Genomic DNA, 70,698 nt, shown 5'->3' on the forward strand with positions numbered 1-70,698 from the left:
GTTGTGGAACTCACTTTGTAGACCAGGCTGGCCTTGAACTCAGAGATCCACCTGCCTCTGCCTCCCAAGTACAGGAACCCATTTGTGGCTAACTCTGTGGAGGAAATTGGTGAAGGCAGAAGAGAGGGTTGTTGTATATAGTAAGAATGTCTCTGACTAAAGAATGTGAGAGATCAAATACAGGCTTGCTCCACTACCACCCCGCAAGAACCTTTTCTAAAATAAGCTGTGCCTGTAGAGGGTCTTTAGTTAACTCTTGGAAAATTTGGTTAGATGACATGAGATATCATGTCTTGATTGATTTTCAGAACATCTCACAATGTTGTTGAGGCTGCCTTGAACTCTGGATACACAAACCTAACCTCTTAAGTAGAAGGGATAATACATTTCGTAAATTTAGTATATACTTTATCTCAAAGTTCATCTCACTCTAGAAATGAGTTCTAAGGAAATTTCCAGACCAAAAAGTATTGCATCTGCCTGGTTTATCCAAGAGTGAAGACTATCCTCTGTTTCAGCCGCCCACTTACCACCCATTCTCCCTTCTCTGCCTTCTCTACACTTGGCTGTTATCTGATCTGGCTTAGCTTCCTCTACCTGCTATGGCCAGGATTTACAGCCAAAGGCGTTTCCTCATGAGACCAGAGACAGATGTGTCAGCAACCCTGGCTGAGATTTTAATTTAACACCTACTGAGAATTCAATCAATTAATTAGGAAGCTCTCGCTCTGCTTGCTCCATCCCCCAGAGATGGCTGACCTTCAGGGTGCCATCTTGGGGAGTAGATATGAAAAGGAGGTAATTAGGTTTTTTGCTGTTGTTTTCTTTTTTTCCTGACCGGATCAGCCATTGAACGTATAGCTTTACAAGGGTTAGGCAAGCATTCTACCTCAGAGCTACAGCCCAGTCCAAGAGCTGTTTCTTTGTTTGTTTTGAGAAAAAAAAAATCTTAATTCATGTCAATCCTCCTGCCTCAGTCCTTTCAAGGACTTGGATTCAGGTTATACCATTCCACCTACCTTGGGCAGGGAGTTGGTTTTGGTTTTGACATGAGAGTCTCCTAAAGCCCAGTCTGATCTTGAATTTGCCAACAAGAAAGGCCTGAAGAAGATGCAGGCCAACAATGCAAAGGCAGGAGTACATGTGCAGAGGCCATCAAGGCCCTTGTGAAGCCTCAGGCCATCAAGCCCAAGATGCCAAAGGACCCCAGCAGCAGACTCAGCCGGCTGACTTTCATTGCTCACTCCCAAGCTTGGGAAGCAGATTCAAATCTACGAGGCCAAGGATCATGGGCTCTGCCAATCAAAGCCCAAGATTCAAACCAAGGCAGAGGACAAAGCTCCAGCCAAGGCCCAGCCTTCAGCTCCAGCCCAGGCTCCCAAAGGTGTCCAGGCCCCTGTGAAGGCCCCATAGAAAAGACTCCTGCCAGTGTGAAGACAGATGGACTGCTGTGACACACCAACCCACACACTATTTGCAGATGACCAGTGTCTTATGCTGTTTTTACAAGTAAACTCAGGCAAGATCTGTTAAAAACAAACAAACAAAATAAAAAAGCCCAAACAAATAAGCAAAACTGCCTGCTAGGATTCTGCCTGCCTCCCAGTATGAGAACAATACATTGTGCATATGTCACAACTGAGTCAAAATGGAAGTTAAGGTCATTTCAGGGGCATTAGACACCCTACCTACGTGCCGACTCCGAGTCCAGGTTCTGGCCAGGCATAAGGGTCCCATGCCAGCACGTGGGAGGTAGAACTTGGAGGATTTGGAGTTAAAAATAAGTCTAGACTACACAGAATTCCAAACCAGCCTAGGCTACACAGAGTTCCAGGCTAGCCTGGGCTGCACAGAGTTCCAGACCAGCCTGGGCTACATGATGAGATCTGTCTCAAGGAAAGGAAAGGGAACCCATAAGATAGCTCAGTAGGTAAGGGCTAAAGGCACTCGCTCCAAGCCTGGCAGAAGCCCCAAGCTTAATCCCTGGGATGCTTAGGAAAAGGAAGAGAAACCAACTCCTGAAAGCTGTCCTCTGACCTTCCCTTGTGCATCACGGCAGGCAGGCGCGTGGCCCCTGAAAATCAATACATATAATTTAAAATGTGGGGAAGGACAAAAGGAAGGGAGAGGAGGGGAAGGGACAGATCAGACCCAAACTCTCTTTACTGGGCGATATTCTTTGGAGACAGTCGCTGCTCCTGGTCACGTTCCCCGAGAAGAGACATTCGGTCCACAGCGTTAACGAGGAAGGCTGCGTGCTTTATGTAATGTCTGCTATCCAAAGTCTGTTTTGTCAGAAAGCTTTTCAGATAGACAAAGTGTGAGTCATGCTAGCCGTTACTAGCGGTCTTTGAGGATGGCTATTCTGCCTGGGTTTGTTTTAATTCCTCTTGATTATCAAGGACATTCTGACATTTAAACACAGGAGTAAGAAGGGCTGGCCTACCGAGATGAATCATTGGGTAAAGGTGTTTGCAACCAGGACTGACAACCTGAGTTTGACTCTCAGGACCAACATGGAGGAAGGAGAGAACTGGCTCGTGCGGGTTGTCCTCTGATCTCCACAGGCATTCTGTGGCACATGTGTTCTCTCCCTACACACACACAAGATAAAAATAAGTGTAATAAAAGAAATGTTACTCTTGGCCAGCTGTATTGGGATTACCTGCAATCCCAGAGGAAGCAGTGGAATTGCCGCAGATTCTTGGCGCTTGTCGATTACACTACATAGTTTGAGGTCAGCCTGAGCCATAAGGCAAGATCTTGTCTTAGAGAGAGGGAGGAAAGGAGGAAGGGATTGGTGGGGGGGAGAGAAAGGATAGAGGGACGGAGGAAAGGAAGGAGGGAGGGAGAGAAAGTGAGGGAGGGACGGGGAGAGAGAGTGAGGAGTGAGTTCCTGCTGATGTGGGAACCCCCTTACAGTCTGTGTAGGCCTGTTACCCTTCACTGTTACCCTTCACTCCCAGTGGAGTGTGAGACTTTGCTCTGTAACTGCCACACAAGGCTGAGCAAGGCTGGCCTCTCTGTTCTTAGTTTTTACTTTTTAAGTCAGGGTCTCAGGCTGGCCTCAGATTTGATCCGTAGACAAGGATGATCTTGAATTCCAATTGGAATTAATGTCCTCCAGTTCCATCCAGAAGGCTAAATAGCGTGCACCCTGCTCCAATCCCTGTTAATGTGGTACTTGGTAATGTGGTACTTGGGATGGAATCAGGGAATTCTTCCAACTGAGCTACATCCCCAATCCCCCTCTGGACTCTGAGGAACGAGACAGAGATAACTATAAAGGAAGACAATTCAGAACGCAGAGAAGCCCAGCTTCACCTTGACCATTCCCAGGATACCTGCAGGCAAAACCAGACCAGAGCAGACCAGATCCTGAACATCCTCTGTTAAAGGTGCTTACAGTTGCTTCAGAGCGTGTCAAGCAAGAAAGACCTGCTTGCTGAAGTCATTCCTCCCCGCCCCCACCCGGCTAAAAATACAACCCAAGTGTCACTGGATAATCATAAAGCACACAGGAAAAACCCTAACATTTGTTGTGCAGAATGCAATAGACTGTCAATTAGCTAAGTGTTTGGTATGCAAACACTCTTCAGTGCTTAACTCACCCAGAGGAGGACTCAGAGGAAAGAGGAAACAGAATGTCAGAGAATTAGGGAGCAGGCTGGTTCCCTCCAAGGAGAGTGTCAGAGCCAGAGCTCGGGACCCAGCAGACCAGTCAGGATCACACAGTTACCATCCATGTCCACCAGAGGCACCAGCAGCCTGATTGGTTCACACACACACACACACGCACACACACACACACACCCCTATTCGTTCATATATAACAATTTTTTTTTTTTCACTCCTTTGGGTCAGAGTCTGTTGTAGGTAATTACGCTCCAGGGGACAGAATCTGCTAGCAGCAGAGCTTTGGAATATCCAAACAAATGGGGCAAGACATCAGGTAAGGTTCTAGGACAGATTCTCTGCAGGGAAGCTAAGAGTCAAGGGGTGGGAGTGGGGTGGGGGGAAATACAGCTAGAACTGGATAGCTGAGCAGCAAACTATCCACCTCAGAGAGCAGCCAATTGGGTAAGAGCGGTGGGTGGCATGGGGAGGGCGGGGTGAGTCCGTCACTGTAATTCTTTGAGGCATAAAGCAACTCCAGCTACAGGCAGTTAGTTTAGTGTTAAAACAGATTTGGGGTTGATTTCCAAGTGCTGGGACAGTAACTCTGGCAGTAGCCAGGTGTGGCAGGCGTGCCTGCGATGAGAGGCTAGGGGAAAGTCAGGAGATCGAGGCTAACTGGAGCTATATAGAAGAGACTCCCCCTCATTAAAAACGAAATTGTCTAGAACAAACAAACTAACTAAACGAAAGAACCCAAATAAGCAAATAAATAAAAATAGAGAATGTGATTGGCGGCGATGGGGATTGAACTTGGGGCTTCACACATGCCAGGCAAGCACTCAACCACTGAGCTATACCCATAGTCCTCTTTGTTTGCTGTATTTTTTAAATCTTTATTTAGTTTGCAAAGTAGCAAGAAAACATTATTCAAAAGCAAAGTGATAATACAGATCAGAAATAGACTGTAAGGAACAGGCCACCTGAGTAAGAAATTAAATTTAAATTTAAAATGTATTTAAATGTTTCGAGACAAGGTCTCACTGTAGAGTCCTGGCTAGCCTGGAACTTGCAATAATCCAGCCTGGCTGCCAACTCATAGCCTCTCTCCCAGGCCCTGGGGTTAAAGTCACGCGACACCACATTCAGTGGGCTCTTTTGATTTTTTTTGTAGCTCTGGCTGTCTTAGAATTTGTTCTGTAGACCAGGCTAGCCTCAAACTCAGAGATCTGCCTGCCTCTGCCTCCTGAGTGCCGGGATTGCACGTACAGACAGGAACCACTATGCCCAGCTTTTTTTGATTGTTAAGGCAAAAATGTATGAATCCCAGGCTGGCCTCAAATTCACTGTGTAACAGATGAGAAAACTTTTATTCTGATAGGTCAGCATTTATTTAAATGTGGTTTAGAAGAAATGTAATCTGTCGTTCCACGGCCTGTGGTTTCGCTGATGATGTTCATGGCTTCTTACAACAGTGGCATAAAAATTTCATCTTAAACACTTAGAGGGAAATGAGTTTATTCAAGGACAAATAAGTAAAAACACAGGAGAAATGAAGGCAGAACGTTAACAACCTGAATATTGTGGAGCTGCTTCCTGAGGCCAGGGCATGAGGTAGACGGACTGCCAACAAGGAGCTCAGAATGCCAGTCAGTCAGCGCCAGCTGCCTCCCAGCCTGGATGACACACCAGTCTCTCTCTGGGCCTCCATTTCCTTATTTATGAAATGTAGGGGTGCTTTCCTTAGCTCTGTGATTCAGTGCTTCTAGATCATTTAATGCTATTAAGGTCATGAACTGTAGAGTAGCAGCTTGTATCGTAAGGCCACCTTTGTGCCAGGCACTGTTGAAAGCTGTCTATAAATCGCTCTTCTTAATCCTCATAACTGCCCTGAAAGGTGGATACTCCGATGCTCATAAGAGAGTTGACATTAGAGGGAAGACTTAGACAGCATCTTGAAGAATCTGCTTGGGTGTCTCTAATCATTGCTGAGTCCCAGTGCTTTGTTCCTGTTCACTCTCCAAGACCATGCTCAGCTCTTTAAATTTTTTTAAAAAATGATTTATTTTATTTTTTTTAAAGACATGGTTTCTCTGTGTAGCCCTGGCTGTCCTGGAACTCAGTCTGTAGCCCAGGTATGCCTTGAACTCAGAAATTCGCCTGCCTCCCAAGTGTTGGGATTAAAGGCGTGCACCATCATTGCCCGGCAGATTTATTCATTTTATTTTTTGTGTGTGAGTATTCTGCTTTCAAGTACGAATGTTTACCATAAGCTTGCTCGCAGAGGTCAGAAGAGGATGTTGGATCCTCTGGAACTGGAGCTATGGATGGTTGTGAGCCACCACATGGGTGGTGGGAATGAAACTCGGGCCCTTTGCAAAGGACAAGGGCTCTTAACTACTGAGCACTTGTCTCTCGAGCGCCCACCCTCGTCTCTTTACTTCAAGGTTTTGTTTGGTCTTGATGAGATGGTGCTGGGGCTTGAACCCAGGCCTTGCACGTGCTAAGCATGGCCTTCACCTTTAGGCCACACCCCAGACCCTTCCCTAGTTTCATCTTCTTTCTTTTCCTACTCCTGGCTCTCATTGGGTAACCCTGAATTGCCTGGAACTCCAATATGCAGACCAGGCTGTCTTCAAATTCACAGAGCCCTACCTGCCTCTGCTCCACCAAGTGCTGGGCTTAAAGTTGTGCTCCCCTCTTCGTTTTCTACGGTCAAGTTTCTAGTGGGGTATCCAGCAGTCTGCATGGTTCTGAGTACAGAGTAGTCAACACATGAGCAGAGAAAGAGCAAGTGTGAAAGGCCACAAAAAGGAGATGAGGAAGAAAATATATTGTTACCCTATTGGATTGAATACCAGGAGAGCCAGGTAGGTAAGAACAGGGCCAGCCTCACGGTCCAAACTGCCTCTCTCTGCCACTATAGATGCTGTCATCCTTGGCTTTCATTGCCGACAGACACGACGTAACTGGGAAATCTTCCGAGGAGGGCCCACTTGAGGAACTGCCCAGATCAGATTGGCCTTGTGGGCATTCTGTGGGGGATGTCTTTTTTTTTTTTTTTTTTTTTTTGGTTTTTCGAGACAGGGTTTCTCTGTGTAGTCGTGGCTGTCCTGGAACTCACTCTGTAGACCAGGCTGGCCTCGAACTCAGAAATCCGCCTGCCTCTGCCTCCCGAGTGCTGGGATTAAAGGCGTGTGCCACCACGCCCGGCTTGTGGGGGATGTCTTGATGGTCAATTGATATAGGAGGTCCCAGCCCACTGTGGGTGGGGCTATGTTTTGGACATGTGGTCCAGGACTGTATAAGAAAGCTACCTAAGCATGAGTCTTCATGATCTAATGAAGTTTCACCCCTCCATGGTTTCTGCTGTACTTCCTTGACTGTGTATGAGTTCCTTGGTCAGAGGCAATGCCCTGTGGACCACCAAGCAAGCCTGGCTTCAAGTTCCTACCCCGGATTCCCTCAAGGATGATCTGTCACTTATACACTAAAATTGGCCCTTTCCTCCTAAGTTTCTGTTGGTCAGAGTGTTTTGTCACAGCAATGAGTGAGATGCGGGAGGTGTGACATGCTCCCATGCTCCTGTGGTCTCCTCTATAGACTGGGAATCTCCAGCGTATCTGCCTTGAAGGATGTTATCATGTGTTTTTATCGTACATGAAATACATAGGACAGTACCTAGGATATAGCAAACAAAGGCTAAATAAATATTAATTATTATTAATTAAATAATTAAATTATTTAAATAATTATTAATTATTATTATTATCTCTGTGGAATAAAGTGAAGAATGCATGCCTATCAGGAAAAAAATATAAGATGCTATTACATCAGAGTTCTGCTATCCTTCCGTTTCCAGCTGATGGCTAAGGCCAGGTTCATCGTAGGCTATAACCTGCAATGTCTTCACTTTTTCAGTCCAGAGGCAGCAGCCTTAGGTATCCATCTCTCCCTTCAGAACAGAAATACTAACATTAAGGGATCATGGGGCAGCCAGGTGTGGTGATGCTGTGTGTGCTTGCAGCTGTTGGGAGGTTGAACTCAAAGGCCAACCTGTGTTATATGGAAAGGTCTGGGTGCCAACAAACAAAAAAACGGCAGCAGAAATTTATTCAGTGTTTGGTGAATGAATATAGCACAGCAGATGTATTTATATATGAAAAATAAAAATATGTGCTAACAAGTGAGATCATGGTTCTGGAAAGAGAGATTATTCTAGATAGGAAAAGGCGGTAGAATTGTGGAATCAGACAGCCTTGGTTTTGAGCCTTAGCTCTGTGGGTTTTTTTTGTTTTGTTTTGTTTTGTTTTGTTTTGTTTTTTTTAAAGTTAGGTGACCCAGGGATGCAATTTAAACTCATCGAACTGTTGTTTCTCACCAGTGAGATGGAAATCATACTGGCAAATCTGAGATACTTCAGGTAAGGGCTGGGTACTCACCGTGAGGTCACAGAGTGTCTATTGTCAGCATCTTCAGCAGCATCAAAGTTTTTGTGATGCATTGCCACCTGGAAGGCTGGGCACAGGGAAGAATACTGGCAGTCAATGGTACTGTACGTGTTGGAAAGACTCACGGAGAAATAGGGAGGGCAAAGGTGCTGTTTGATTGGCATGGGAGAGAACACCTGGAAGCTGACCTTACTGTCTGGACCAAGGTTAGTCTTTCTTCCACAGACATCCTAAGACTTTATAGGATTACAGTCAGGGCAATGATGGGTTTAGGGCCAGCAATAGGGGAAATGTTCCAGCTACTTGTACAGGGTAGGTTGGGAGAGTGAGCAGAAACAGAGGGAACAGACCTCTTTGGAGGTTCCACCCGTACTTCTAACAGAGGGGTGGAAAACGCAGAGGTGGTCTGAGGAGAAAGAAGAATGACAAGAGGGACATTGGTAAGATGGAGTTCACTGGGTTGGATAAGAAGGTAGACTGCCAGGGGTGGAGGAGGAGAGGAGAAGGTGGAGAAGAAGGATGAGGAGAGGAGAAGGTGGAGAAGAAGGATGAGGAGAGGAGGGGGGAAGAGGAAAAGGAAAAGGAGGAGAAGGAAGAAGAGGAAGAGGAGGAAGAGGAGAAGGAGGAGGAGGGGAAGGAGGAGGAGGAAGGGAAGGAGGAGGAGGAGGGGAAGGAGGAGGAGGAAGGGAAGGAGGAGGAGAAGGGGAAGGAGGAGGAAGAGAAGGAGGAGGAAGGGGAAGGAGGAGGAAGAGAAGGAGGAGGAGAAGGAAGAAGAGGAAGAGGAGAAGGAGGAGGAGGGGAAGGAGGAAGAAGAGAAGGAGGAGGAGGAGGGGAAGGAGGAGGAGGAAGGGAAGGAGGAGGAGAAGGAAGAAGAGGAAGAGGAGAAGGAGGAGGAGGGGAAGGAGGAGGAGGGGAAGGAGGAAGAAGAGAAGGAGGAGGAGGAGGGGAAGGAGGAGGAGGAAGGGAAGGAGGAGGAGGAGGGGAAGGAGGAGGAGGAAGGGGAAGGAGGAGGAAGAGAAGGAGGAGGAGGAGAAGGAAGAGGAGGAGGAAGGGAAGGAGGAGGAGGAGGGGAAGGAGGAGGAGGAAGGGGAAGGAGGAGGAAGAGAAGGAGGAGGAGGAGAAGGAAGAGGAGGAGAAGGAGGAGGAGGAGGAGGAGAGGAAAAGTTAGGCCGGGAGGCACAGCTTGTATTTCCAGATCCTAGCTATGTAGGAGGCTGAGTCAAGACGGTTGCTGGTTCAAGGCATGCTTGGCTACAGAGGATACTTGGCCAGCCTGGGAAATTTACTGAAAAACTTCTCAAAATAAAAAGTCTTAAAAAAACAACAAAAACCCTTCTCATCAAAAAAAAAAAAAAAAAAAAAAAAAAGGCTTTGGACATAGCTCAATAGTAATAGTAGGCCTAGCATGTATCCCATGTTCATGCCCCAGTACCATAAAAAAATGTATTTCCTGTTCATGCCCCAAATAATATCAAGCTCTCCTCTCTTAAGAAGGCTTTTGACTCTTTATCTTGTTTGGATGTCTGCCCCCCTGTGTTCATTGGTATTATTTTGATTTTTTTGAGAGGGAATCTCATGTAGCCCAGGCTGGTCTTGAACTCACACTTAGGTAGCCAAGGTTAGCCTTGACCTTCTGGTCCTCTTGAACCTGGGACTATAGATGTGCAACATCGCACCTGTTTTATACAGTGCTGAGGCTCAAACTCCAGATGCCATGCGGGCTAGCGATCGCTGTATTAACTGGGCTCGTCTCCAGATCAGCTGTGCTGAGGTTTAAGCATCGTGAGGCCCCTCGGCTGTAAAGAGTGATCACCAGGGAATACTGGAAAGATGAGAGAGCTCTTCATGCTCACTTACGTTGGTACTATGCATCCCTGTACTAGTTGTGAGGAGAGAGTTGAGCTGTCTAAGGTGCACTGGCAAGAGGAACAGGGGCTCAGTCAACCCTGCCCACACAAGGAGAGTGAAAGCAGCCTGTGAGGAGGAAGGGGAGAGTGGGGAATGAGCAACTCAGGGAACCACAATCTACCAGTGAGTTTCAAGGAGGAAGGAAGTGCTGGTGTGAGCATGAGCGAGCTGCAAAGAAGCTGAAGACCCGACATTGGGCAGGGACTACTGGGCTTTCCCATTAGAAATACTCTCATTCAGCCAGGTTGTGGTGGTCCATGCCTTTAATCCCAGCACTCAAAAGGCAGAGAGGCAGGAGGATCTCCTTGGGTTCAAGGCCAGCCAGGGCTGCTGATCAAGTTCCAGGACAACCAGGGTTACACAAAGAGACCCTGCCTTGAAAAACAACAAGAAACAAAACAAAACAAAACAACAACAAGAGAAGGACTCTCTGATGTTTTAGGTGGAAGGAAAAGTAGATTGCATGTGGCTGGGAGTGAACACATGGGGTCTTGCTGTTCATGTTTTCATTGTTGGCACTAACCTCCGCACCTCGCTAGGCAAGTGCTCTGTCTCTCAGCTACCCTCTCATCACCTGAAGTGTGGGGTAGGAGGGTCTGAGAATGCATTATTAGTTCCATTGTTCAGGAACAAACAGACAGAGGTCCAGTGATGGCTTAATAAGGTGGAAGTCTTTCCCCAGGTGAGTGTCCACTCCCTAAGGTCTAGTCATTGATGCTTACCTGAGTCCTTATTAAATACTTTAATATTTGTGCGTACACACAATAGAATACATGCGTACGATATAGTATCATGCTTAATATTAAAAGTTTGGGCCCATGCTTTTAAGGTAGCAGTGGCTAGACGGAAGCCAAGCTTCAGCCGTTCCAAAGCTGCAGAAAATATTATCTGGTGTTTCAAGCAGCATCTGTGTGAGCAGAGACAGCATTCATTATCATCTGAGCGCAGGCTGACAGGGACGCTCCATGCATTCTTTGAGGAACAACCAGAAGCTTCCGAAAGTATTTTGTCAAGAAGAGGAGTCAAGGCTGGTGTGGTACTGCATGCCTTTGACCCCAGCACTCAGAAGGCAGAGGCAGGTGGACTGCTGTGAGTTGGGAGGCCAGCCTGGTCTACTTAGTGAGTTTCAGGCTAGCCAGAACTGCACAGTGAGGCCCCTCTTGTGACTTTGGACCCCAGCCTCCCTGGAACTCTTCAGTTCCGCAGTAAATGTTGCCTAGACATGTGGGCCTCACGTCCACACAACCTCTCACTTCCTATAGAGCTCTCTTGGACTCCTTACTCACAGAATCCACCCGATTCTTCTGTTTTACAGAAAGGAAACCGAGTAGAAATAAGTGACTCACACCGAATTGCCCTGTGAGGAGATGGCACGGCCCGTGCCTTTTGCTCTCTTTGGTGACTTCAAAGCCTGTTTGTGTAGCCTTAACAACACTACAGACTAGCTAAGGGATGACGAATCAAAGCAGACCAACGCTCTCCTGTCCTCTTTAAAGGCTCTGAAATTCTATCAGTCAGTGATGCAGGCCTGTAATTCTAGACACTTGGGAGGCTGGGACAGGAGGATTGAGAGTTTAAATCTAGGGCTGGCAAGATGGCTCAATGGGTAAAGGCACTTGCTGACAAACCTGACCCTGAGTACAATCCCTGGAATCCAAATGGTGTATGGAGTCTGTACCAGGGTGCATGTGGGCACACACACCTTCTCTCTCTCTCCTCTCCTCTCTTTCTTTCCCCTTTCATTCCCTCTCTCTCCTCTCTTTCTCCCTCTCTCTCCTCTCCCTCTCCCCCCTCACACACACATATACACACATAGTCTCACACATTCTCTCTCTCTCTCTCTCTCTCTCTCTCTCTCACACACACACACACACACACACACACACACACACACACACACACACACACAGAGACATTCAAATAAATAATTAAAAAAAAAAAGAACAATGGCAAAACCCCTCAGTCTAGCCTCAAATGATACTATCATTTTCTGGTCAGCTTTGTTACTGAGTCAACTGGCTGTGTCTGCTGCATGGCTAAGCTGTTTCCTCAGCTCTCTCATCTCCATGAAGACTTCCAGCCAGGGGTTCTCAGCTGTATGCTTCCTTCCCTCCTGTGCTTCCAGTCCATCTGGGCCTCTGAAAGACACAGCCAAGACCCTTCTCCTTACCTAGACCTGCTGGGTGGCCAGACAGGACAGCCATCCCCTGTCTTGATACCTACATCTGTGTAGTTCAAGAAGGGGCCAGGCTTGGAGGCTGAGACCCAGGTTCCCAGCTCAAGCTGTCTTTCTAGCTCTGCGGCCTTAGTTTTACCAGTGTCCTCATGGCGTTCCTTGCTGTGAAAAGGGAGGACAGTAAGAGCTATGTTGTAAAGATGTTGCAAGGACCCAGTGAAATGCTAAATGAGGCCCTGTGTTAGGTTAATTGTCTGTTTCCACCATCTTGAAGAATCTTCATGGTGTTCGAAGGAAGATACCTGGATTTTCATTTTTGCCCTGGGCCTCAGCAAATTACACATCTGGTTTAACCTGTATGGCCACAGGCAAATCTATATTTAACCTCTCTGGGTGCCACAGTCTGTAATGAACTGAATTGAATTGTTAGGGAAGAAACTGTGGGGTCAATCTGCAGGCCTTCCTTTACTTCACAGCAATAACATCTGACAAGAAGTTTAAGGGAGACGCGAGTCCTCCCCAACTAAGCAACCTTCCTCAGGCTTCCTGCACATCCCGCTTTTCTGGTTCCCTGTCCCGGGCTGGGCTGCTCTCTGGCTGTGCTCTCCCTCCCGGCAGCACATTCAAACTAAAGGGTTCATCTTCCTCATACCTTCCCTTACTGGTAATGGCAACTCCATCCTCCCTTTGTGCAGACCCAAACTCTTCTCTTTGGCTTTTCTGACCCACATCCGATTTGTAAATTAACCCAGAGCACCTGCATTCTTTCTTTCTTTCTTTTTTTTTTTTTAATATAGGGTGACCTTGGGTTTCTTTTCTTTTTCTTTTTTTTAAAACATGTTTATGGACATTTTATTTTATTAAGATTTATTTATTTATTATATGTAAGTACACTGTAGCTGTCTTCAGACACTCCAGAAGAGGGAATCAGATTTCGTTACGGATGGTTGTGAGCCACCATGTGGTTGCTGGGATTTGAACTCAGGACCTTCGGAAGAGCAGTCGGAGCTCTCTTAACCACTGAGTCATCTCTCCAGCCCCAGCGTTAGTTATTTCTGACCACCACTTCTTCAACACGGTTGAAGCCCACCCTGTGGTCGCCTCTCATGTTCATCCTTATGATCTTCTGACTGGTCTCCCTGCTTCACCACCTCCTCAGCCCACCCAGTGGCCACATCCATCCTTTAAAGACAGGAGTCAAATTGCCTTAGTCCTCTGCTCAGACCATCCGTGGCTGTCTATCTCACTAGGTCCCCTCTGAGCCCCCACCTCTTATCCCTCCCTCTCCTCAGGTTCTCCAGGCCCTCTGTGCTGTCAGCATCCTGGCCCTTCTCCTTCCATTTTGTTAGCTGCCCAAGTCAAGCCCCACCCTCCCACATCACTTAAAGATAGCAGCCACCATTGGCCCCCTTTATTCTTAGCTTATAATTATAATTCCTGGCTATTATTGTCTTTGGATGCACCTCCACCACGCCCACCCCCTGGCTCTCTGAATCTTTGTATCCCCCCCCCCCATCTCTTTGTCTCTCTCCCTCTCTCTCTCTGCCCCCCCCCCCAGGGTTTCTCTGTGTAATAGACATAGCTGGCTGTCCTGGAACTCCTGTGTACCATTACACACTGCTTCTGTCCCTCTTTTATTTTTTATTTCCTTTTTTTGTTTTTGTTTTTTTTGGGGGTTTTTTTGGTTTGTTTTTTGAGACAGGGTTTCTCTAATCAGCCTTGGCTGTCCTTGAACTCACAGAGGTCCTCCTGCTACTGCCTGAGTGCTGGGATTAAAAGCAAGCACCATCCTCTTTTTTAAAACTGTAAGCTAAGGTGGGTAGTGGTGGTGCACACTTTTTAATCCCAGCACTTGGGAGGCAGAGGCAATCGGATCTATGAATTCCAGGCCAGCCTGGTCTACAGAGTGAGTTTCAGAACAGACAGGGCTACACAGAGAAACCTTGTCTCTAAAAACAAACAAACAAAAGCCCAATTTACAAACTACATAACGTCAGGGACTTCCTTTTTTTAGTTTTTTTGTTTGTTTGTTTGTTTTGGTTTTTGTTTGTTTTTTGAAACAGGGTTTCTCTGTGTAGCCCTAGCTGTCCTGGAACTTACTCTGTAGACCAGGCTGGCCTCGAACTCAGAAATCTGCCTGCCTCTGCCTCCCAAGTGTTGGGATTAAAGGCATGCGCCACCACTGCTGGCCTTACACTCTTCACCTTCCTACCTCAGCTTGCTGAGAGCTGCCCATTGATGAATGATGATAAAAAGCATTCTAGAACAGCTGGTGGCACTGTAACTCACAGCAGCGGAATATCTCACCCGAGGAAGCTGTCTGCACACACAGTACCGAGGGCACTGGTGGAGATGACTGGGACCAAACCTCCTTTAAGATCATGCTATGGGGACAGACAGGTGACTTGGGATTGGTAATTGCCCATCCTGCCAAGAGCTTGTAGCCGAGAGAGAGGGTTTATATACATTTGCACATATCTCTAGAATAAGGCACCCTTGTTATAAAGACCTGGCCTTGTGGGTACGATGCTTGCTTGGCCTCTCCTCTCCCACTCTGTTATAGAGTTAGATACAGAAGGGCTGTACGCTAGGGCTTGCAGAAGAACAGAATAGCTATTTCTGTCCCAAATTCCCGCTCTTGGCACTTATCACATCAGAGACACCTTGCCTGACTTCCAATCTAGGTCTCTCCAAAGTGTCTCCACTGCTCCCTCCACCCTCAGTTGGTTGTCAACTTGAGACCCCACCCTCCAGAGTCTCTCCTCACACCTCTTCTAGATACAGGGATCGTGGGGCAGTCACAGAGATGGCCTTGGGGAGTTGTCTTGGAGCACAAAGGATCTATGTTCTATGTCCTTCCAATAAAGATGTGTCCTTGGGCTGGCAATTTGGCTCAGTTGGTAGAGTACTCAGCTAGCATTCATGAAGTCTTGGGTTCCATCTTCAGCACCAGATAATCTGGGTAATATAATTTCAGTACTTCTGGCATTAGAGGGGGAGACAGAAGGGTCAGACATTCCAAACTCAAATCCAGTTGCATACTGGGTTCAAGGCCAACCTGGAATACATGGATCCATGATTTTAAAAAACAATGTACTCTGTCCCTTTTAAGTATGAAGACCTCAGAGACTATATTGGCCACCTCTGTGGCCTGACAATTTTGCTCAGAAGGTAGATAGCACAGGGTGGACATCCTGTCCAGTCTGCTCCATCCCTGAACAGGTGTCAAGAACTCAGAAGGAAATCTGATTAAGAAGTAGTTTTGCCATCCTCGGAAGGCATTCTCACAAGGATTCTATAACACTGTTTTATTGAACTATCACCCAACTATTAAAAATTACATTATTCTAGGGCCAGATATGGTGACACACAACTTTAATCTCAGCAGGCAGAAGCAGGTGGAATTCTGTGAGTTCAAGGCTAGCCTGGTCAACATAGTGCTATCCAGGACAGCCAGAGCTATAGAGAGATACCCTGTCTCAACAAACAAACAAACAAACAAACAAACAAACAAACGAATAAAAACCAAAACAAAACAAAAGAACACAATACCAGGAAAAAACCCCAAACAACAACAAAACAAAACCCAGAAATCAAAGAGCTTACAACATTTAAAATGCTGGTCTAGATTATAAAACATAATTTTCAAAAACATCTAAGAGGTGGATTAGAAACTCATTCTTCCCCATGAGGTCCCGCTGACTAGCTCCCCTGGGAGTTACCTGAACTTTCCGTGGTTTACTTGCAAGATGGAGAGGTAAGTAACAGAAGGAGGTGTAAATCTTGCTTGTTTGTTACAAGGGTAACCCGTTAGTGGTGGGCACTCAGGTGTCTGCTGTGTCATTGTCAATCCTTTTCAGAATGATTCAAAGCTTATTTCTCAGCTAGCATGGTGACACACATCCCCCAATCCTAGCACGCAGGAAGCTGGGGCAGGAGGATGGTGAGTTGAGGTCGGCCTGGGCGGTGTGAGGCGATCCTGTCCAAAGCAAACAAGAATAAGGAAGGAAAGTAGAGTTTGGCAGATCAAGTTATAGTTTAAACTACGAAATGCATGTGTGCCACCACACTCTGCTAATTACAGCCGTTCTTTCTTTCTTTTTTAATATCTAATTATTTTTTTATTAGATGTTTTCTTCATTTACATTTCAAATGCTAGCCCCTTTCCTAGTTTCCTCTCTGAAAATCCCCTATATCCTCCCTCCCCCCAATTACAGCCTTTCTATGTGTTTTCTTATATACACATATAACATAGAGAAGGTATATAGTACATGTGTGCATAAAGAGAGAGAAGGTGCCTGGAGAGATAGAGGGAAGAGATGGAGAAGTTTTCATGTAGCCCAGGCTGGCCCCTAACTATTTCTTCTTCTTCTTCTTCTTCTTCTTCTTTGTCGAGACAGGGTTTCTCTCTATAGCCCTGGCTGTCCTGGAACTCACTTTGTAGACCAGGTTGGCCTGGAACTCAGAAATCTGCCTGCCTCTGCCTCCTGAGTGCTGGGATTAAAGGCGTGCGTCACCACACCCGGCCCCTAACTTCTTATACAGCCGAGGATAGCCTTGAACTTCTGACCCCTCTGCCTGTACCTGCCAAGTGCCAGAATAGCAGTGTGTGTCACTGTGCTGCACCCATATCCTTATTAATAATAAAGCAGCTAACATTTATTGATCTTCAGTATGTTGGATACCAAAGGTACCATTGATCAATGTACTGGGCATATGGAAGATGTCTTGTATGGCTGAGTAGATGTGACTGTCCCTGGGAATCCACAAAGCCAACGCTACTGTCTCCATGTTCCAGGTCTGAGCTGGCTCCTGGCTAACTTGAACTAGGGTGGCTCTGGAACTCAAACTTTTTCCCTCTCAGTCTGTCTCCAGAACACAATGGGCCCCATGTCTCCTGACCTTGGCCTCCATGTTCCCTCCTTGGCTGAGCCATGGTCCCCTGTGCCTATTGTCTTCAGTCCACCTATCTGATGGCGATAGAGCAGTTCCTTCGATTTCAACTTCATTTCTGGAACATAATGCCAGGTCTTTTCCCTCAGAGAGGCTCTTCCCCACCCGGTCCACCCCTGGGTTTGTTAATAGTGAGCTTCACTATTTATTCTGACTGGTGAGCAGTGGAGATTAGCTTTGTTAGCCTAGTTAGGGTTATGTGTCTACTGTCTACTCTAGGGTCATAACAAAAACAAGGCTTGCTGATAATTTGCAAGCAACAGCTTATGGTGAAAAAAGCCACACCTAGGAAGATTAATCAATAGCCTACCTAGGAAGAGTAATCAATAGCTAACTCTATAAGCTTCCCTTTCATAAGAAGTGTATGAAACAGGCAAGAGTGACTGTTCGCTCATTTTGCAAATAGAGGCACAGGAAAGGGATGTGGGTTGCGCCGGGCCACTGAGTTGGTCAGAGCCCAAACCCTGGGATCTTCCTATACATGGCCACCTCCATTCATGAAAAAAGCCATCCTGGCCACAGCCTGGGATGGCACAGCCACTTGGTGTCCTGAAAAGGAACCCAGGCATATGCTAGCACACAGACCTACATGGCTGCCGAGTGGGAGGTTGCACACGCTAGACTGTGTCATGGGGGGTTCCCTGTATAAACAGTGAGCTCGCAGCTTCACAGGGCCAATGCCAGCCATTTCCCCCTCACACCTGTGCAGTGTGATAAAGAAAGTGGAATTTGCCCACAGCTGTGGTCTAACCAGATAAAACTTTTAGGCGGGAAGTGACAAGCAAACTTGAATGTGTGTGTCTGTGGCTTTCTTTTCTTCTTCTTCTTTTGAAGTGTTGGTCTTGATATTTTCAAAAAGCTTTTAGGCTGCTTGTGAAGTCAGAGCAAATACCAAGAAGGCATTGTGGCAAGATGGACACGGGGAAGGGCCGACCTCGTCTGAAGCTCCCCCAGATGCCTGAACCTCATCCACAGAAGTCCTATGCTCCAGGTAAGGAGTGGGGGCTGCTGGGGAGATTTACTTTTTTAGTCGTTTGGGTCCTGGTCAGACGAAAGGGGCAACGGGCTGCATCCATGGGAAGATGGGCCTGACGCACTGAGCTGCATTTGGATGCTAAGAACGCAACAGTCTAGAGAAACACAAGGGGCAATAAAGAAATTGTTAGTAAGAAATTCTCTGAAATGGGAAACAGTTGAGACACCCAGGGATGAGCAGCTGTGGCAAGAGGGGTCCTGCTCCTCCCGGCCTGAGGCACTGGGAAGGATGTGGCAACAGGTATCTCCACTAGGGTCTGACATGGCCAAATGCTTACTCTTCTGGCTTCTAATTTACCTTAAGGTCTCTTCTAAAGTAACATTTCTCAAAATGCTATGTGGAACCCTGGGCTCTGAACTATCCTAGGGCACAGTTTGAAAACTTTTAGCTTCTAGTGAACCTATAGACTCTTTCTTGGAATAAAAAAGCTTAAATACACAGGATCACAAAGGTCATCGTTGTATTAAGATAGTTATCGACACTGTTAAAAATTGTGATATAGCAATATATGTGTTTATTTAAAGATGTGTTAAGTCATGTCATACATAGTACCAAATCCAAAGAATCAGTACCTGCAAGCGATCACACGGAAGCTACATGCAAGAATTGCAGTGTCGTGTAGGAAAAAATTTCCTGTCATTTCTTTGAGTGATAAAGTGACACACTGCTAAAACCACTTTTTACTCACATCTGTACTTTGAAGAAAATATAAACTTAATTAGAGGTTGGTAAAAATATAATTTTTATCCATCAAAAATCCCTGAGCTGGGAATATAGCTCGGTAGCATAATGCTTGCCCTAGTATGTGTGAGGGCCTGGGTGAAATTCCCAGCACTCTCAGAGAAAGAAGGAAGGAAGGAAGGAAGGAGGGAAGGAAGGAGGGAGGGAAGGAAAGAAGGAAGAAGGAGGGAGGGAGGGAGAGAGAGAGAGAGAGAGAGAGAGAGAGAGAGAGGAGAGAGAGAGAGAGAGAGAGAGAGAGAGAGAGAGAGAGAGAGAGAGAGAGAGAGAGAGAGGAGAGAAGAGAAAGAAAGGGAACTGTTGCCCTAAGAGTAAGAGTCCTGGTCCCAGGGCACTCCCTTCCTCTCCAGCCTCCCAAAACATTTTAAACACAATCCTAAGGGCAGAATCTAATAGTAAAAACATAAAAAGGGCTGGAGAAATGGTTCAGTGGTTAAGAGCACTGACAGCTCTTCCAGAGGTCCTGAGTTCAATTCCCAGCAACCACATGGTGCCTCACAACCATCTGTAATGGGATCTGATGCTCTCTTTTGGTGTGTCTGAAGACAGCTACAGTGTACTCATATAAATAAAAATAAAAGCATAACTAGAGCAAGGTGGGATGCCTCTAATCCCAGCATCTAGAGTATTAGGTTAAGGAATTCAAGATCAGGGATGCACCAGAGGAAGACCCTGTCTACCATTCCTCCCTCCAAAAGAATAAAACCAGTTATGTAAATATGCTTATTTTAGTTGGATATTATTAATATTAATTGGCCTTTTAAGACAGAGTTTCTCCGAGTAGCCCTGGCTGGCCTGGAACTCACTCTGTAGACCAGACTAGCCTTGAACTCAGAGATCCTCCTGCCTCTGCCTCCTGAGTGCTGGGATTAAAGTGTACTCCATCATGCTCAGCTGAGTTGATATTATTGCAGTTTGACATATAAGGAAAACCAACCCGTGGTGATGTTCTGTGTGCTTCCCGCGAGTGGGCTGAGCGGCCAGAGAATACGTCACCTAGTTTAAGCACCATGTAACAGGAAAATTACAGTGTTGAAGGCTGTGTCAAGGAACTATTTTTGACCTAATGTTGGGTTAATAAAAGATAAAGTCTTGGCATGCTATCATCACTACACTGTGTAATATGAGGCCTGGTTGAGACAGTGAATGCAGTAGACAGGTCATTATACCAAAGATCATAGAATATGGCCTGGTTAAAAAGTTACTCATGGGGCTGGTGAGATGACTCAGCAGTTAAGAGCATGACTGCTCTTTCAGAGGGACTGAGTTCAAATCCCAGCAACCACATGGTGGCTCACAACCATCCAAAATGAGATATGATGCCCTCTTCTGGTGTGTCTGAAGACAGCTACAGTGTACTTACGTATAATAATAAATAAATCTTTGGGCTGGAGTGAGCGAGACCTGAGCAAGCATAGGTCCTGAGTTCAATTCCCAGCAACCACATGATAGCTCACAACCATATGTATAACTACAGTGTGCTCACATACATAAAGAAATAAATCTTAAAAAAATTGCTCATACAAATATAAATTTATTTTTAAAAAGTCAGTAGGTTGATAGCACATTGCTGTACAAATCTGTGTAGGTCTTGAAGTTTTTCACACTCAAATACTCAAAATGCCTGCTCAGCAGGGCCGTGGTGACGCACACCTTTAATCCTAGCACTTGGGAGGCAGAAGCAGGTGGATCTTTGAGTTTGAGGCCAGCCTGGATTATGGAGCAAGTTCCAGGACAGCCAGGGCTACACAAAGCAGCCCTATCTCAAAAACAAAAACAGACACCCAAAAATTAAAGAAAAAAAAGTCTGCCCTCCCTGGGTGTATTGCTGCAGGTCTTTAATCCTAGCACTTTTAGCACAGAGACAGGTAGATCTCTGAGTCTGAGATCAGTCTACGCAAGTTCCAGACCCAGGCTACATACTGAGACTCTTATTTCAAAAACAAAAAACAAAAACAAAAATCTCTTCCACATATTATTATTATTATTATTATTATTATTATTTTGAAGGTGTAAGGATAGTGAAAACATAATCTTTGAACTAAAAAACCCAGGATAGGGTTTCTAAAATTCTATAGGTAGCTGGTGAGATGGCTCTGTAGGTAGTTAGGAGCACTGGCTGCTCTTCCAGAGGACCTGGGTTCAATTCCCAACAACCCACATGGCAGCTCCTAACTGTCTCTAACTCCAGATCTAGGGTATCTGATGTCCTCTTCTGGCCTCCTTAGGCACCAGACATTCATGTGGTGCAACAGACACACATGCAGGCAAAAACACCTACCATGTGAAATAATTTGATTTAAAAATAAATAAATAGTAACTAACTAAACAAGTTTCTGTGGTGAGATACTTGCCTAGGCCCACCACGGGTCACCGTTACACGCTTTTCTTTTCATCCGCAGACATCATTGGATCTTGGAGTCTGAGAAACAGAGAACAACTGAGGAAGAGAAAAGCTGAGGCCCAGGGGAGGCAGACGTCACAATGGCTCCTTGGGTAGGTTTCTTACCTGAGTGGGGGTGAGTGTGGGCGTGGCTCCTCAGTGGCGAGTGTGGACATGGCACTTGGTGTTGTGCCTGTGGGTTTTTTTTTGTGTGTGTTTGCTTCTAATGCAGAATCCAGTGGGTTGACTCTCTTGCCTAAGGTCTCAGCGGTAGAGCCATGAGGAAGAGAAGTTTTCTCTGCTTTCTTTCTCTGTGTCTCCATCAGTCCCTGCGGCAGGCTCTAGCTGAAAGGCTGCCTGCCTGGTATATTCAGGGTAGCTTCTGCTACCCCTTATTGGGTTTGCCAGTGTTTAAAAGGTATGTAAAGCCTGATTTGGTGGTGCTTACCAGCACGCAAGAGAGTGGTGTTGGAATGTTTCATGTTTGACAGGGCTTAGCGAGAATGCATCCTGAAACACAAAGACTGACTCTTCTGCCTTCTCTTGGGACCCTTTTCCTCCTTCTGAGTTGCCTCGTCCAGCCTTGATATGACGATGGATGTCTAGTCCTGTTGTAACTTGTTATGTCTTCTTGGGTTGATAACCTTGGGAGCCCTGCTCAATTCTGAAGGGAAACAGAGGAGAAGTGGATCTGGGGAAGAGGGGAGGTGGGGAGCAGGGAGGGGAAACTGTGCTCTGGATGTGAGATATGAGAGAATAAATTTTAAAATAATAAATAAAAAATAATAATAATAAAGAGAGGATATGAGGCATGATGGCTCACACCTAAAATCACAGAACTTGAGAGGCAAAGGCGGGAGGATTGCTGTGAACTCCAGGCCAGGCAGGTTGGACTACAGAGTAAAACTCAATGGAGCTGGAGAGAGAGCTTAATAGTTAAAAAAATGTATACACTGCTTTTGCCAAGGACACAAATAATAAGGGCGGGAGAGATGGCTCAGCGGATAAAAGCACTGCCTGCTCTTCCAAAGGTCCTGAGTTCAAATCCTAGTAACCACATGGTGGCTCACAACCATCTGTACTGAGATCAGATGCCCTCTTCTGGTGTGTCTGAAGACAGCTACAGTGTACTTAGATATAATAATGAATAATTTTTTTTAAAAAGTTTTTAAAAAAGTAATAATAATAAATCTTCGTAAAATAAATCAGTAAGATGGCTCGCCGGGTAAAGGAACTTACACTAAGCCTGGCTCCTCACTAGGACCCACACGGTGTGAGTACAGAGCCAACGGTAGGAAGATGTGCTCTGACCTTCACCCATGCACAGTGTAATTTTTTTCTCTGCAATTAATGATGATGATGATAATCAAGGCCAGAGAGATGGTTCAGTGGTTAAGAGTATGTCTACACATACAAACAAAATGTTCATACACATAAAAGAAACTTTAAAGTATAAAGATAAAAAAATATCTGCGTGACCTAAAGTTTCATCCATGCTCCTTTGTGACTCGGGCAAGCTATTCAACCTCTCCATTTCTTATATGTGTTATAGGTAAAATAAATGATATTTTCCAATTTGCTGAATTGACTATAAGAATTACATACAACTTAGGTGAATTACTGGCACAGTATAAGTTAGAACTATGGCATATATATATATATATATATATATATATATATATATATATATACCATCTCTAGTCCTTCTATGTCTCTGACACTATTGTGATTTACTTCTGGCTATGAGGGGATGCTATTATCTCCATTTTGCATAGGACAAAATTGAGGTGCACTAAGATGTTCGGTAACATGCCCAAGGTCAAGATCTAGGAAGTTGGGGACATCAGGCTGGTCATTTTTGCTTATTGGCAAGGCTCCCCCATCCCTCCAAGTTTAATGTGCGTGCATGGATGCTTTGTCTGTGTGTGTATGTACCTGTGCCATGTGGGTACTGGGAGCACTGCTCCTGACTGGTGACCCATCTCTCAGCCCCTGTTTCAGGAATTTATCTAGTAAGCTCTTTCTCCGGCTCCATGGGGCTTTACTCTGTAGCCCACTGTGCCTGGCCTGGAGTTCACAGCAATCCTCCTGCCTTTGCCTCTCAAGTTCTGTGATTTTAGGTGTGGGCCGTCATGCCTCATACCCTCTCTTTTTTAAGCTGGCACTTGGCAGACAGTAAGAATTTTATAACATATAGTGCACCCTGCTAGGTGGCCCAGGAGATAAGGGTGCCTACCCACAAACCTATATCCTGAGTTTGAGTCTTAGAACCCACATGGCAGAAGGAGAGCCAGCTCCTGAAAGCTATCCTCTAGCACACACACACATGTGGTACATTGCACTTCCCCCACCAATAAAATAAATAAATGTAAGGGGAAGAATCATCATTTGACAAAGTTGGGTGGTTAGCATTTGGGAGGGAAGGCAGAGGATTGCCAAGTTTGAGGCCACCCTGGGTTACATAGAAAGAACTTGTCTCAAAAGCAAAGCAAGCAAGCAAGCAAGCAAGCAAGCAAGCAAGCAAGCAAGCAAGCAAAGATTTTATAATTGTCTTGTTACCTTGGAATAATAGTTCAAAAGGCTGAGGTGCCAAGCTGGGCATGGTGGTGCACATCTTTAAAATCCCAGCACTCGTGGAGGCAGAGGAAGGCCAATCTCTGAGTTTGAAGCTAGCCTGGATTACAGAGTGTTCCAGGACAGCCAGAGCCCTGTTTTGAAAAAACAAACAAACAAACAAACAAACAAACAAACAAACAAACGCTGAGATGCCATGACATGACCTTTAAGGTCCCTGCACCTTTATTTGGTTTTATTTTGTAAAGATAGGGCCTCAGAGCCAGGTGTAGAGACACACAACTTTAGTCCCAGCACTTGGGAGCAGAGATAGACAGGTATCCGTGAGTTTGACCCCAGTCTGGTCCACATAGTAATTCTCAGGCCAGCTAAGGCTATCTAGTAAAACACAGTTGCAAAAAGGGAACAAGTGAAAAAGGTAGAGTCTCACACTGTAGCCCAGGCTGACCTAGAACTCAAGGCAGTCCTTTCCCTCAGTTTGTAGAGTAATGTGCTCGCAGGTATATGTCACCACAGCCACAGCCCGGGACTCCTGGGGGAGTACTGTCTATTCAGAGAGGGTATTTCTATCCACACTCAGGGCTTTTGAGGGATTCTCTGTGTAGCCCTTATTGTCCTGGAACTTGCTCTGTAGACCAGACTGGCCTCAAACTTAAGAGATCCACCTGCCTCTGCCTCCCGAGTGCTTAGATTAAAGGTTTATGCCAACACCACCACCATGCGTTTTAAAAGTTAATATTTTAAATTACATTTTACTTACTTAGTATGTGAGTGTGTGGGAGCATGCAAGCATGCAGAAGTCAGAGGACGACTTGTGGGAGTCAGTTCTCTCCCTGACACCGTGTGGATCCTGGGAGTGAATTCAGGTCAACAGGCTTGGCAGTGGGTGCTGAGCCATCTCCTCAGCCCTAATTAAAAATCTTAATTAGCTTGCCAACCAGTGGATTTCCATGGGCTTTTCCATACACCTTTCATTTGGGTTAACACATTCCATCCCTTTTATAAACACATGTGTATGTGTGTGTGTAAGAGTCAGCAAGAAGACAGTGTGATCATCAGGGACACCATCCACCTCCTTTGAGACAGGGTCTCTCATTGGCCTGAGTTCATCAGTTAAGTTCAACTAGCTGGCTAGGAAGGCTTAGGGTTCTCTGCCTCCCCAGCTCTGAGATTACAAACTCATGGCACCACATACTCCGTAGTTTTACATGGGTGCTGAAGATAGCTAGACCTCAATCAAGCCCATTACCATGGAACTATCTCCCCAAGGGTCCTCCCTCCTGCCTCCCTCTCTTTCTCTTTCTCTCTCCTTCCTCCCTCTCTCATTCCATTGCATTGCGTGCATGTACACACACACACCACAGCTCATACATCACACACACACACACACACACACACACACAAGTACACTTTATCTTTAAAACCATAAACTCCTTAAGGAACACTTTCCTAACATGGAACACTTAGGATTATTCATTTTGCAAACATGAAAACTGATGTCTGGGGAGAGGAGTAAGTGCTTGTTTAAGGTCATATAACAAGGCCACAAGGACAGAGGTAGATACTGGAAGCATTCATTTGAATCCTGTAGGCTTTGTTGCTGACATTAATTCTGGTCTCTCCGCAGAGAACAGAAAAAACGCAAGTGTCAGAGAACAGGAAAAGGAAATAAAAGAGGCCGAAAGAGACAAGGGAACGTGGAGCAAAAGGCAGAGCCTTGGTCACAAACAGAAAGGGAAAGGGTGCAAGAGGTATTGGTGTCTGCGGAGGAAGAAACCGAGCACCCTGGGAACTCTGCAACTGAAGCCCTCCCCTTGGTCCCACCCCCCACAAAAGCTGTGCCTGCAGATCCGTGTTCTGAAGTACACCAAGAAAGCATTCAGTGTCAAGAAAGAGCAATACAGAACCATTCTCAAACACACCTCTCTCCTACCACATGCCACGGGATAGCAGTACTTCAACATTCTCCTAAAATGTGCCAAGATATGGCCGAACCTGAGGCATTCTCTCCTAACATGTGCCAGGAGACAGCTGTGCCCCAAACCTATTCTCCCAAAGCACTTGAAGAAATGGCTGCAGCCGAGGCACTCTCTCCTAAAATGTGCCAGGAAACAACTGTGTCCCCAAGCCATTCTTCCAAAGTGCCCCAAGATATGGCTGGACCTGAGGCTCTGTCTCCTGACGTGTGCCAGGAACCAACTGTGCCTCAAGAACATTCTTTGAAAATGTGCCAAGATGTGGCCAGACCTGAAGTCCTCTCTCCTAAAACACATCAAGAGATGGCTGTTCCAAAAGCCTCTCCCTGCATAACACCTGGAGATGCTGCTGGCCTGGAAGGATGCTCCCCAGAAGCCCTCCCCCAATCAGATGTCGCTGAAGGCTGTCCACTTGACACAACCCCCATGTCAGTCACACCAGAGCAAACCACTTTCGACCCAGATCTGGGAATGGCTGTGACTGAAGGCTTCTTTTCTGAAGCCAGAGAATGCACTGTTTCTGAAGGCATTTCTACAAAGACACACCAAGAAGCAGTTGAACCTGAATCCATTTCTCATGAGACTTATAAAGAATTCACTGTGCCTATAGTTTCTTCTCAGAAAACAATCCAAGAATCACCTGAGCCTGAAGAATATTCACCTGAAACATGTCAACCAATACCTGGGCCTGAGAACTATTCACTGGAAACCTGCCATGAAATGTCGGGGCCTGAAGACCTCTCTATCAAGACCTGTCAGGACCGGGATGAGCCTAAACACAGCCTTCCAGAAGGAGCCCAGAAAGTAGGTGGGGCCCAAGGGCAGGACCCCGATGCACAGGACAGTGAGAACGCTGGTGCTTTCTCTCAAGGTAGGGGATTTGTACAGCAACAACTCCCTCAGAATTTGTGATTTAGACAGTAGCCAGTTATTTCAATGGGATCTATGAATATCACTGGATCTTTTCAAGTAAAATGTATTTTCAGGCAACCAACACTCTATTGGCACGCTTCCAAAATATTTAAGTAACTGAAAATTCTAGTTACCTATTTTGAGAAACTACACTAAGAGAAACAAACCTGGAATAGGGTTAATTATGTGCAAAAAAAAAAAAAAGTTCTTTTTGTTTTTTTTTTTTTTTGAGCTAGAACTCACGATGTAGCTGTGCTGGTTGGTTTTCATGCTCAAAACGAAATTCTGGTCCTTTGGAAGAGTAGCAAGTGCTCTTAAGTACACAGTCATTTCTCCAGCCATACACACACACACACACACACACATACACACACACACCTCTTTTAAAACACAGAATCCTGAGCTGGGGGTTGTGGCACACACTTTTAATTCTAGCACTGAAGAGGCAGACACAGAGGAAGGCAGATCTCTGAGTTCCAGGTCAGCCTCCATAGTGAGTTCCAACAGCCAGGGCTACATAATGAGACTGTCTCAAAAACCAAACCAAACAAGCAAACCAAAAGCACCTGGGGCTGGAGGAGAGCAGCCTCAGTGGTTAAGCGCACTCACCAGTTCCCAGGACTCACATGGTGGCTTACAACTGCCTGTAATTCCAGTTCTAGGGGATTTAATGCCCTTCTCGGCATCGCAGGGTCTCGCACACACCAGGTACACATAAATGAACACAGGCACACAAGTACACATAATTATACATCTTCAAAACAGAGCACCTACTGCTCTTTAAAAAAAAAGAACCTCAAGATTATAAAATATTTCTATGACACACCATTTTAATATTTAAGTATCTAATCCAACGGAAATGCTCCTGCACGGTCTGCGGCATGGCCTCCCCTTCCCAAGTGAGTGATTGACAGTGCCAATGTTGTTTACTGAATCTATTATTTTGTATTTTGTTAGATTTTACAGAAATGGAGGAAGAAAACAAAGCAGATCAAGACCCGGAAGCTCCAGCAAGCCCACAGGGTCCTCAAGAGACCTGCCCAGAAAATGGCATCTACAGCTCTGCTCTATTTTAACAGTGCTCAGTGATGGAGCTGCAGTCCAGCTCAATACAGCATACATATCTCTTGTGGTTTCACTGAAATACTGCAGCAATCACTAAAATTTGCATTGCTATTTTAACTTATGCTTTTTTTTTCCATTTGTAGCTCTTATCTGAAAGAGAGAACTAACATTTTTAAGGCTTTAACACATAGACATAGTGTGTGTGTGTGTGTGTGTGTGTGTGTGTGTACCCATGTGAGCACCTGAGGGTGTGTATTTGTATATGGGGGAAGACAGAACAGGGGAAAGGTTTAGTAGCTGATTTTCCCCTATAAGAAGAAACATATATTTGGTAATTCTGAGAAGAAGATAGCAATTCAACATGAACACTTAGTGATTTTGAAAGCATACAGTTTCTTGTAAGTCTTGTCAACTATTGATGTAACAACATCAGAATTTTATTCGAGCTTTACACATCTCTGAGTTAATTGAACAATTCTTATTCTAAAAGTTATTGCAAATTATTTTGGAATTGATAATTGTCGCTTATTTCTGTGTGAACCTGGACCTTCTATTTCTATTTTTTAAACTGTGTTTGTAAAAAAATGTACATTAAATCATTACTATGGTCTTAGTGGTGTTACCAAGATAGCATCTTAGTTTATGCTGGGATGGTAAAACACCTAAGTGCTACCACATCTTTGCTCAGTAGGTTCACTTATGGATTTATTGATTTATTGAATGTATGTGAGGACACTGTAGCTAAACAGATTGTTAGCTACATGTGGTTGTTAGCCTTCATGTGGTTGTTGGGAATTGAATTTTTAGGACCTCTGCTCACTCTGATCCGCCCCGGTTGGCCCCACTCGCTCTGGCCCAAAGATTTACTTATTATTATACTTAAGTACACTATAGCTGTCTTCAGCCAGTGAGCCACCATTTGGTTGCTGGGATTTGAACTCAGGACCTTTGGAAGAGCAGTCAGTGCACTTACCCACTAAACCACTTCACCAGCCACCGCTCACTGGGGTTTAATTTGGTCTCATGGAGGAACAAAACAGAAAACAAATAATTCCAAAACAAAGTGCCAAGTGCAACAGGCTACGCTCTGGCTCTTGGGTGTTTTCCTTTCTATGAGAGTGGCTCTCTTTCTCTTAAACCTCTTGCTTAAAATATATGTTAATTATTATTAATAACCTTCCCCCTCCCCCAGGAAACGGTGTCGGCACCGTGTGAATAGCACACGCAATAGGAGGGGTGCTTTTCTATCCTGGAGGGCTGGAGAGGAGCTGCACAGAAGTCCCAGAGCAGTACAGTTCAAGGTCAAGAGACCTGCATGCCAACTGTGTCAATGTCTGGTCCATATGGGAAAGCTGATTTACATGCTAAAAGTCTATTATAAGGCAGCTAATTTGTTATCGATGTGTAGAGACCCACTTGGACCAGGAGTTTATAGGAGGTTATGGATCTGGGATGGGTGCTAGGAACCAAACCTGCAAACCTGGGTCCCCTCTGAGAGCAGTGTATCTCTGTCCCTGTCCCTGTCCTCCTCCCCAACCCCCTAATCTGGAACCAGCCATGTAGATTATGTTGGCTTCAAATTCAGAGATCTGCCCACCTTTGCATCCTGAGAGGCATCTAAGGCATACACCACCACACTGGGCCATAAAAGTACTCTACCTAACCAGCCGGGTCATTGTCTTTAGCCCTGGGTATAGACTTGTAGACTTAATCATTTATCCGGTAACTGAGGAGTAAGGCTTCTCTCTCTCTCTCTCTCTCTCTCTCTCTCTCTCTGTCTCTCTTCATTATATGTAAGTACACTGTAGCTGCCTTCAGACAAACCAGAAGAGGTCACCCTATCAATACAGATGGTTGTGAGCCACCATGTGGTTGCTGGGACTTGAACTCAGGACTTTGGAAAGAGTAGTCAGCGCTCTTAACCGCTGAGCCACCTCTCCAGCCCCAGAGTAAGGCTTTTCAATGATGAAGTTTTCGTATTTCAGGAATTCATCTGGTGATAACGGTCATAGTGACCCAAGAAGGACAGGAGACCAGAGGCAGGAACAGAAACAGTTCTGGGTGGGAAAATATTTGAAAATATTCCCTGATGTTTTGAAGGTTTGGATTTTCCTTGGGCTTTTATAGAAGACTAAAAAGAAGACAGACTTGGGCCAATAAAAGCTCGTTCAGCAAGAGTGTGTGCTAGGCTCTGAGACTATATAAATAGACAAGCCCAGTCCCCTGCTGAGGGTATGGTGCAGAGCAGCACATGAGCCACCCGGGAGCCTTCACGTATACAGGTGCTCAGGACTCTCCCATAGGGTTCTTATATTTGAGGTGACATCTGTACACGGGCATTTTTGTCTTTATGGCTTTATGTCTAAGGTTTTAAATGTTTAAAAATACTTTATGAGTATGAGGGTTTCCTGCATGTACATGCATGCTTGGTGCCCACAGAAGTCAGAAGACAGCATCTATGGAGAGCTTTGTCTGTCTGTGTGGTTGCTGGGAATTGAACCCAGGTTCTTTGCAATAGCAACGCATGCTCTTAACCACTCAGGTTTGTCTTTATTGTCTTATATGTCCCAGGCTGGCTTGAAACTCACCTGGTGAGCACGTATCCACACCTGGCTTTATGCAGTGCTAGGTTTGAACCGAGGCCTTTATGTACTAGACAATCAGTCTTCCAACTGAGCTACACCCCTAGCCTTTTGTTTTAAAGTGTTTATGTGCTCTTAAGCACTGGTGTGTGGCTTCATGGCTGCCCATGTATGTACAAACCTATGAAACCAGAGGGTAATGTCTGTCTTACTCAATTGCTCTCCAGCTTATATAGTCAGACAGGGGCTCTCACCTGAACCCAGAGCCTACTACTTGGGGTAGTCTAACTAGCCAGCTTGTTGCAGGGCTTACCTGTCCTTACCTCCTGCAGGCCGCTACACCCACTCAGCATTTACATGGGTGCTGAGCACCCAAAGTCTAGTCCCTTACTTGCATGGCAAGTGCCTTCCTTACCCACTGAATTTTCTCCACCATTCATTTTCTTTTACCATTCCCTATAAATTCATTATTTTCTTACTATTCATATCTAGACTCCAGAGCCAATCAAATTATTCCTGTTTTCTTGTTGGTTTAGAGCTTTGAGGTAATGAATTAGAACGTCTAAGAATCTCCACTTTGTGCTGCCCTCTTCTTGTGGCAGGAAGGGTTCTGGGCATACCTGAGCTACACCTAAAGACTTTAAAAAAAAAATGTGTTTTCGTAGCTCTGGCTTACTTCCAACTCAGAGATCAGCCTGCCTCTGTCTCCCCAGTGCTGGGATTATAGCACAAGCCATCAGGCCCAGCTTTTAAATGTGTGTGTAGGTGCCTGTGGAGGTCAGAAGTGGCATCAGATCCCCTGGAAGTGGAATCACCACAAGTTGCGAGCTACTTCGTGGGTGCTGAGAATCAAACCTGGATCCTCTGGAAACTCGGCTGGTGCTTTGAACTGCTGAGCCATCGCTCCAGCTCCCTTTGCTCCGCTATTTTTAAAGACAGATTCCTAGGTCTAGTATCTCCAAGTCCACTTGGTTTTGAGTCTCAGTGGTTGGCAGAGTTGGTTGGGAATTAGCCGCCCTGAGTGGCAGGTCTTGATGGAGGGCAAGCCCCTTTCACTTTTGACTGTCTTATTAACAGCGCCGACTAGTGGCAACTGCAGCTTAGCCCATTTTTACAGCGTGTACGTGTTGCCCAAAGGCACACAAACTTGTTTCTCCAGCTAGACAACAACTCTATCTTCTACAAGAAAAAGGGGGGTAAAAAACTTTTGGAAATTTCATGGACAAAACTTCTGACAGAGGGCACAGTATCAGTTTTAACTTTTTAAGAATTCATAACTTTCTCTCAAAAACCTGTCTCCTAATACTGATTATTTCCTACTAGGGACTTGTTTAGTCAGTGACAACAAACACTTGGAAACAGCTTTTCACGGTTAAGCCTTTAATCTGTGGATTCGCATATTTTTAATATTTTATATTACTGGTAATGTCAGGTGGATTTCCCCCTCTCTTCGAAACCAACAAGATTTTGAAATCCCCAAACATAAATATGCAAAGAGTTTGGGTTAAAGAATCTTTTTTGGGGGTGGGGGGTTAAAGAATCTTACAAGTGGCTAAAGAGCAGGCAATTGGAGCAGGGAGAGAAAATACGGTTGTTGCTGGTGCCTAACTTTCCAATGTACGCGCTGGCTCTTCATCCTTATTTCGGTTCCAGTGGTTTGGAGCACAAACGTTCCCACTTAATAACTCCTAGCCTAGCTTGCTTGTAACACCTACCATTCTTGATTTTCTTGCCCTTTTCCGACAAATAGTTATTACTTAAAAAGTGGAGGGGAGTAATAAATATAACCCGTATGCCCACGTCCAAGGAAAAATTTAAACATTTAACGTCCAGCTCTTGGGCCGCTAGTTGGCTCAGCGAGTAAAGGAACCGGCTAACACGACCTGACTTTGATCCCGGGAGCTACGCGGCGAAAGGAGTATCGGCTCCGGCATTTTGTCATTTGACTTTGACTTGCTCCCGCGCACACAATAAATGGGAAAAAAAGTCCCAAACTCCAGTTCTTTTGCTATGTGATCAGAGATGGACATTCACATCCTTTCCCTTTAAACTCAAGGTTATTTTTGTTCACTGAGGCCGCTTATAATTCAAGGGTATCTTTGCGTGTACATCTTTATCCACATGTCCCACCTTCGGAGGGTACGGTGCAGGCTGTCGCGAGGCCGCCATCGCCGCGTGGTGGGTGAATGGTGGGCCTCACAGCGTGCGGGAACCCACCCTCCACGCGGCAGCTCGGCCGCCATTGAGCGCGTTCTCCGAGACCCGGCACCTAGCGACAACTGCGCAGGCGCCAAAGCCTAACGCGCGGAAGCGGAAATCAGCGTTGGGCGCGCGGACGACTCAGCGGCCTGTAACCATGCGCGGCTTGGAGAAGCAGGGCCCGTGTGCTGCGGCGACCCCATGTGGGTGCGCTCAGCCGGCCCTGGAGACAGGTAACGTTATGGAAAAAGGTGGCGCCGCACCCTAAGCTAGGCGGCCCGCTTCCCTGGCCAGAAGAACGCGAGCCACCTGACGTACATTCTTGTCCTTGCCGCCAAAGGGAGGGTCACGTGTCCCGACGACCACGTGACATGCTAAGGCTAACGGGAGTGACGTATTAGGATCTTGGTACACGGGGTGTGGTCTGGGCTTAGTCTCAGTACAGTAGCTGCGTCGGCCACGTGTGTAGTGTGGTCTTTTTCCTTACGGAGTTACAGGGAGGTGGGATATGTGTGACTGATGCCCTCATTTGGTCCAAGTTTCTTCGTCTTTAATCTTTTCCCACCAGTACATGGATGAGGATTTAAAAACAAAACCCTCAAACAAACAAAAACTATACAGCAGTAATTGTAAATATTCTTGGAGAAAACGTCAAAGTTGTCAGAAGCGCACACAATATAGATATATGGAGAAAGGCAGTTTATATAGATAATTTACAGTGTGGTGTCTGCTTTTATAGAATTCAAAGTGTATTGTTTAGGCTGGAAAGTACATATGATAAGATCTCTTTCTGAAAGGAAGTAAATGATGATAAAGATCAGATTGCAGCTCCTGGAAGCAGTCGACAGAGATGCAAGTAGTGGCACTGAGGTCTTTGGAGTGGCTGGCAGGTGTATTATGCTTTAACTTACACACATAATATATATATATATATATAAAAACCCTGGAGACAGGGTTTTTCTGTGAAGCCCCAGCTGTCCTGTGCTCACTCTGTAGACCAGGCTGTCCTCGAACTCAGAGATCTGCCTGCTTCTGTCTCCCAAGTGCTGGGATTTAAAATAGGTCTAATACATCACAACAGTAAAAAGCGTTTGTATAAGCAAAAAGCAAGGAAACATGTTGTGAGAGATAGCGCTAGATCTTACTGGTTGTACTAATAGGATATAATAGGATAGATAGGTTTGATGCAAATTAAATAAAATGGAGATCTGGAGTGTCTCTATAAAGAACATAAAAAGAAATAATTATAAATTATAGTTTATACTGTATTATATATAATCAACATATTAATATAATTTATGAATTTTTATGACTATAAGTAAAAACTGAGGTGGGTATGCTGGTGCACAGTTGTGATCCCAGCAGTTAGGGGATGGGGCTAATGCTGGAGGTGTATACGTTTGAGGCTGGCATGAGTTACATAGCAGGACTTTATTTAAACATGATTTTAATAGTTGTGTTGTACCTAGATTTTAGAACTATGAAGTCAATACTGAGAGGAAAACGTGTTTTCTTACCTCTTGGACCCTTTGAGTAATGATTCTCACCCAGTTTTCTTCCATAGGGAATCTTTTAACTGAGCCAATAGGGTACTTGGAATCATGTTTCCCAGCCAAGATTGGCACTCCAAGACAGCCATCCATCTGTAGCCACTCCAGAGCCTGTTTGAAGATCAGAAAGAGCATCTTTAATAACCCTGAGCATTCCTTGATGGGCCTAGAAGAGTTTTCTCATGTTTGGTAAGTCGTTTTCTGGTTAGAAGTGACAGCTCGGGCCCTGAGAGAGTGTGCCAATTGAAGGCAGCTTTGAGGTTTGTCAGCTATACCACCCTTGTCTATATATATGGATTATGTATGGATTCCCATATTCAATTTGTGCATTTGATTGTTTGTATACTTGGACACCATTTGGAATTTGTGATTCACTGACGGAACATGTTTTAATTATGACGTCTCTCTTCTGTTTAGCTTTAACTAAACACCTCCTTGATTCTGCCTGTGGGTCATTATGCTGGTCTCTAGAACAAGACTCAGCAAACTGTGGTCTGTGGACTACACATGGTCCATTGCTTACATTATACATTTATGGGCTCACAGCTGTGCTGACTGTAGCACCATCTGAGGCTGTGTATTTTCTGTGGCATACCTATTGGTTTACGTATTGTGTGTGGCTCCCGGTGTAAAACTCTGCTCCATTTGCAGAGTAGTTGAAACAGTGACTGGTTGGCCGCAAATCCTAAAATATTAATCATTCGACCTTTTACAGAAGACGTTCGTGGGCCTTGTTGTAGGTAGGCCCTTGAAGGATTCTGTGTACTCTTCCTAAAAGACAAAAAAAAGCCTTAGAAATTTGGATACTTCTTGCTGTCATCAGGAACTCTGTTTCTGTCCATGTTTACCTTGTCACAGGGAGGTACAGTGCTGTGTTTAGTTTATCTTCTCAATTACTATTGGCTCATGCTAGCTGTTTGATGGCTCCTGTGTAAGTTGCACGTTCTTGTTCTTTGCTGTGAGTCCTTTGAGTTGAGTTTTTTACTTGGTGACTTATGTGAGGATGACTTACATATCGTCAATATTGGCTGACTCACTGTGTATAGTGAACATCTCCTAGACCTGAATTTAATGGGTTAATGAATTCAGCACTGTTACTGTTTTCCCTCATGCTTCTGGCTTTCATATTCTGTTTAGAAAGGCCTCGTTAAGTTGAACTTTTCTGAACTTCAATTTTTTACCCTCAGAGTGAGGGCTAAGTTGTACTTCCTATTGCTAAGGTACAAAATGGGTATGAAAATGTCTAGTATACTACATGGAAACAGCAGCCACTTAGAAGCAGTGTGTCAAGTCTGTTAAGTTCCTACTGTATGCCGGTCATTGTGTTGGGTACAAAGAATGTGGAGATGAAGGGGGGAGGGCCTATTTTCTTTTGACTGATAACCTTAATAAGAACTGTTCTTCCTGTTCATTAGTGGGAGATCACAGTCCCTTCTCAAATCATTATACAAAAATAATGTGTCCTTTTGTTAAATAAGTGTTTTGGTTTATTTTCAATAGGATTTTGTTTGTTTTTCACAAAAATGGCCATTTGAACTACAAGGCAAAAGTGCAGCCGCCCAGGCTGAATGGGGCAAAGATTGGAGTGTTCTCCACACGGAGCCCTCATCGCCCTAATGCCATAGGGCTGACGCTGGCCAAGCTGGAGAAGGTGGAAGGTAACTCTCTCTTCATCTTTGTCTTACTCTGGGAAAAGTCAGCTGGCATTCTCTGCTAGCTGCTGTTCATGCCTACACTGTCCATGTCACCTTTGCTTGCCCCCAGCCCTTAGGAACGTGTGATAATTGAGAGTGTCAGCATTGGAAACACTTAGGAAACACTGCAGACTGTGAAAGATGCTCAGGGCCTAGTTTATCATTTATCCACTGTAAACACCAGTGCTGTTTTAAGAACTCATAGGTTTTATAAGCATTAGATTAGTAAGAAGATTGCTTAGGACTTGGGATGTAGGAAATACAAGATGATTAAATTATCCTGGCTATTTCAGGTATGATGCATAGTGCCTAGTTGTTGGTGCATTTCTGGAAAGCAGAACAAAGGTGTCCTTACTTCTTGCAAGCTGAAAGGAGAGACATTTGAGCTACAGTGCAGGCCATCAGCTGTGCTGTGTGCATGTGGCCTGGGATAGAATTACATTGTAGGTTTTAGCAATGTCAGGATGTAGAAGTGCCACAGCAGAATACTGGATTGGTTTTAACTATGTTCCTGTATAACCTAGTCAGATGTTTTCAGAGAGCTTCTGTTTGTTTGTTTGGTTTTTTATTGTTTTTGATCCAGGGTCTTTTGTATTCAGGTTGACCTTGAAATCCATATAGAACCGAAGATGACCTTAAACTTCTGACCTCTTTCCTCTACCTTCTGAGTGCTGTTATTACAAGAGCAAGTCACAACAGTCAGTTTATGTGGTGCTGTGGGTTGAACCGAGGGCTTTGAGCATAGTAGGAAAGCACTCTGCCAACTGAGTTCCACCCAGCTCAAAGAACTTCTCACTACATTTTGGTTAGAGAGGCAGAAGGTGAGAGCATGGGGGTAGGAGTGGAGAGCCTATTCCAGGCTGCATCTCCATTGCTTGCTCCTGGAGTGGGCAGAAGCATGAATGGCCTCTTGGGCTCTACAGGGTTTTTGCTGAGGGCCTTACATGACAGGCTCTCGATGCTCCTCAGGGCTGCTTTGCTCTGTTCGGGCCCTGTACTCTGCTAAAGTGTGCTCAGTTGTTAGGTGAGTTGTCCAGCAAATTTAGTCGCTCATCCGCCTGCTGTTGTCAAGGTGGCTCACCAAATCGGACAATAGCACTTTACGACATTTTCTGATCATTCACACAAACGGCATTTTTTTTTTATTGGATATTTTCTTTATTTACATTTCAAATGTTATCCTGTTTCCTGGTTTCCCTCCCTTCTGAAACCCCCTATCCCATCCCCCCTCCCACTGCTTCTATCAGGGTGTTCCTCCACCCATCCACACACTCCCACCTCCCTGCCCTTGATTCCCCTACACTGGGGCATCTATCAAGCCTTCCTAGGACCAAGGACCACTCCTCCCATTGATGCATGACAAGGCCAGCAAATGGCATGTTTTGATTACTTTTTTATTGCTGTGATAAGACACTATGACCAAGGCAACTTATAAAAGAAAATGTTTACTCAGGGATTACAGTTTCCAAAGATTAATTACAGTCCATAGTTATCATGGTGGAGAGCATTTCTGTGGGCAGGCTTGGGGTAGTAGCTGAGTGCTTAGTTCTTGATCCAAATGCATGAAGTGGAGAGAGATAACTTTGAGATTTCAAAGCCCAACCCAATGACATACCTTCTCCAGCAAGACCTGTTTCCTAATCCTTTCTAAACAGTCCCACCAGCTAGGGACTAAGTATTTGAATCCACAAACCTTTGGAGCCCGTTTGAACTCAGACCACCACACTGCACTTTTTTTTTTTTAATCATTGACCTTGTGCCAGGTCTTGTAAATGGTAGAGATACATTGGTGATTAACTCAAATAAAAATTCCTGCTCATATAGAACTTAGCCTTCTGTTGAGGGAGATGAAATCGGGAAAGTGAATGGGCGAACAGTAATCAATAATGAATAATGTAGGGGTGGAAATAGAGTGCTTCTTTTTATACTTATCATAAAGGGTCATGAGCCAGTCAGTCCTGTGTTAGAAGGTCATAATAAATACTGCTCATGCACAGGGACAAACAATAGCATGAGCCATGAACACTAGGAGTTTCCCATGAACTCTCAGGTTCTCCTTTGTATCCAATCATTTAAATAGCGCAGGGTCATCTTTCCAAAGTTCTAGGTTTGCACACAGCATGTCTCACATCTGAGTCTTCATGCAATCATGTTTTTCTTAAGTAGAGTCAGAGTCAGTGTGAGCACACGATGGGTTTTGGGTTTTGTTCAGTCAGTGTTCCCAGAGTCAGGATAGGAGGCTCTGTACCAGTAGCAGGATGTGCACAACACCTATCCAAGTGGGACAGCAGGAGGAGACCTTAATATTTAGTGATAGGGCCTTGTGCCCTGATGACTTTTTGAATCTTTTTTTTTTTTTTTAAGATTTATTTATTTATTATATGTAAGTACACTGTAGCTGACTTCGGACACACCAGGAGAGGGCGTCAGATCTCATTACGGATGGTTGTAAGCTACCATGTAGTTGCTGGGATTTGAACTCAGGACCTCTGGAAGAGCAGTCAGTGCTCTTAACTGCTGAGCCATCTCTCCAGCCTGACTTTTTGGGTCTTTATGAACATTTCTCGGTCTGTATTAACAAAAATGATTCAAAGCATATCCGTTTATAGACAGAACACATTGATGATGTGTTTAAAACCTTGCTATTTTTCCAGGGGCCAACTGAATGGGCTCATCTTTGCTGCTCCTCTTCTGTGAGGTTGTTTGTCAGAGTTCATTTCCTCGTAGATGTAGGGTTGAGGATCTCAGCTTTCTGCTGCTATTGGCTGGAAACACCCTCAGGTCCTAAAGCTGCCCATACTTCTAGGCCATCTTATGGCTGCTTGCCCCCTGGGCTTCCCCACCACGCCTGTGCAGTTCATCAGTCTGCAGGGAGAGCTCATTGGGTTGAGTCTGTAGTCAGCGAGGAGTCCTATATGGAACTCATCATAGAGCTCTTTGCCATGTTCAGTGTCTTAGATGTACGTTGAACTCAGAGAAGGGGTTGCACAGGGCATGCGCAGCAACTTGGGGAATGTCGGACCTTCTGAAGTCTGCTTGCCACTGTGGAAATGCACGTTGGTCTTGGTGACACACTGAGGACTGACGTGTGCGGGGTCCTCTGTGGGACCCAGAGGAAAAAGAGCCAGGAAGGTTTGTAAATGATGTGTTCTGTGAGAGCCTTGAAGAGTAGTAGTTTGGTAGATGGGGATGTGGGTTTGTAGTCAGTAAGGGGGCTCATTGAGGTCAAGGTAGGTGTTTGAGAGAGACTTAGGGGATAATCCTGCCCTCCGTTTGCCTTTCCCATCATCCACTGTAGACCCATAAGAGGATCTCTGTCTCCCTTTAGGTGGAGCTGTCTACCTGTCTGGAGTTGACATGATAGACGGCACACCTGTGCTAGACATAAAGCCCTACATTGCTGACTATGACTCACCACAGAACTTCAGTGTACACAATGACCACCATAAGCTGAGGGCTGAGGCCCAGGCTGACGGCACGGCCAACAGTTGTGACCAGCTGCTGCTCTCAGGGCGTGGGAAAGTACAGCCTCGCCAGAGCACCAAGGAGAGACTGAAATGCCTTGAAGACAGGACCTCAGGAGAAAACTCTCAGAAGTCCAGAGACATGTCAGAAATCCAGCACACTTTGCCAGAAGACAGAGAGAGAGCGTTGGATCTGGCACTGGAACCAAGCCGAGGTGAGAGCATGGATATGCCCGAAAATCAGCTTGGCCCACCGGAACTGAAGAGCTTTCTGGAAGAAGGCACAGATAGACCAAGGAAAGTGGAAGGTGCCTTAGTCCTGCCGGGGGGCAGTGCAGAAACACAGTGGGATGCTTCCTACCGTGCTGGGACAGCTGACAGAGTGCCCTGCAGTGTTGTCCCCAGCTGGGTGACGGAGGCTCCTGTAGCCCCTTTACAAGTCCGGTTTACTCCTCATGCAGAGATGGATCTGAGGAAGCTCAATTCAGGAGGTGAGTGTGGGTACCCTGGGTCTCCTAGGAGTGCGTGAGAGATGTGTTTCTTACTGTGCTGGGGAGCAGGATGTGTGTGTGATGGGCTTGTCTTTATAACGAATCTCGTCACGGTTGACACTGGTGAAAGCGTTTGTGTCTGTGGAGTACTTGTCATGGCTGGGCTTTGAGGAGCAGGTGATGAACTCTGGGTGCACTGGCACTGGTGCCTTTCCTTGAGGACGGTTTAGGTGGTGATGAGTCCAGGTGCTCGCTCAGAAGGCGTCTGTGGACAGTGGCTGCTGCCTGAGGACGTGTCCCTTGACTTATTTATTTGATTATTTAAATCATGTGTATGCATGTGTATCTGTCTAGGGATATGTAGAGGTCAGGGGAGGCTTTGTATCTCTTGGAGCTGGAGTTAATTCAGGTCCTTTGTATGAGCAGCCAGTGGGCCACATCTCCAGCTCTGCTTGCCCATCTCTGTTCTTTTTTTGAGTAGCAGTCATATCATGGCTTGTGCTTGGTCTATACTTGGATGCACTCAATTTCTTACTTGCTTCCCTATCTAACCAAAGAGGTATCTGTTTTATTCTGTCAGGGCTCCCTAGGATCTCACAGCACAGAAGACCCTCCTGCCATAGTGCTTTCCCCACCAGCAGGCACTTCCTGCCAAAGAAGGGTCACAGGACCTGTTGTGGAGCGCATTTAACACACGGTTCTTAGCATGTGTTTCCCCACTCCACAGCAGATGGAGAATGAAGGAAGCTGCTGGCTGTTGAGAGGTGGGAATGAGGATGCTAGCAAGTAGCTGGTTTCCAAGGAGATGACAGATATCCAAAGGGTTGAGAGCCGTTCTTGTGTTACTTGTCAGTAAACAGCCAGCATGACCATAGCAAGAAGGACATACACTGTTTACTGTGCAGTTCTTCCCGAGCTTCTCCAGCACTGTTCTGGCCTTAGGGAGAAACAGCAGTGAGAAAAGGGGATCAGAAAACCCCTGCCCTAGTCTACGGAGCTTGCCTTCTAATAGGTGAAGAGACGAAAGCTCAGGTATAGGAAGTCAGTACACTGCTGTGCAAAGTACACAGAAACACTGTCAGGAGGTGATGGTGGCACAGGACATAGCAAAGAAAAGGGCAATGTCAGCAAGTTACATTTAGAAATAGATGCTGTCTTAGGGTTTGCTGCTGTGAACAGACACCATGACCAAGGCAAGTCTTAATAAGGACAACATTTAATTGGGGCTGGCTTACAGGTTCAGAGGCTCAGTTCATTATCATCAAGGTGGGAGTATGGCAGCGTCCAGGCAGATATGGGGCTGTAAGAGCTGAGAGCTCTACATCTTCATCTGAAGGCTGCTAGGAGAAGACTGGCTTCTAGGCAGCTAGAAAGAGGAACTTAAAGCCCACACCCACAGTGACATACCTACTCCAAGGCTACACCTCCATATAGTGCCCCTCTCTGGGCCGAACGTACTCAGACAACTACAGCTTGTCTTGCCTGTTTTGGAGACCTATGTAAAATACACAGTGTTTGTTATTTTGTAGGTGTTCATATTAACTCTAATGACAGTAAATACTTGATGAAGGTGATGGTCATCTCTGAAATGAGTAGGTTTCCAGACCCTGTTCTTTTATGTGAGGTGCAGACCGAACACTTTTCATGCTGAAGCTCATTGTTCTGAGTTTGACCTGCGTGGTTGTAATGACAGGCTTCTTATTTCTCCTCGCAGATGCTAGTCAGCCGTCTTTTAAATACTTCCACTCGGCAGAGGAAGCCAGGCGTGCCATTGAGGCTGTGCTGTCAGCAGACCCTCGGTCTGTGTACCGCCGGAAGCTCTGCGAGGACCGCCTTTTCTTCTTCACTGTGGACACAGCACATGTCACCTGCTGGTTTGGTGATGGCTTCGCAGAGGTTGTGAGGATTAAACTGGCTTCTGAGTCTGTTCAGGTGGCTGACCCCGAGGAGTCCTTGGTGGCCCTGGGGTCTTGAGCCCACTGTTTTCAGAAGCTCCGTTGGCATCTGATGTGCCTGCTCTTGTCATCTTACTGCTTTGGTTGGTGCTGTTTTTTGTTTTTCTTTTTTTCTTTTATAAAGACATTATTTATTTTATTATATTATATTCTTTTTTTTTAATCCTATGGATTAAATCCCTGCATTTGAGGGTCTCTCTCTCTCTCTCTGAGCTTTGAATATTCTTGAGTTAGAAAGCCCTTCCCCCAACCTCAGGAAAGTCATTGCTGGTGTTGTTTTGCCTTACTCTGTGACTGAAGAAGCTGCTGTGACTCAGCTTTAGATGGTTGAAATGAAACGGATGAGGTGTGGGACAGAGTTCAAGGCAGACCCTTGTGTAGCCCAGGCTAGCCTGAGACTCTGATTCTCCTCTCAGTCTCCTGGGTATGGGATTATAGCCTACACCACCACACCTGGCTCAAGATTCATTTTGTGCCGCAAGTCATGGTTTGTGGAGGTGGTAGACATAAACAAGACAGCGTATTACAGGTTGATAAACTAATTAACACCACACAGTTCCATGCCATGTAGGAAGTGATTGTAAGAATGTGTGGCCTGTAGGAGATTTTAATGAGATGGGCTGAGATAACTGAAGATTTACAATCGGAGTAACCAAATTAGACACCTGTCAACATGACGCTCTTTCCTAATCAGAGCTGCAGATCTCAGAGCTGATTGATCAGGGTTTGGAAACGACCCCACGGCCTGTGGAAACTTGTCCAGCCATGGCGGCTGATGACATTTCACTCCTAAGCCAGATTGGTTTGTAGCTGTTTACTTCCTTTGACATTACTTACAATGGTTTGGGACAGATCTTAAATTCAGTTGTTCTAAAGCTTTTTTTTTTAAACAAAACAAATCGAAAAGGTTGTTAGAAGTTGTAAAATAGCACAGAGGTCTCTTTTAGCCTTTATCTGGCTTCTTCCATAAGGAAGATCTAGACATATTGTATAGAGTTCTAGCTCAGAAGTTGGCATTCTACATGCTGTTTTGTTGATGTGTTCTGTTCATGTGTGTGTGTATTGTGTGGATAGTCTGCGTGTGTGGGTGTGGGTGTAGAGGCCAGAAGTGGCATTTACACTTTTTTTAAATTATATTTTATGTATGAGTACACTGTCGGCCATCTTCAGACACACCAGAAGAGGGCATCAGATCCCATTACAGATGGTTGGGAGCCACTATGTGGGTTCTGGGATTTGAACTCAGGACCTCTGGAAGAGCAATCAGTGCTCTTAACTGTTGAGCCATCTCTCCAGCTCCTACATTTTAAAAACAATTTTTAAAACACCCTTGGAGTTTTGCATGGTGGTACATACCTTTAATCCCAGCAGAGTTTGAGGCCAGCCTGGTCTAGAGAGTGAGTTTCAGGACAGTCAGGGCTATGCAGAGAAACCCTGTCTCAAAAAACCTAAATAAAACAAATAAACATCCTTGAAAATAAATAAGATCACCCAAATTTACCAGATCCAAAGACTACAGCTTACTGAGTGTCTAGAGTTAGAATTAGCATTTGGGATGGAAGTTGTAGAGCATCATATGAACTTTACGGACTGAATATATTTTATACTATTTTTATTTTATTTTTTTGAGACAAGAGTCTCATGATATAACTCTGGCTGTCTGGAATTCACTCTGTAGATGAGTTTGGCCTTGTCTCACTGAGGTCCACCTGCCTCTGCCTCCCGAGTGCTGCACAGTGCCCAGCTTAAATGAGTTTTCGGTTTTGAATATATTTTATACTCTTAGCCACCACCAAAACACAAGATCTGTGGCAGAGTTCGAACTAGGAAAACAAACCATTAGCTTCATATCCTCTTATAAAATGTGTGTTTATCACCTCTTAGAAATCCTTATTGTCATGACTTTTAGGTGTGTGTACATTTGTATGCGGGTTTTCCATACGTAAACAGGAACCCAGGAGCCTGGGAACTGCTGGGCACGGGTGCTAGGAACTGAACTCTGAGGCTTTAATTATGTGTGGGAGTGTTTCGCCCAAGTGTACACGTGTTCACCACCTGCAAGCTGGGCACCGAGGAGGTCAGAACACTAGATTCCCTGGACCTGTGTCAGCTTCCCTAGAACTGGAGTTCAGATGGTTGTGAGCTGCTGTGTGGGTGCTGGGAATCAAACCTCAGCCCTCTGTAAGAACAAGTGCTCTTAACCACTGAGCCTTCTTCCCAGCCCCTCTCTCTTTAAAACAAAACAAAGCAACCTTCTTATTCTTGGAGATGTTTTGATCCTATTCACCCCTCCTCCACCTCTCCCCAGGCCTATCCCCCAACTTTGTGTCCTTTTTAAAACAAAACAAAACATCTTCACGAGCTGCCCCTGATGTTGGGTGTGGCCTTTCCCTGGGGCGTGACTGACTTACCAGGGCCTGCAGTCTTACACAAAACTCTTCTTCCAGCAGCTAAGGGCTGCCATCAGCTCCATGGCCTAGTGGGGGAATTTGGTGTCTAACTCCCATCTCCATGCTGGATTTGGCCGCTGAGCTTGTGCAGGTCCAGTGAGTGCTGTCAAAGCACTGTGAGTTCACATGTGCAGTTGCTCTGCTGTGTCTAGAAGACGCTATCTTCTATCTTCTTGTATAGTCGTCCTTCATCTCCGGCTTCCACTTCTCACATTCCTTCTTAGTAATGACCCATGAGCCTTGGGAGACTTAGGTGTGGTTCAGGTGTTCCACTTAGGGCTGAGCATTCCGAAATCGCTTCCTCTTTGCATATAGAATAGAAGGTTGAGAGCAGCGAGATCTGTGGGCGCAAACATAAGTAGGTATTATTTTTCCACTTAGACTGTGCTCCCTCCCTCCCCCTCTCCCTCTCCCAAAGGAAGAGAAGAACAGTCATTAGTGGAAGAGGAGGTGCAGCAGAGAGCCGGACCCAGCAGGAGAGCAGCACCTAGAGCCGCTTCAATGCTCGTGAAGCCCCAGTCCTCTAGCCTGGCCACAAGTGCCCTTACCCACTGGGCCATCTCACTGCCCCCTCTCCCCCAAGGCCTGGTCTTTTCCTGACTGAAGCTAAGATTGCTCTTCCCATCGTCAGGGGAAGAATATAATTGAAAACTACCCAACCAAGAAAACAAAAATCAAGAAACTGCACATGGCACAGATGGGCTCACAAAGCTGCAAATACTTGTTAATGTCCTTTTCAGAAAGACTGCTGGCTATTGATCTAGAACATTGATTCTCTGAAGTGGTGCTTCAAGATCTAGAAACGTTTCTTGTGAATGGAGTTTTTTTTCTTTTTTTTTTTAAAAAGATTTATTTATTTATTTATTTATTTATTTATTTATTTATTTATTGTAAGTACACTGTAGCTGTCCTCAGACACTCCAGAATAGGGTGCCAGATCTCATTACGGATGGTTGTGAACCACCATGTGGTTGCTAGGATTTGAACTCAGGACATTCGGAAGAGCAGTCAGTGCTCTTAACCGCTGAGCCATCTCTCCAGCCCTGTGAATGGAGTTTTTATGTTATCGCATACTTCTAAGATACTCTTTGTGGTTTGAAAGGGATTATATATAATTGTTAGAAAAATTGTAGAGTAAAAGGTAAATCATAGTTTTATATTTTCCATCACATACCATGACTAAAAGGCAAGTTGCAGGGAGAGGGTTTATTTGGCTTATACTTTGACATTGGTATTCATTATTGAAGGGAGTAAGAACAAGAACTCAAATGGGCAGGAACTTGGAGGCAGGAGCTGATGCAGACATCATGGAGGGGTGCTGCTTACTGGCTTGCTCCTCATGGCTTGCCCAGCCTGCTTTATAGAACCCAGAACCCAGCCTAGTGGTGGGATGGCACCACTCACAATGGGCTGGGCTCTCCCCATCAATCACTGATTAAAGGAAACTCCTTATAACCAGAATTTTTTTTTTTTTCCTTTTTTGGTTTTTCGAGACAGGGTTTCTCAGTGTAGCCCTAGCTGTCCTGGAACTCATTCTGTAGACCAGGCTGGCCTTGAACTCAGAGATCTGCCTAACTCTGCCTCCCAAGTGCTGGGATTGAAGGTGTGCACCACCACTGCCTGGCTAGCCAGATCTTATGCAGGCATTTTCCCCCAACTGAGGCTCCTTCTCCTCCGACTCTAGCTTGTGTTAAATTGGCACACAAAACTAGCCACTTCACCATCCATTTGTACAAAATGAAGTAATACAAATCCTTGCATATACATGTGTAGAAAGTTCTGGAAGGATCGACATACATATGGGTGAAGATTACTTCTTTTCTTGGTTCTATGGGTGTAATAGTGTCCCCTGCCTGCTAGGCAAGTGCCATGCCCCTGAACCATATCCCTAGCCCAATGGCATCTCTGCAGAGGGGTCTCCAGAACTCCCTGAGAAAGGCAATGTTTGTTATATTTTCTTCAGTCCACTGTGAGTTTTTTTTCCTGACTAGGAGCGCACATTATTTTTATACGTGGAACTTAAGGAAAATGTCCTCTTTTCAGCTTGGAGTGGGTCAGACGTGTTGGTGAGTGTAACCTTATAAGTTAGATTTCTGTGTTTAAATTCATCACTGTATATCCTTATGCCCATGCCCTCTGAAACACGGTGCTTATGATAAAGGACATTGCATTTCCTGCCGTGTCACCTGTGAATCATGAAGCCAAAACTAACCCACGCTATACTTGAGCTGTGAACCTCACCATGCTTGAGCGGGTAACGGGAGTTGAAGCCTTGCCCCTGGGGTGGACTGCTGTTTCCTGGTCTCCTAGAGCGTCGGGCATAGCCTTGTGCCTCTGGGAAATAGAAGGCATCCTGGTGCTGCCAGCCGAGGTCTGAGCCACCAACACTCCTTGGTCCAGAAATGGCTAAAGCTGTTCATCTCATCCAGAATAAGGTCTCTGCTTATAAGAGCTGCTCACTCGTCGCCACCTACTGGCCAGCTGTGTACTTGCATTTGTAGAGCACTCGCCTATCACGTGTCCGCGGAGGTTGCTTTCCCGGTGTCCTCAGGGCTGGCTCTGGCTCACGATCTGGATAGGAGCCCTGACCTCGGTCGGTTGAGTTGTCAGCAACAAAAGCCAACTTTGGAACCCAAGACTGGCTGTGTCCACTGAGTGAAAGGCAATGCTGAGGGTGTGTGTGTGCGCGAGCTCGCGCGCGCTTGAGATGAGGGGCACGCGGAAGTCCCTAACAGCATGTTGGCAGAGCAGAGCCTGTGTATGGTGTATAGTAGGACTATCCACAGACTTGGTGATGGGAGGAGTATGTATCTGAAGGACTCGTAGAGCCAAGGCAGATACAATCCAGGAACACTAGGGACACCAGATTATTTTCTTTCTGGGCTTTCTCTTCCCGCCCTTCTCCTAACTCCCTGTTATTATTATTTTAAAGATTTACTTGATTGTGTGTGATGAGTGTTTTGCCTGAGTGTTGTAAATGTCCGTGTATGTAATGCTCTTGGAAGCCAGAAGGGGCGTTAGATCCTCTGGGACTGGAACTACACAGTTGTGAATCACCATGCAGGCACTGAGAACTGAACCTAGGTCTTCTGCAAGAGTAGGAAGCTCTCCTAGCAGCTGAGCCTTCCTGCCTTCCTGTTCTTGCCAAGATCCACGCTCACGTACATTGAAAGATAGTAAGAATACCTGAAGCTTAAGTATGAGTGTAGCCACATCTCAGGATGCAGTAAAAGCCAGACATCGGCCTGTAAGTGCCTGTAACTCCCGCACTGAGGGGCAGAGACGGGTTGATTGTCTTGAAAAACAAGAGCTCAGGGTCCAGAGAGAGACCCTGCCTCAGAGGAACAGGGTTATTAGAAGCCCTGCTCAAGTTTCTATGCACATACATCACAAATAAAATTTTAAAATGTTAAAAAAAAAAAAACCACGTTTTTAAGTAGTGAAGGGAAGCAAGGAAAAAAATCAGTGACATTAAGTTAGGAAAGCCGGGCACAAAGTGGGGCAGGAGGAGCTTGTGCATCAGCCTGCTTGGTAGTGACAGAGCAAGTCTCCATGGACATCAATCCAGTCGCTAAATATGTAGGGGAAGCCCCCTTACACCATCTTTCTGAACTGGCCTAGCTGCCGAAATGAAATGAAATAAAGCAACCAGGAAGGAGGAGTCGGGATGTTGATAGGTTGAGTTCTCGCTGCTGTTTGCTTGTTTTTAGGACAGGGTCTCACTATGTAGTTCCAGCTGGCCTCAAATGTACTGTGAGAGCAGTGGTCTTGAACTCACAGAGATCACCTTCCTCTGCCTCCCAAGGGCTGGAATCAAAGGCAACCACCAGCCAGGCAAGATGTTTATAGTTTTAAACCACTAAGTTTTGGGGTTATTCAGTATTTAAAAAAAAAGGGGGGGGGGAAACTGTGCATCTAGTTTCCACACTCCAGGATGCAGTGGAAGGCAGGAGTTTTACAGGAGTGATTAATGTGATTTTATAAGTCCTTAGGTAGAGGGTGAGGGTGGGCTTCTGTGAAGAAGGCCGTGCCAGAGCAATACAATGAAACAGAAACATCTCCCAGACCCTTTGTTTCCACTGTGGGGCTTTAGTGTGTGCACAAGAAGCCTTTAGTGTATGCACAAGGAGCCTTTAGTGTGTGCACAAGGAGCCTTTAGTGTGTGCACAAGGAGCCTTTAGTGTGTGCACAAGGAGCCTTTAGTGTGTGCACAAGGAGCCCTTAGTGTGTGCACAAGGAGCCTTTAGTGTGTGCACAAGGAGCCCTTAGTGTGTGCACAAGGAGCCTTTAGTGTATATACAAGGAGCCTTTAGTGTATGCACAAGGAGCCTTTAGTGTATGCACAAGGAGCCTTTAGTGTGTGCACAAGGAGCCTTTAGTGTGTGCACAAGGAGCCTTTAGTGTGTGCACAAGGAGCCTTTAGTGTGTGCACAAGGAGCCTTTAGTGTGTGCACAAGGAGCCCTTAGTGTGTGCACAAGGAGCCTTTAGTGTGTGCACAAGGAGCCCTTAGTGTGTGCACAAGGAGCCTTTAGTGTATATACAAGGAGCCTTTAGTGTATGCACAAGGAGCCTTTAGTGTGTGCACAAGGAGCCTTTAGTGTGTGCACAAGGAGCCTTTAGTGTGTGCACAAGGAGCCTTTAGTGTATGCACAAGGATCCTTCCTTTAGTGTATGCACAACATCACATTTATTTTTCACTATCAAAAAAGGTAAACCCTTAAACCAGGCCTGGCACACATCTGTAATTGTGGCACTTGGGAGGAGGGGGCTGGGAGATCAGAGGAGTTTGAGGGTATCTTGGGCTATGTAAAATCCTGCCTAAAAAAAAAACAAACAAAACAGGCTGGAGAGATGGCTCACAGGTTAAGAGCACTGACTGCTCTTCCAGAGGTCCTGAGTTCAATTCCCAGCAACCACTTGGTGGCTCACAGCCATCTGTAATGGGATCTGATGCCATCTTCTGGTGTGTCTGAAGACTCACATATAAAATAAATCTTAAAAAAAAAAACTAACAAACAAAACAAAAACAAATAAACAACAACAACAACAACCACTCCCCAAAGCCCTCAAAACAAAAACCAGACCAACCCAATCAAACAACTAAACAACCAAACAAAAACCTGACCAAACAAAGGAACTTCCTATCCTTTGCCTCAGCACTGAGGAAACTGGAAGCTAATAACTGAAAGAAGCGAAGCACAGAAAGACAGGATTTTTTTTTTTTTTTGTGGTTTTTGAGACAGAGTTTCTCTGTGTAGTCCTGGCTGTCCTGGCACTCACTCTGTAGACCAGGCTGGCCTTGAACTCAGAAATCTACCTGCCTCTGCCTCCCAAGTGCTGGGATTAAAGGCGTGCGCCACCACCGCCCTGGGATCTATTCTTGTGAAAGTTAAAATGCTGATCCAACAGAAGGAGAGGCAGGAGGATCTTAAGTTCCAGGTCAGTTTAGGCTATTTAAGGAAACCCTGTTTCAAACAAAGAAACAAACAACTAAAGAACAGAACCTGCTGGGCATGGTGGTGCACGCCTTTAATCCCAGCACTTGGGAGGCAGAGGCAGGTGGATTTCTGAGTTCGAGGCCAGCCTGGTCTACAGAGTGAGTTCCAGGACAGCCAGGGCTACACAGAGAAACCCTGTCTCGAAAAACCAAAAAAAACCAAAAAAACCAAAAAACCCAGAACCTATTAAATAATGATATTGCCAGCCACATTGAACACTGGACCCAAAATTATGATAAAGCTCTGTTAAGGTGCACACACACGAACACGCAAATACATATGTGCACCCACACCACTCCCCAAAATAGTAGAGACTATGGAGCTGGAGAGATGGCCCTGTGGTTAAGAGCACCCACTGCTCGCTCAGGGGACCTGGGTTCTGTGCCTAGCGCCTCTATGGTGTGGCTTCAGTTCCAGGGGGATCTGACACCCTCTTTCTGGCTTTCTGGGGGCACTGCAGACATGTGGAAATTCTGGCAAGACATACACACAAAATAAAAAGGGAAAATATTTTTTTTGAAGTAGAGAATATGAATTGTGGTTGTATCACTCCTGACTCAGTATATGGCTGAGAAATGTAATGGCAATTTATCTAAGAGGTGGCTTCCCACAGGTAAAGCCTCTTCTTCAGGGCACAGTGGGGACAGGGTTGGGAGGGATTCAAGGAAGGTCAAGGCACACAAGCTCTGGCCAGAAGGAGCTTTTAATGCAGTCGTACAGAAACCAAAGCCAAAGACCTACTTAATGGTATTACTTTGAAAAACAAAAAACAAAAACACTTTCCTGATTACTAAAAATGAAGTCGTAAGAAAACAGACCCGTCTTTCCTTCTTGTGCGCCTGTGTCTCAAAGAATCCCTTGCCCCAACCGGCCTGTTTAGAAATCAGATCCGCCCCGGCACTTTCTCAGAGCCCAGCGCAGGGCAGGATGCGAGTAGCGTTGAGGGAGGGAAGCTTGAAGCGGCTTGCAGCGGGTCTGTTCTCATCGGCGGCCGCTCATCCCTCCCACGTGTCCAGCCTAGTGGGTCTGTGCTGGAGCACGCACCGCTTCAGCCCTGAGACCCTGGCCGTGTTCCAGCCGGTGTAGGCCCTGCTGGAAGGAGCCAGAGGAATGCCTGCAAGGCTGAGCGCATTCCGGGGACTAGTGCAAATGGTGATGCAATCCCAGCTTCCTGGGGTGGGGGATGGGGGTGGGGATGGAGATGGAGATGGGGGCGTGGGGGTGGGGGGCAGGCGCTGTATGTAACTCCAAACCCAGAAGGAAGGTATTGGTAGTGGTGGAGGGGCGTGGGGTAGGGCTAGAGAAACATTTTTCACGAGGTCTTTGGCCTTTAACTCCAAGGGCATTCCCGCTGGAGTAGAAACAGATTTATCGTTCGCTTTGACTTTCCTTGTGGTTGGGATTCTTATTCTTATTCTTAATTTTAAAGATCCCTGTGTACCCAAGGTCGGAATGGGCTGCTGTGGGAAGTTGTGGGTTCCTTGCCTGGGGTGCTAGATAACTAATTGTCAGCGATGTTGTGGAGGCGAAGAGGACTCCAACACCAAGATGCTATCAGTCTTTGGTGCCCATTGTCCCCAAGACGCTGCCAGAGGTACGCAACCTGATTTGGCTTTCACAACCATCTTCCCAAGTCGGTGATGCAAAGCACCTTCAGGAGAAAGTCCTGGCTGCTGAGATGGACCTTGAGCTGTTGGGGCTGGGAGTGCCTGACTCATGCTTCCCAGCCCATGCCAGCATCTCAGAGGGAAGCGCGGGCATCTCCTCTCCAGCCCTCCCCCTCCTTTTGACTGCATATCACTCTCTGGGAGTTCTCAGCCACACCTCTGACTCCAACCCTCATCCCCGTGTATCTCAAACTGTTTCCACTCTTGACTTCATTCCTAAGCCCCTCCTGACCCACAGAGCCATCCTTCCGGGAACCCAGTCTCCTCTCCACTTTCTGCCTTCAAATTGGACACTGCTCACTGCTCCAACTTAGTTTGTGTGTCCAAGCCTCCACGTGTCCCTTCAAGGTGCAGCTTTCTGGCATTTCTCATTCTAACTCCATCAGCATCAATTCCTTGTTTATACATTGGCCACTAATGTCTGGCCACGTGACTGGCCTCATTTTCTGGCACATTCCTCTTCTCCAAACACTGTATTCCTCACTGCTGCCAAAAGGATGGGGGGTACTGCCTCCACCAGGCATTGGGAGGGTGGGTCATTCCCTTATGAACAAGTGTTAAGTATAAAAAGACAGATACTACCCACTGTGGGCAAGCACACAGGGCAACCCAACCCCTGGTGTAGGTCTTGCTAGGTGTGTGGAAGTGCAAAGCAACTCTGGAAAACTAGGAACATCCATCTATTCAAGGGGGAAGCGTATAACCCATGACCCGATGAGGCTGCCGTGCGTCAGATCTGAATCCAGCAGACACAGAGCCACTAGAGCAGTGATTCTCAACCTGTGGGGTGCGACCCCTTTGGGGAAACAACCTTTCATGGGGGTCACCTAAGACCATCCGCAAATACTGATATCTGCATTATGATTCATAGCAGTAGCAAAATCATAGTTATGGAGTAGCAATGGAAATAATTTTATGGTTGGGGAGGGTACCACAACTTGAGGGCCTGTGTTAAAGGGTCTCAGCATTGGGAAGGTTGAGAACCACAGCTCTTATGCATCACAAGTCACTGCTGAAAGGCGCTGTCCATGGGTAGGGTATTATAGAGCAGTAAGAAGAAACTCAACTTATATGTAGCTGGGTTCCATTGAGTAACGTAAGTCACATACATTGGTAAGACAAGGAGAAAGTAACCAGGATGGTGTTTTGTCTGTGTATACAAAGTTCCTGAGAGGGGTCACCATGGCCTCCTGGAGTTTTAGCAACAATTTGTATCTTTTACAAATTATCTTTATTATTTAAAAACCATGCATATATGTGCGTGGCTATGTGCACAGGAGTGCAAATTCCCTCTGAATCCAGAAGAGGGCGCCAGATCCCTTGGCGCTGGAGTTACAGGTGCCTGTGAGCTGTCTGACATGCGTACTGGGAGCCAAACTCAGGTCCTCTGCAAGAGCAGCAAGTGTTGATAACTGCAAAGTCAATCCCTGCATCTGCAACAACTGTGTCGTGTGTGTGTGTGTGTGTGTGTGTGTGCATGCGTGTTTAAAATTATGTGTATGGATGTTTTGCTGCATGTACACTGTGCATCATGTGTCTGGTGGCATGTGTCTTAACAGGGCATCAGGTGCCCTGGAATTTGAGTTACAGATGGTTGTGAACTGCTATATGGGTGCTTGGAACTAAACCCAGGCCCTCTGGAAGGACAGTCAGTGCTCTTAGCGGCTGAGCCATTTCTCGTCCCAACATTTATTTTTTTACTTTCTCTTCCCATCCCTCCTCTCCCTCTGCTTCCCTTCTTCCCTTTCACAGTTCCTCACTCTGTAGCCCAGGCTGGCCTTGAACTTCAGATCCTCCTGGCTCTGCCTCCCAAACACTGGGATTCCAGGTGTGCCTGGTGACGACTGGTTTCCTTATCTGGGTGCTATTTCCATAGGTGTCAGGTTCTGAGAAGTTTTGTCATACATTAATCATACTTCCATGGAAACTCAAAAAAGCGCCCCCTGTCCCATAAACACAGGGACAGAAAGCCTCCTCCCCAGTGCGCATGCCCAGAGGAGATTCCTGCAAAGCCAGCAACATACTGAAGCTCTCCAGGATGCTCAGAGCCCGCCAGGCCACCTCCTTTCCTCCCATGGCATCTCTGTCCACCGTCTAGGCCACCCCTGTTTCTGCTCGCTGGCCTCTGTGCCCTGAGTGTCCTCTCTCCATGCTTTCAGCTCGCACTGCCTCTTCCCACCCGGTTCTATCCGAGGGTGCCACCTCTCCTGTGAGATTTCTTGAACCTCTCTGGTGGCATGGCACCTCTTCATGGCACGCACTGCCCCTCCCTGGCTCCCAGCTCTGGCCTCTGCTGGCCTGTAATTTCCTCAAAGAAGGGAAACCTGAGGGATGGTGCGGTAGGAATGGTGTCTCTTTCACCTCTGTAAACCCCCCTGGGGCCAAACCTGTGCCTGGTACTGTGCCCCAGCTAATGACTGTTTGACAAATGATCGCATGTGCGTTCACGGTTAAGCTGTCATCTGTCCTGCCAGAGAGCCAAGGCATAAATACAAAACAAAACAAAACAAAACAAAAAAAAACCAGAGCTGAGCCCCTTTAGAAGTCAAGACATCCTGCTGAAGGATGCTGACAACCCAATAGAGGGACCCATGTTCTGCAGCATTGTGGGCGTGTCCAATTAGACTCGGTGAGACCGAGCTGCCCTCCTAACATGAATAAGCCGTGCAAATATGTGGTTAATGACCATGTCGCTCCGTGTCAGTTCTTAATCCCAGATAATTAGCAGATAGATAATTGGTGGAAGAACGGGAGGTGCTGACAGACGACCCATCACTCGGTGAAGTTAATGATCCTCTGTGGATTAAGACCCACCCTCTGGGAGTGTTGATGGCTGCTATTTGAAATGCTCCTTTTGAAAGGGCCTGGATCCAAAAGAGAGGTGTCAAGAGCTTCAGCTCGGGGCGTGGCATCAACTAATTCCCTGGGCTGCTTCCCGGAAGGTGGGTGGATAGATGCAGGACTGGCAGTCTGAGACAGGCAGCCAGGGGTCCTGTGCTGAGCCTTCTTCTCCTTGGATTTGGCCATGTCTGTAAGGGTGCAGGGGAACTGCAGAGTGAGGGTGGGTAGCAGACACTTTCCCTAGGAGGCCTCTGACTTCAAGGTGGAGTGTTTGCTGCTGTGGAGATATTTGGGCAGTCTGACTGGCCTGGAGGAGAGCACCTGAGGATGGAACCTTGGAGGGACGAGAAGAGGCATCTGAAGCTCGGCTGGTGCCGCGCACCCTTTAATCCCAGCTCTCAGGAGACAGAGGCAGGGGGATCTCTGAGTTTGGGGCCAGCCCGGTCTATATAGATTGAGTTTCAGGATACCTAGGGCTACATAGTGGCACCCAGAAGGTGGTGGGGAGGGAGGGAGGGAGTGAGGGAGGGAGTGAAGAAGGGGGGGAAAGAGAGAGAGAGAGAATGAGAGAGAGAGAGAGAGAGAGAGAGAGAGAGAGAGAGAGAGAGAGAGAGAGATCTGAGCTGGCAGGGTTTTGAGTGACCTCATGCAGGGCCAGCTAGCTGTCCAGGGTTCCCTGGGATCCTGTGGGAGGTGATGTTCAGCTTAGACTTTGCTTCCTGGGCCACAGCCTGCTCCAGGAAGTGGGAGAGGTGATTTTCTTGAAGTTGAGGGTGATGTGGGGTGCGAGGTGTCATGTCTAGGCCTGGACCCCAGGACCAAGCAGGTCTCTTCACTGTCCTTTCTTGGAACTCAATTCCCTTTCCTGCCTGATAAGCAGAGAGCTAGGCCCACATCACTGCACAGAGCAAAGGGGACCTCAGACATCCATGAACATGGGTGGTCCACGGGGAAGCAATAAATCCCATCAAGTCAAAAATGTGTAATTCTCTTACAGTAGTTAGAGATGCCCTGGCTGTCTGGATAAGCAGGAAGTCAGTTTGTTTCTGTGAGGCTGGTTCTGAGACCGTGAAAGGGAAATTGAGGTATAGTTAAGAGGTTTTAATACTGTGAGCTAAGATATCAGTGTAATGGACTTAGCAAACAAACAAAGCAAGCCCCCAAGACAACACCACCTCCAGGGTTTCTCTGTGTAGCCCTGGCTTTTCTGGAACTCACTCTGTAGACCAGGCTAGCCTCAAACTCACAGAGATCCATCTGCCTCTGCTTCTGCCTCCTGAGTGCTGGGATCAAAGGCATGCATCACCACTGCCCAGCTGAAAGTTGGAGGCTTTTTGCCTTTTGTTTTGAGAGTTGGGCTTTTATAATGTAGCCCAGATTGGCCTTGCACTCAGGATTCTCTTGGCTTGTGTCTCCCCGGTGCTAGGGACACACACGTGTGCCACCACAACTGACTGTGAAGGGGGAAAAAAAAATCACGTTGTCAGACAAGTGTCAAAATCAAAGGAACACAAAGTGGCTGGGCCCTGCTCCACTCTGGGAGGCTTAGGGATGCTGTCCTCCATTGTTTGAAGCCATTGAATTTGGCAGGGTCTGGGGGCCTTTGCCACATCACCTGTGGAGGGGCGGGGTTTTGGCAGCTAGAGCTCATCACCAGAGAGGCTGCCACATATCCTACAGAGCATAGACTCACAAACAAACTGTTACCTGGCCCCAAACACGGATCGATAGTGCCGAGGTTTCAAGTTCTGGTTCCATGGCTTCTTGAGAATCGTAGGATATCACTGATTTTCTGCAGACTCCAGGAGACTTCTAGAGACGCTGGGCACTGGGCAGTGCTGTCCTGGTGTGAGAAAGAGCCTGTCTGAGGCGGGTGGGATTCTGCAAAAGCCCTGGGGTGAATGGGTGTTCATAAGCAACAGGTCAGATTGCTCCGTGGGTAACATGGGGTATGTGTGAGTATGAGGTGGGGGACACTACATTATGGAACCCCTGAAGCTGGAGAAAACCAGTGGTCAATGCCAGGTGTGGTCAGGGCAGGCACTGACCTGGGACTCTGGGGAACAGGCTTGCAGATCCTTGGCAATGTAGAGGGTGAAAATCCAGCCCAGGACAAGAGAGGAAGGGAGTGAGTAGGCCTTGAATGTTATTCCTCAGGTGCCACCCACTTTACTTTTGAGATAGGGTCTCTTCTCATTGGCCTGTAGCTTGTCCTCTAGGCTAGGCTGGTTAGCCAGAGAGGGAGCCCTAGGAACTTGCCGGTCCTCACCCCCTCCATGCTAGAGTTACCAGTGTTTGTCCCTACACCTGACTTGTTTTACATGGGTTGTTCAGGTTCTCATCCTGTGTGACAAACCCATCATTGACAGCGCTATCTCTCCAGGCCGGTAAATGTCTTTGAGGAGGAGTGTCATCCATATAAACGAGGGGATAGACACTGCATTCATGATCATCACCATGTAAACTGTAGTTCCCAGAGAAAAAGCCTCACGCAGCGAGGACTCTACTCCACTGATGGATTGAACCTCTGTGATTGTTGGGAGTTAGAACATGACAGATCCAGGCATCTTTGGCCATCTTTAGTCTCACTGGTGGCCATTAACACTTGCCTCCTGAGTCTATCTGACCTGACATCTTTTCCACTCTCAGATAAAACCTTTGGGATGTAGTAATTTAGCAGACGCCAGCTTCCCTGACCCCAAATTGATGCTAAAATTGTCACCAAATAGCATCTGAAACCCACAGCAGAGTGACTCCTTTGCTCCGACCCACCTACCTGCTGACACCTCCAAGGCTCAGGACATATGACTTCATTTTTGTTCTGAGACTATAAAACGTTTGTATACCCAGAAAATATTACTCAGGACAACCTAATCTGTGTTCCTGAGCCATGGTTACTCATGTTTGGCTGAGAATAAATCACCTCATATTTCCTCTGAGGGTTACAGCTGCATTCTGGCTGACAACTACCATCATATGAACCTCCCTTTAAACGATTTATTTTATTTTTTGTGTATGGGTGCTTGCCTGCGTGATTACATTTGCACCCCATGCATGCAGTGCCCGTGCAAGTGCTCAGGAGGCAAGTGTTAATGGCCACCAGTGAGACTAAAGATGGCCAAAGATGCCTGGATCTGTCATGTTGGAGTTGGATGGGAGCTGCTATGTCGGTGCTGGGAACAGAACCTGGGTCCTCAGTGCTCTTAACTGTTGAGCTGTCTCTCTAGCTCCAAAGGAACCTTCTTGAACTCACCACCCAGTTTAAGGGATGACACAGTAGATTGACCTCTTGGTTTCCTCTCCCATAGGTCTTTTGGATTCCTCTCTGCCTGATGTAAAGATAAACTAGTTTAGGGAATGAATCATCTTTTCTTTTTAATTAATTGCTTATTTTTATTTTATGTGCAGTGATGTTTTGCATGCATGTGTGTCTGGATCCCTTGGAACTGGAGTTACAGACAGTTGTTAGCTGCCGAGTGAATGCTGGGAATTGAAGCTGGGGAACTGAGAGAAGCCTGTGCTCTCTCTCAAAAGGCTCATCCACCTTGCCTGCCCCTATTTGGTTTTCTCTTTCTGCTGTCTGCCTGTGCTTATTGCCACATCATCCTCTTCTTATTTTTCTTCTTATTTTTTCTTTTTCCTTCTCTTCCTCTTCTTCCTCTTTCTCTTCATCCTCTTCTTTCTCCTCTTCCTTCTTCTTCTCTTCCTTCTCCTTCCTCCTCTTCTTCCTTCTCCTCCTCCCTCCTCCCCCTCCTCCCTCCTCCTCCCCCCTCCTCCTCTTCCTCTTCCTCATTATTATCATTATCTGCAGTGCTGGGGATTGATCCCAGGGCCTCCACAATTCTGGGGAAGTGCTCCATCCCCGAGCTACATTATACTCACTGCCATCCATGTACCGATTTAGAGCTGTGCCTCAGTGTGTGGAGAGCAGACATTTTTCAGCTCCTCAGGCACAGCACTGTTTACAGCAGGTACCCACTGGTTGCCCTGGAGCTGTGCTGGACCAGCGAGCAGATCTTTCCGAGGTCACTTGCAGAGGCATGAGACCCACACGAAAATGGGCTCAGTTTGTTTCATGCAGTTTGCAGTTTTTACTAACAGAATCCTAACTTCCTCGTGCTCACCTTATCCTCCGGGTTTTTATGATTTGTAGGAAGTAGTGCAGAGACCCTGTGTGTTTCTATACCCAGTCTTGCCCAGGGTAACATCATATAGTATGATGCACACAGTAAGGAGGATGTCGACATGGGTCACCATGAAAAGGGATCTTTACATTTTTTTTTTTTTTTTTTTTTTAGACAGGGTTTCTCTGTGTAGCCCTGGCTGTCCTGGAACTCACTCTGTAGACCAGGCTGGCCTTGAACTCAGAAATCTGCCTGCCTCTGCCTCCCAAGTGCTGGGATTAAAGGCGTGTGCCACCACCGCCCTGCTTGGGTTACCTTTTACAAATGTTTATTTATTTTTATTTCATGTGCATTGGTGTTCTGCATGTATGTCTGGGTGAGGATGTCAGATTTCCAGGAACTGGAGCTACAGACAGTTGTGATCTGTGGGAATTGCTATGTGGGTGCTGGGAACTGAACCCTGAGTCCTCTGGAAGAGCAGCCAGTGCTTGCTCTTCACCACCGAGCCATGTCTCCAGCCCAAGTCACCCTTTCTATCCATCTCCACTTCCTGCCACCTGCATCCACTCCTAGACCTTGGCAGTTCTTAAATATTTTCCATTCCCCCCCCGCAAATTTGTTTGTTTGTTTTTTCACAACAGTTTCTCGGTGTAACAGTTCCTGGCTGTCTTAGACTTTTACACCAGGTTGGCCTTGAACTCACAGAGTTCCACCTGATTCTGTCTCCTGATAGCTGGAATTAAAGACTTGTGCCACCATCACTAACCTTCAGTAATTTTTTCAATGTAAAAATGTTATGTTAAGGACTGGAGGGATGGCTTAGCAGTTAAGGGCGTGTATTAATTTTGCAAAGGATATGTATGAGTTTAGTTCTTAGCACCCACGCTGGGTCACTTGCAACTGCCTATAACTCCAGCCTCAGGGGCATCTGGCAACCTATTCTGACCTCCACAAGCACCTTCTACGTGTGCATATTTATACCTACACACAACACATAGACACACAATTTAAAGTAAAATAAATAATATGCTATGTGAAGCCAGGTGTAGCACCGTAATCCTAGAACTTGAGAGGCTAAGGCAGGAGGATTGGCGAGTCTAAGCCGGCCTGGGCTACATATGGAGATAGTGTCTCAGACAGACAGACAGACAGACATTTTGTAAACATACTCATGAAGCATGTGATCAATTAGAATTGGCCTTTAAAATCGGCATTATTCTCTTGAAATTATAGGCGATTGTTTGTCAATACTTTATTCCTTTTTCTTGCTGACTAATGTTTCATGGTATAGATGTGAGACGGTTTATTTAGTCTGTTGAAGTGCATGAGTTTTTCTTCCAGTTAAAAAAATGTATTTATATTTTTTGTCTATATGAATGCATGTGTTTGTGTGGGTCTATGCCATATATGTGCAGATGCCCAGAGGCCAGAAAATGACATCAGATCCACTGGGGCTGGAGTAGCAGAGACTTGAGAGCCATCTAACATGGGTTCTGGGAACCAAACTGGACTTTTCGGGAAGAGCGCCTTGAGCCTTTTAGCTGTTGCGCCGGCTCTCCCGACCATCTTCTTGCTGTTTTTTTTTTTTTTTTTTTTTTTCCCGAGACAGGTGTCCTCTGTGCACTGGCTGCCGTGGAACTCACTTTGTGGATGAGGTTGGCCTTGAACTCTGCTCTGGAGTGCTGGGACACGCCACCATCATCTGGCTACCATCTTGTTCCCTTTTTCATGTTATTTTGCTACTATGGATAAAACAACTGTAAACACTCGTGAAATTTTATTTTAGATTTATTTATTTATTTATTTTATTTATTTAGTATATATGAGTACACCGCCACTGTCTTCAGACACACCAGAAGAGGGTGTCGGATCCCATTACAGATGGTTGTGAGCCACCATGTGGTTGCTGGGATTGAACTCTGGACCTCTGGAAGAGCAGTCAGTGCTCTTAACCTCGGAGCCATCTCTCCAGCTCCCTCGTGAAATATTTGTAGTGTGAACAGATTTTTTTTTTTTCTTTTTCTGGAAGGAATGCCCAGGAGTGCTACCGTTGAGTCACATGGTGGGCGAGTCCATGTTTGATTTTCCTGGGAGCCGGCAAGCTGAGTAGCCATCCCACTCTGAACTCCCACGGTTGGGTCTGAGTGAGCAGCCTCCGGCTCCTTGCCAGCATCTGTTGGCGTCACTGTTTTTATCTTAGCTGTTCTGATAGGTGTGCAGTGATGCCCTGTGGTTTCAATGTGCCCTTCCCGGTGGCTGACAGGGCTGCCTCTCTTTTCACACTCTGCTGTTCTCATGAAGCAAAGTCTGTCTGTGTCTTCTACCTGGTTCTCCAGTAGGGATGTTTGGGTTTTTTTTTTTTTTTTTTTTTTTTTTTTTTTTTTTTTTTGCTGCTGGGTTTTGAGAGCTGTTTGTAGACTCTAGAAGGGAATCTTTAGTCAAGTGTGTGGTTCCCAAATGTTTTCTCCCATTTTGTTGTTTCACATTTTTCTCTTTTGAAAAAGAATTATTTATTTATTTATATTGTGTGGATATGTACAAACGCCTGTGCGTACTGATGTCCTGTATGTTACCTATGGAAGCCAGAAGAGAGAGTTAGATTCCCCTGGAACTGGAGTTGTGAACCTCCACGTGGGTGTTGAGAATGGAGTCCTCTGCAAGAAAGAGCAGAAAGTGTTCTCAGCCACTTCAGCCACTGGGTCATCTCTCCAGCCCTCCCACCCCCTTGGATGTTCAGAACAGAGTTTCTCTGGCCCTGGCTATCCTGGAACTCTCTCTGTAGACCAGGCTGGCCTTGACCTCAGAGATTTGCTGGCCTCTGCCTCCTGAGTGCTGAGATCAAAGGCGTGCGCCTCCACAGCCTGGCTTTAGATTTTATTTTTAAAGAGAATTTTGCTGTGTAGCTCAGGCTAGTCTGGAACTCTGTGTGTGGGCCAGGCTAGCCTTAAACGTTTCATGGTCTTCTGCTTCTGCCTCCCATATACTAGTGTTACAGGCATGTGCCACCACATCTGGCTAGTTATATTTTTAATTTTTTTATGTCTTTTCTTTATATCTTATAACTTTCTGGACTTAGTTATTAGTTCTGAATCTCTCCCCCCTCCCTCTCTCTCCCCCTCTCACACACACTCTGTGTGTCTGTGTGTGTGTACACTCAGGTATCTATGCAAGTGTGCATGGATTCTGGGGATCTGAACTTAGGTCCTTACGCTTATTCAGCAGGCATTTCGCTGCCTGAACATCTCCTCAGCAACTGCCTGTTACAGGTATTTATTTACTATTGAGACAGGGTCTCTGGGTAGCTCTGGCTAGCCTAGAACACTAAGCTGACCTCAACCTCCTGGTAATCCTTGGGCTCCTGGGTTGGGAACCACCGTGCCTGGCTTTATAACCAACTTTCTAATCTGGACACCATTTTTTCTTTTTATCTGTTCTCTCTGACTAGATGGTTGAACGCTGTGTCGGAGAACAGTGGACATCTTTGCCCTGAGACCCTGATGCTGAGAGAAAGCTTGAGTTTTTCACCATATAATACAGCGCTGTCTGTGTAGTTTGTGTTGACTCTCTATCAAGCTGAGGAAGCTCCACCCATTCCTTGTTTCCGGAGGGCTTTCCCCACTTCATGAATAGGCACTGCTTTTGTGAAATGCTCTTCCTCAATTCACAGAGATAGACATGTGATCCCCATCAGCTGTTATTATGGTAGACTGTATTGGCTGTTTTTACATCATGAATGTCTTGTCTTATGAATGGAGCAGAGAAAAGTCAGTTGACCACGATTCTTCTAAGCCAACATTGTCAGGACTGCATCTGTTTTTGTACTGAAGACTGGCTGCCCAGATTGCTTGAAGTCTGTTATAATTGATCTGTGTCCCCCCCGCCCCCCAGTTTTCTGGTTTTATATTATCTTTAAATTTTCCACATACTCGAGAAGGGGCCTTTACGTATTTATTCACTGACTATTAATCTTCATGTGGATGTGGAGATCAGAGTACAACTTGCACGGCCTCCTTGGACCATGTGGATCCGGAGTCAGGTGATTAGCTTGGGAACAGGTAGCTCTTCCTGCTGAGCCATCTCACGGCCCTTCTGAGCTGTCTTAAGGAAGTCTTGGTGTCTGAGTCATATTAGTTTCCCCAAATAAAATGGGATTATTTCTTTTTCTTCTATTTTTTTGGGGGGGAGGGGGAAGAAACGGTGTAATTTTTGTTAATTAGTTAATTCTTTAAACAGTTGGTTGAATTTTTCCACAAAACCCATACAGTTGAGACATTTCATCTGGGGAATTAAAGAGAATTGGGTGTAGTTGTGTGTATGTATGTGTGTGTGTGTATACATGTGTAGAGGTTATGTGTATGTGGTTATGTGTACATGCGTGTGGTGTTTGGTCATGCATGTGCACATGTGTGGTGGTTGGTCATGCATGTGCACATGTGTGGTGGTACACACTCACCTATGCACATGAGCAGAGGCTGGAGGAGGACGTTGGCTCTTCAGGAGGATGCCTGGCTGATCCTCCAAGTCTCCAGTTTTTCTGAAGGTCATAAAGCCAGGCACAGTGGTTCCCAACACCCAGGAGCCTGAGGAAAGAGGATCACCAGAGGTTTTCTCCTCAGTGTTAGCCACTTCTGCTTCTCCTTCCTTGTTCTGATGTTGCACATTTAGGGTTGTTATGTGGTCTTGGTTGACTGACTTGTTTATTGTCAAGTAATATTCCTCTTTGCTCCTCGTTATTTTCTCTGCTCTGAGGTTGCCATATCTGATGTTGGTGTAGTCCTCCTATTTTCTGGCGATCATTGTTGCCTGATAGAGATTTTAGATTCTTCTACTTTCAACCGATTGTGCAGTGATGTTTGAAGTGAGTTTCTGGAACACAACTGTGTTAATTTCTTTGTTTGTTTGTTTGTTTGTTTTTTCAAGACAGGGTTTCTCTGTATAGCCCTGGCTGTCCTGGAACTCACTTTGTAGACCAGGCTGGCCTCAAATTCAGAAATCTGCCTGCCTCTGCCTCCCAAGTGCTGGGATTAAAGGTGTGTGCCACCACACCCGGCTCTGTTAATTTCTTAGAGCCCCCAAGCCACCAATTTGGTGACTTAAGGCAAGACATTTTGGAGGTTCTGGGGGTTGAGCCTGGACCTTGCACACACTAGGTGCACACTCTACAGTGATCTATATCCACACCAATTTTTGTCATTTCTTTTGAGACAGAATCTCCCTAAGTTACCCAGACTGGCCTTGAACTCACCACACTCCTGCTTCAGCCTGCCCAAGGCCTGGAGAAGACACATTTATTCTGGCCATTCTGGATGTCTGCCTGAAATGGTATCTGTGAGCTTAAGTCAAGGCATCCATAAAGCCATGGCATCCTTTTCTTTGTTTTGGCCACATCTTTCCGTATGTGTGGGTTCATCCTCACAGCTCCTTGTGTCATGTGTCCTTCTGCTTGCTTCTTGGGAGAACATTGTGATGACATTTAGGGCTCCTGAGATAATCTAGGGCAACCCAATCCTGCCCACACAGCCTCTTTGCCTACGATAACATTCAGAGTCTGCTGGTCAGAACCTGGCTCTCTCTGGGACCACCACTCAGTCCCTCCCATGGGCACAGAGTTGGGTCTAATCTCCATACTAGCTTAGCACTGTGGGTGGGGCAAGGCTCTTCAGTGGTTTGCCTGCAGGAGGGCCCAAGGGTCTTCCCCACTTACTTGCTTAAGAACACTAGACTTTAGAGGACTTTTTGGTTTGTATCCTGTGATGTTTTGGCGTGATGCTGTCTTTATCCAAGTCTGTTATTTGGGGCAAGAGGATACATATGTATTCACCTGGATCCCTGAGTCTCTGAGGCTCCAGCAAAGGCACAAAGCCTGCTTTGTGTGCCTTTCGTATTGTCAAGGGCTCAGTGCTGTCATTGCAATGGAAAGGTGGTCCTGGAGTGATGGAGAAACATCACTCCTGCCAGACTTCTCCACAGGCCAAATGCCACTCTCTCAATCTTTTCTCTTTTTCTTTGTCTTTGTCTTTGTCTTTCTTTCTCTCTCTCTCTCTCTCTCTCTCTCTCTCTCTCTCTCTCTCTCTCTCTCTCTCTCTCTCTTTCTTTCTTTTTTTTTTTTTTTTTTTTTGAGACAGGGTTTCTCTGTGTAGTCCTGGCTGTCCTGGAACTCACTCTGTAGACCAGGCTGGTCTCGAACTCTGAAAGCCACCTGCCTCTGCCTCCCAAGTGCTGAGATTAAAGGTATGTGCCACCGCTGTCCAGGCTCTCAATCCTTTATTACTCCAGTACAGTGCAGTACAGTACACTACAGTACAGTCTTCTCCCTATTTGTGAAACTGTCTCATGTATCGCAGGCTGTCCTATCATGTATAGAGGATGATCCCGAATCCCTGATCTTCCTGCTCCCCAGCCCAGGTGCTGAGTTGAGGCATCTGTCCTACCCTGTGTTAAGTTCCTTTCTTCTGGCCTCCTCTTCCAGACTGTGCTTTTGGGAGGGTCCTCTGCCCTTGGGTTCCCGCATGATTGCTAACTCTCCCTCGGTCAGCATAGCCTGCCCCCTGCTGGCCACGGGGGGTATGATTCTGTAGAGAGGACAAACAGTTTGGGATTTGAGCTAAGAGATCAGCCACCTCATACACACTGACAGCGGAACTCGGGGGTTCTTTACTGGCTCCTGGCTTTTGCCATAGTCAGAAGGGTCCATGTTTTCATGACTGCCTGTGGTTGCCTCCTGATGAGTTCCTGCAGTTGCCTAACTATTTAGAATTGAGCTTTGTTGCTTGCAGGCAGAGTATTCTGGCTGGCAGTGCTGTGGGAAAAGAGGTCCCTGTTAGAGGGGCGTGGACCCAAGAAATGTGAGTGTGTGTGTGTATGCGTGAGTCTTCAGTGGGTGTGTGCTATCCCAGAGGCTTGGGCCTGGAAAAGTCTTTAGAAACCTGTGGGATTCCACCCACGGAGTGAGCTCTCTTACAACATCTCCCCTGGCTGCCGTCAGCGCTGCTTAGAGGCCCTTCCAGAAGCGGATGCTCCCCTTAGGCAGCAGCATCACCCTTGGCTGCTTCCTGTCATTTCTTTCCCTCATCAGCTGGAGTCTGAGGCCACCCAGCACTGATCCTCTATAGGCACCCCTCCCCCCTCTGCCCAGGAGGCTCGTTACAGGTTTAAGACAGGAGAAGGTGCCCTGGTCTGACGGTCTGACCTGACGTCCTTCAGGCAGCACAAAGCTCAGGTTCCCAGGACTTAGGCCACCACCCCAAGTGGGGATCTCTAATTCTAGTTAAACAATGTTCACTAACAAGTGAGGGGCAGGGACAACCAAGACACTCAGAAAAGGTCCAAAGCCAGGCAGCACCACCACCTCCTCACTCAGGACCCTCTACTTTAAAAAAAAAAAGTAGCCTCATGTAAGATTCGCTGCTGAGGCAGCTTGCAGACACTTCTGCTTTCCTGACTCACGGGGCTTAGTTCTCACTAAGCCTTTTTCACACAAGCTGCACAACATACCGTCCCTTCCCTAGTTGGCCCAAAAGCTCCTTTTTTTTTTTTTTTTTTTTTTTTTTTTTTTTGAGTTTACAACCCGAGTTAAAAACATAGCAGAGCTTGTCTAACTTTGCTGACTATAGGACACTCAGAAGGATGCTGCCCTCAGACTCCCTTGCACCGTTGGTTGTGAACATGCAAACCAAGGGCCTGTAGGAAGCTTGGCATCGCTGTCCTAGCATCCAAACCAGCTGGCAGCAGGAAGAGCCTCAGCCCGGATTAGGGGTGGCTGAGGTCTCTAAAAGTAAGCCTCTGCTCAAGCTGTAATGACGGTTACTCATTTTCTTTTGGGAGCAGCTAATTCCAATCTTAAAGTGAGGTTTAACAACCCAAAGACAGCGGGTTGGATCTGCAGTTATCCACACCATGCAAAAAGGCTCATTCAAAAAGGCTGCAAAGTGGATTTGGATCGTTGTAAAACCTGGATCCTGTCCACAGAAATATCGCATACTTGATGTTACCTGCCTTTTGGGGATCAGCTCACCTTATACCACTCCCCTCTGTCGACTCAGGGACTTCCCAGTCTCTCTGCTCCCTCTGAGAGTCAGAGCTGCAGAAGGTGGTGTCCCAGGTTCCAGGTTCCTCTCCACAAGTCTTGGCCCACCTTGAGGGAGCTAAAGGATGGGGAAGAAGGAGCTGCTGTTAGCACAACTCTGATGACCCACGTTCAGTTCCTGAGAAAGCCGGGTGTGGTGGTACACATCTATGGGAGGTCCCAGCACTTGTGCGGTGAGATGGGAGGCAGAGACAAGACAATCACTCAGAAGCTTGCGAACCAGTTAACCTGAGCGCATACAACAGCAGAGACAAGAGACTCCCTGCCTCAAGGTGCAAGACAAGAACAGAATGTCAAAAGCTGTTCTCTGACCTCCACACATGTACCACAGTACAAACGTACTTGTACTTAAACACACACACAAACACACAAAGAAGTATCTAAATTTTCCACTTTAGTAGACAAAGTCCTTCTACCTATGGTGGTGCGTGTGTGTGTGTGCGCATGTGTGTGTGTGTGTGTGTATGTGTCTGTGTGTACAAGTGTGTTTATGTTTATGTGTGTGTGAGTGTATGTATATGTATGTAATATGTGTGTGAGCAGATGTATGTGTATGTATGTAATGTGTGTGTGACTGTATGTATGTATAAGTGTGCATGTATGTATGTGTGAGTGTGTGTATGTCTGTGAGTATGTATGTGTGTGTATGTATATGTATGTAATGTGTGTGTGAGTGTATGTATGTATAAGTATGTGTGTATGTATGTATGAGTATATGTATATACAAGTGTGTGTATGTCTGCCTGTATGTGTGTATGTATATGTATGTAATGTGTGTGTGAGTGTATGTATGTATAAGTGTGTGTGTATGTATGTGTGAGTATATGTGTATACAAGTGTGTGTATGTATGTGTGTGAGTGTGTGTATGTGTATGCATGTGTACATGTATGTATGTCTGTGTACATGTGTGTATGTGTGTGTGAGTGTATGTATGAATGCATGTGTGTGAATGAGTGTTAATGTGTGTATGATTGTGTGTGTGCTTGAATATCCCATGAGAGAATGAGGTATGAGTGAGTCACCCATGTCCAACAACAGTCTTGATCACCTCACAGTTTCCGTGCCTTGGCTCTCTTGAGTCCTCTTCAGGATCCCACAGCCTACATCCATCTTGGAAGCCCGGCTCTGGGTGGTCTAAGAACCAGGGAGGGAATGTGCTATTAGCCTCCCATTTTATTGCTTGAGAATTGAGCAGGACCAGGAACCCGTTCTCCGGAAGTCTGGTAGCCCCTTGGGAACCAGGAAAGTTAGAGGTCATAGATCGGAGCTGGCTGCACTCTGAGACAGCACGGAGGTCAGGTTCATCCCTTGCTGGTGTGCTGTACAGGGGCAATGGCAGTGGCCCTGCTGTTAGACCATGAGTTCAAGAAGCCCTGGGGGGTGGGGGTGGGGGAGCCTGTAAGCTCAGCGTGTGTCAGGAAACAGTTCCTGGCTAGCCAGCCTGGTAGGAGTGGTGCGGTTCTTTGAGAAAGCCGGGCATGCGAATCTGTGGGTAGAAAGCTGTTTCAGAGTTTTGCTCTCTCCTCTGGCCCCACGGCAGGCCCAGACCCGCCTCAGCTGGAAGGAAGTCAGGCCTCCTCCCCGACGGGAGGAAGGGCCCTCCTGCCTGTGGTTGGGCATTGTACTCTCTGGATTCCAAGCTGTCAGTCTCCCTGGAGGCAGGGCTCTGGGATGCTGACCCTGCAGATTGTTTTGTTAGGTTTCTCCCACAATTAATTTGGAAATTACCCACCTGCCCGCAACCTCTCCAGGTGTTCTGTAAATTACCAGCATCTTCCTGCAAGTTTCCGCTTAGGTGTGACCAAGGTAAAAGTGAAGTTGGGAGGGTCTGCAACCAAGCACCAGCCCTGGAAGGTAGGCTTGTTTTTTAGAGAAGCCAGTCCCCCTTCAGCTTTGGCACGAATCATCTAAAGCAACTAGATCCACAGACATCATCTTTAAGCCTCACACACCCTGTGGAGATAAGTCATGGGCGTGTGGAGTTGCCAAGCTCCGAAGCCCAAGAAGAGAAGGCTCCAGGCAGGACTAAGGAACATGCAAGGGTCCCCACTGCACAGCCAGGCAGGGGGATTCCCCAGACTTCTGATTCCCCCCTGCCCCCACCCTGCCTGGCTGTCTGTCCAGCGCCTGCAGAGACCACGTGGTCTCGAGCCAATCTCCTTACACTTCACTCTCCTTGTCTGAAGAGCATATGCCAAGCATGCTCCACCTCAGATCTGTTGTAAGAATCCAGAGGTTAAAGCCCTCGTGTACCTCAGTGGCAGTGAGCTCTGTGGTAATGTTTGGGACCATTGGGCAGGGAAGGGCCCTGGCCTAGGGTCTGTGACTAGCATTAATTCACAGAGAAACCATGTTAGCCTTGCTGTTCTTTACAGCCACCTACGAGGTAGTGCTCTACCAGTGGTTCTCAACCTGTGGGTCACCACTCCGCAGGCAAACCTCTTTCTCCCAAAATATTTATGCCAGGATTCATAACAGTAGCAGAATTACAGTTGTGAAATAACAGTGGAAATAATTTTATGTTGGGGGTCATCACAGCATGAGGAGCTGTATCAAAGGGTCGCAGGATTGAGAAGGTTGAGAGCCACTGGGATACAGGGTCTTCTGGCTATGGTTCTTGATAAGATTGGCAAAAGATGTCTTAGGGAAATGACCCAAGAATCAATCTGACCCACAGGGCTCTACCCCAGAAGGGACCCACAGGGCTCTACCCCAGAAGGGTCACCTTCTGCATCCGCTGGCATACACTTCACTTGGACTAGGTAGCAGGAAGCTCACGGATAGACTCAAACTTGATAGATATGGCTTATTTCCAACAACAGGACCCACAGGTGGAATGGTGGCTTCCAGAGTTGGTTCAGCTCAGTGGTGTCCCCAGGCTCCATGTATTTATTGTTAGACCAGATATCATGGGCCTCACACGGCTGCCATGCTTCCAGAGGTCACAAGTGACAGCCAGAGGTTTAAAAGAAGCACTGTTGCTCTATTCTTGCCTTTAAGGACAAAGAAGTGACTCACAGACATCTCATTGGCTGAGGATGTACCTGTGGTAAGAGCGGCAGTATCACCATGTCTGCCTAAGAAAGGCTGAGAATGAACCAATGGGTGCCCTATGCAAGTAAGACTGCCCCTAAAACACACAACTAACTGAAATTGGAACCAAATTAGGGCTATGTACGCAAAGGAGGTGGGAAGGTGGCCCGCTGGCTGTTCTTCCATCAGGGGAAGATGGGATGTTTTATTTTTGTCTCCAGCAGCACCTTGTACCATTGTCTTGTACCTGGTCACCCCCAGCTATGCCATCAAAAGCCTAAATGAGAAGAAGGGCTGGCTGGGGACTGGGATGTTTCAGAGCACTTGTCTGGCATGCACAAGGTCTTGGGTTCAAACAGCACTGTGGCTGATTCCAGTCCTCATGAGCACTTGGCCATGGAAAGGGAGGGAGGGCTCTTAAAGCGGAATAGTGGGGTGGGGGAGGTTTTGATGAAAAACTGGAGTAAGAGAAAGCAAGGTGACACACTGTGGGGGGTGGGGTGGGGGACCATGAAAACACACAGAGCTTTCTCACAGCCTGAGGATGCTCAGAACACATAAATCTCTGTCACTGAATCTGGTCCTTAGCGCCAACTCTTTCACTGAAAGGGTCTGGTCCAGCTGGGACTTGAACTGGGCCACACACTGGCTGCTGAGTGAGGACAGATGGACAGATGGGGAGGCATCAGGAAGCTTGGGTAACAGGTTCAGAGAGAGGAGGGGCTCCACTGGAGTGGTCTCAAAAGCCATGGTGAAGAGGACTCAAGGGGTGTTTAGAAACGGCAACTGTCATGGCAGCCGAAGCTTAGGGTGCGGGCATGGGGACAGAGGGCAGGGAGAGGGTGACAGAGGGCATAGGGGTGAGACTTGGGCTGTATGCCACAGCCAACGATACAAGCTTCTAGATGGGCTGGCACTGGAAGCAGAGTGGAGGTGGGAGGGGAAGGCACCCCCTTGGGACCCTTGCCAACTGCTGGTGGCTGAGGGCAGAGGCTAGAGAAGGTCAAGCTCCATCAGGCATGGTTCTCTTCCCTTATTTCCGTGTCTCCGTGTCTGCAGAACCATAGCAGTCCTGCTTTGCCCACCCCATCCAGAAGCTGCTCCAGGTTCCCAGGGACTGAGATCACCAGACTGAGACCCAGCCTGACTCAGCTTCCCCATCCCCTCTTCCCTCTGGGAGGGGCTGATACCCAGATCCCTGGGTCTTTCAGACTCTGCCCTCCTGTTCTAGGGCTCAGCTGGAAATCTGAGCTTTGGCTCTCAGAAGAGGGGGTG

General features: G+C 46.4%; 2 protein-coding genes across 3 annotated transcripts; both read left to right on the forward strand.

Annotated features, from left to right (window-relative positions):
• Positions 1 to 8,147: 8,147 nt before the first annotated feature.
• Hemgn (hemogen) lies at positions 8,148 to 27,869 on the forward strand. The gene is made up of 5 exons (XM_021160624.2): positions 8,148 to 8,272; positions 17,963 to 18,094; positions 21,280 to 21,373; positions 25,462 to 26,681; positions 27,680 to 27,869. Exons 2-5 carry the CDS (start codon positions 18,016 to 18,018, stop codon positions 27,796 to 27,798), a joined length of 1,512 nt encoding a protein of 503 aa, XP_021016283.1. The 5' UTR covers positions 8,148 to 8,272; positions 17,963 to 18,015; the 3' UTR covers positions 27,799 to 27,869.
• A 4,516-nt stretch (positions 27,870 to 32,385) lies between these two features.
• Trmo (tRNA methyltransferase O) lies at positions 32,386 to 44,789 on the forward strand. Of its 2 annotated transcripts, XM_029475796.2 has the most exons (6): positions 32,386 to 32,801; positions 34,133 to 34,307; positions 35,619 to 35,776; positions 39,141 to 39,767; positions 41,482 to 41,699; positions 44,554 to 44,789. In XM_029475796.2, the coding sequence occupies exons 1-6, from the start codon at positions 32,726 to 32,728 to the stop codon at positions 44,770 to 44,772; spliced, it is 1,473 nt and encodes a 490-aa protein (XP_029331656.1). In that variant the 5' UTR covers positions 32,386 to 32,725; the 3' UTR covers positions 44,773 to 44,789. The 2 variants fall into 2 exon arrangements, with proteins under 2 accessions (XP_029331656.1, XP_021016488.1); XM_021160829.2 differs by lacking the exon at positions 44,554 to 44,789 and having other exon boundaries at positions 32,390 to 32,801; positions 41,482 to 41,770.
• Positions 44,790 to 70,698: the final 25,909 nt, after the last annotated feature.

The sequence above is a fragment of the Mus caroli genome, unplaced genomic scaffold (assembly GCF_978045245.1).
Source record: "Mus caroli unplaced genomic scaffold, Mus_caroli_1 scaffold_6, whole genome shotgun sequence".
NCBI classification, from domain to species: Eukaryota; Metazoa; Chordata; class Mammalia; order Rodentia; family Muridae; genus Mus; species Mus caroli.

Excerpts from the sequence above, each read along its gene's own strand:
- Hemgn (XM_021160624.2), top strand. The coding sequence starts at position 18,016 with ATGGACACGGGGAAGGGCCGACCTCGTCTGAAGCTCCCCCAGATGCCT. Across the intron at positions 18,095-21,279 it reads ACAGAAGTCCTATGCTCCAG|ACATCATTGGATCTTGGAGT; the intron begins GTAAGGAGTGGG and ends TTTCATCCGCAG. Across the intron at positions 26,682-27,679 it reads CGCTGGTGCTTTCTCTCAAG|ATTTTACAGAAATGGAGGAA; the intron begins GTAGGGGATTTG and ends GTATTTTGTTAG.
- Trmo (XM_029475796.2), top strand. The coding sequence starts at position 32,726 with ATGCGCGGCTTGGAGAAGCAGGGCCCGTGTGCTGCGGCGACCCCATGT. Across the intron at positions 34,308-35,618 it reads GAAGAGTTTTCTCATGTTTG|GATTTTGTTTGTTTTTCACA; the intron begins GTAAGTCGTTTT and ends TATTTTCAATAG. Across the intron at positions 39,768-41,481 it reads GAGGAAGCTCAATTCAGGAG|ATGCTAGTCAGCCGTCTTTT; the intron begins GTGAGTGTGGGT and ends TTCTCCTCGCAG.